We start from the raw sequence: 72089 nt of genomic DNA on the forward strand, positions 1-72089 counted from the left end.
CCCTGTGTGGGGAAACTGGGTTAGAATTATGCCACATCCTGTGATCTATCTTGGTGGCATGGGTGGGGGACAGTTTTTTTTAAAACCCACTGAAGTAGTTGGGAGGGAAATTCCTTCCACCAGATGTGCAGCTGCTGTCGTCATGTTGCACTGTCAGCTGGACATGGCCATGGACTTAAGCTCATCCTGCCCACATCTCTGCCCTGTCTGGGCTACTCTGCTGCTGTGTGTTTATCAGTGGGGTGTTCTGTTGGTTATGGGAGGGTTCCACAGGCATATCTATCCTTCTGACAGCACATCTTAGGAGCCCCTCAGCTGGTGGATCTTGTGTAGGACTGCCTTCTCCCTCCCCTTTTAATTTCTGTGTGAATGTTACTTTAATGGCATAATTCAAAAACCGTAAAAAATACTTGTTAGATTATTTTTTTAAAGGTTTGTGCCTGTATTAATCAAGATTATAATAGACTCCATATCAACGAGCTTCATGCTCTTTAGGGCACAAACCTAACAGGTTATGACATCCAACACAATTCGTAACAGTATAATGGAAATGTAAATAGCACTGGGCTATGCTGCAGGCAGCATAGTTATTGTAACATACTCTGCAGACTTCAGCCTCACCTCTGCCTTGCAAGATCCATTGTATCTGCAGGGCTCTTTCTGGAATCCACACTGAAGTTTACTGTATGTTTGCAGCTGCTTGTATTCCCTAATTTACGTAGTCCATATGACGTGACCCTTAAACAACACCAGTGTTGATATTTTCCCCCTGTAAATTCGGGTTTACGCGTTACGGAGGATAATCCAATAAACTGGAGAAAATCTGGGCTCCAAACCGCTCCACTCGGGGTCGCAGACGATTTGTTTCTGTGTTTTGGGATGGGTGGGCCAATTTCTGCTATTCCCCTTTCCACGCCCTCTACTTCCTCTATGCTTTCATATGACGAAAATAATCTCTGAGTATACTTATAGTTCCATGGTGATTTTTTTATTTATTTATTTAAAGAGCGGATTTGCTTCTAATTTTTGTTTAGGGCTGAGGGTGTGTGTGTGCGACAACATAGAAGCTGCTGGCAAAACACAGGTACACTCACTGAGCCTGCAGTCCAGTATCCACTTACTTGGGAATCAGCCTCAGTGAACTCAAAAAGACTTACAATTGAGTGATGCATAGGATTGAACTGTTGCTAGCCTATGAGACACAGAAGTGGCAAAAGGAACCAGGAAGTTCTTGCTCCACTTCAGATATAATAGCGTAACTCTATACGTCATATTTCTATGGAAGTTCCCACCACACATGTTTTGGCCCAAAGGAGCACCCTTACCGCAGGCTAGCTGCCATAGAGTGCTAAAGGAATTGCACGCCTCTAGCCAAAAAGTACGAATCTCTATGGTCGGAGGACGCATCATGCGATCGGTCAGTTACGTGCAGCGGGTGACACTGGAATTTAGCGGGAGCCTCTTTCCGCACGCCATCTGCTTAGGAGATACGGATAATGACACGGTATGTGGGTAAACAAACGCGTACGAGTGAAAGGAACCGAGGCACACAGAATAATACGTAAGATTCACTTCAAGGTTTCCTCTGACGCCATTTTTGTGGTGAGAGCACCCCATAGAACATATTAGAAAAAAGCGCAATTTCAAACTGCAATCCTGTGCACGTTTACTCATAAGGAAGACCTACTGCGTTTAATGGAACTTCCTCCTAAGTACGTATATTTAGGAATGGAACTTTACAATGCTGGAACTTTACAAAGCAATTATGTGCATGTTTACGCAAAACTGCGTCCAAGAGTAGCTGTGATGGGAAAGCAGCGTGTGTCCACCCGCAACCAAAAGATGACAGCAAAACCAGGAGTTCATGTTATATCTGACCAATGCCTTAGTTTAACAATTCATTTACCCAGTTCAAAGACCAAGGTGTCGGTTTGGAAGTCTAGGGAACGCAACGTTACGTTGTGCAATTGAATACTGGATTTGTGCTGGGCGAGAGTATGAGGAGGCAGAAGTACATTAACCTATACAGTACAGTACTGGATCTTGAGAAGTGTTTTGTATGGTGGAGTTTTGGTTGCAAATCCAAAGCAGCTTCAGTCCCACCTCTGACATGCAATTTTAACAGTGGATTATATTGTAGGATTGTCATAAACCACTCTTTCTTAGACTCAATCTGCAACATGAGAATCTGGGAGTACTGACATTTCGCAGGTATTTTTATAAAAAGTTATATGGATTTTTTTTGCCAAAAAAGACCAGAGTTAGAAAGAGGAGCTCCTTTTTTCTTTTTCTGTTTCTACCTTTTATTTCAAGATAGCTATATATAGAATTTATTACGGTCGAGGACCAGCAATACAAATACAAATAATCCAAATATCAGGATATCAATAAAATACAATGCTAAAAACAAAGTCAATTTAAAAGACTAAAACAAAATCTGTTTAAAGGGCCACTCTCGTATCTACCTGAACTGTTGCATATTAGCATGGATGTTAACTATACTACTATACAGGGGACTATAACGTAGTTAACTACAAAATAATGAGAAAAACAGAAACAAGATAGCTGTGGAATGGCAATGGAGCCCTCCTATTTTTTCTTATGTGGGTGGGCGAGTAGCTGTGGAGATCACCAAACTGACCTACAGATAAAGAGTTCATTATTCTGTATTCCAACACCACTGTTGCAACCAACTCCATCTCTCCCCTAACTGCACTTGTCTAGAAGGAGAAATAAATGTGTAGTCTGGACCACAATGGTTATTAAATAGTGTTAAAATCCTGTAGTTGGATGTATTACACCTCCACCCAAACTCACATACCTTCTGTTCTGCCTGGTTTAAATTTCTAGATCCAAATAACTATGCAAAACACCCTTCAGGTAGCAGCAAAGGTCAGTCTACTTAAATTAGAGCCTCAGACAACTTCTCAACCAAAATCTAATGACTCTGCATGCAGAAGCCTTGTGTTCTTCGCATGTCAACATACTGCTGTTTCCCACCCACCCCTACAAAATATCAAATAAAATTCTACATCAGACTAGAAGCTGGGCACTTCAGCTGTTAAAAGTTTGACATGAATTGTATGAGTAGGAAGTTAATTGAGGGCATAAGCCCTGCCATTCCTTTCTCTCTGATCATGAGGGTGGCTGGGGAAGGGGTCCTATAGGTGGAAGGTCCAGTCATAATCACAAAAACAGCATGCAGGAAAAAAGTAAGGTGGTATCTGCAGGAGGTCCATTCCACACAACGAACAAGGTGGACATTTAGTGTTGTGGCACCTACCCTTTGGCATGCACTCCCCTTGCGTATTAGACAGGCACCGTGTTTTCAGCTGTTCCTGAAGAATGTCCTCTTTCAACAAGCCTTTTAAGTAGGGACCTTATTCCAGTTTGCATCTGTACTGGAATTTATTTTTACAGATGTTTTAAAGTTTTAAAAAAGATGTTTTATTTTTAAGATTTTTTTTAAAAAAGATGTTTTTAGTGTTTATCACTTGTTTTGCTGCACTGGGCTCCTTTGGGAGCAAGGGCAGGATATAAATTTTAAAAATATATAAATTAATCACCCTCTCCCCCAGCACTATAATCAACTCATCACCCTCCATATGCATTTCCCTTTCCATACATAATATATTTTACTTTGGCTGCCATCTTACAACAGCCTTCTAAATGCTGTGGGGTCATGGTGGCACCAGGTGAGGGAGGGGGGCGGTGAGACATGATGGAGGTGGGAAAGGAGGAGGTGGCAGAAGCAGCGGGGGAGCATGAGTGAGCTGATAGTGGCTGTCATGTATGCATCATCACTGGGAGGCACTGGGGGATTAGCGAAGGGGTGGGGGTGCCTGGGATTTCTGGGATTCCTGTTGGTGGGGTTAGGGGGTGGGTTGGTGTGCAAAGCACACAGTGGCAGAAACCCATAGTTTTAAGAAAAGGAAAGAAAAACATACTGGGATCAGGTATCTACAAATCTAGGCTGGCATTGGTGACCAGCCCTTGGTGAACCTGCCTTTCTCATGAGAACGGGGAAACCTTGCTAACCTTGTGCTGCGCCTCCAAACCACCTTGTAGGGTAGGTACAATCTCCCGTTCTTCTACTCACTTTCAACTGCTATCCTATTAGTAGTGCTCCAGAAGTGCAGCACAAAAACAACATCATGCTAAGAACACTGGTGTTGATATTCAGGGTTATGTCTGATATAGTCCAACAGCTAATAGTTCTGAATCCATTGCTGCTGTGCTTTTGAAAAATGTCGGACCTACTGGTGCTGCACATATGGACGTAAGCAAAACACCCATACTTTGCAGAGTTACTTTGCATGTATCTGGCAATTGGATCATCGGGTTAGGCTGGCTGAAAGGACGGTGAAAAAGGTTAATTTTGTGAATGTTTGGCATCTGCTACTTTTCTGTGTTAATAGAGGGGTTAAGAAGGTACATTTGCCAGACTTGCAGAGATAGTCCTGAAGGGTCTTATTGTCACAGTTAGATATTATGTAAACAAAGTAAGGATGAAGAGATCCCTTTGTAGGTGATTCCTAGTGGGAAATTAAGGTGAAGACTGAAAAGATTGTACTAATTGTACTATTTATTGTTCCTGTTGTTATAAAAATGCAATAAAATTATTTTGAAAGAAAAGGGGGGACTCCTCCCTATTAACTTCCATTCCTCTTCTTCTCCAGCTAAATGAGCTAGTGGTGGGAGACACTAGTGGCAAACTATTCATATACAAGAATGATGAAAGCAAGCCTTGGACTGTGCGCTCATGTCAAGGAATGGTAAGAAGAAGCTATAGTCCTCTGGTTTCTCCAGTCTTTGGTGGTTCTTTCACACAGGTTTTAAGCAGAGGCCCTACTGGATTAGATCAAAGGTGAAGTTAGTGCAGCATCCTGTTTCCAAAATTAGCCAACCTGATGTTACTGAGAAGTTCATAGCAGGACTGAAGGAAAAGGCTGTCCTACGTTATTTGCTTTCCATTAATTTGTATTTTTTAGGTAATCTGCCTCTGAAGTGTAAAAGCAAGCTGCCTCTAAATGCCAGTCATGCTGGCCTTGGGGACAGTGGAAGGGGTGCATGATCCCCCATGCCTCCTGAACCACCAACTGAGACACATGCTTTTATGTTTTCCCCCTTTAGCCACACCTTTAATTCTCTTGTCAAAAGGTGCAGCCGTCTCCCTAACCAATTCTCTGCATCGTATGTATTTAAAAAATGTTTGTATTGTTAGTCTTAATGTTTTTAGCAACATGCTCCGTTGTTATTTGCATTCCCTGTTGTCTGCTTGTATTTCTTTTGCTATTGTTTGTGCTCCTTTTCTGTTTTCCTCATTTGGGAAAGGCTTCCATTTTCTGAAAGAAGCCTCCATTTAATACCTTCCTTGACTCTGCTGGCACACTCTTGGACTTGGTACTATCTTTCCTATCTGTGGTATACATTCTAGCTGAGGGTTATCTAGCTGAGGGTCTGTGAGAATTAGGCCATAAAGGAGGAGCTGGATGAAGGGAAAGGAGAACAGAAGGATTTATTTCAAAGTAGGTTAAAGAGGTAAGGACTGAAGGGCTGCTGTAGCTTGCCACCTTCTTTGTCCAGTAACCCTACCCTTCTTAAATTATTCCTTCTGTGGTATCATTAGATGCTGGAACAGGTAATCTGTATTTCTGCTGATGGGTTTCCTTCTCAGTGAGAGGTTACCTCCCCTCACTTTCAAGACGTGCATCATATCTCTTGCTCAGTCCTGCAACTTTTGCTCCTCTCCCAAATGCAGCTTGATTCATTCATGCAGCTGCAGCAGCAGCATAATCGCTACCAAAACCTAAGATGCTTGATAAGCTATTAGCATGAAGGAGGGTCTGTGTGGATTAGATATATTGTCATCATATTGAATTTGAATTTATTCTTGCGGTCATAGACCAGTACACAATATCAAACATCATATAAAACTGGTTAAAAATCATACATTTGCTAACTATAATCATGGCTGTATAGGCAGTTGGGCTAACAATGTTCTGCGATGGATGATTGCCATAGCACAGAATCTTGCAACACTACACATGATTTGAGTATATTGATCCGATAGAAGATAGGTGGTGTAAAAGGAAAGGTCCTGGCCAGGATTTGTCATCATATCCACAAAATCCCAAATTAAGAGTTTTTCTGATATGGTTAAAATTTTGCCAAAGTTTATGGCTACTTCTTCTAAATGGCTTATCACACAGAGTAGCACTTTTATGAGTGGGGTCACTGAATGAAATGTAATTGTGGGAGATTCTGGACAGACGAAAGGAAGTAATTCTTCACACAGTGTGTAATTAAACTATGAGTTTGCTCACACAAGAGGTACCACAAGATGGCCACCAACTTTAATGACTTAAAAGAGAATTAGACAAATTCATGGAGAATAAGGCTATTGATCACTACTAGCCACAAGAGGTATGTTCTACCTCCAGGATCAGAGGCACCATGCAGATTCAATGTCAGCCTCTGCCATAGTCAGTCAAATGCCTCTGTGGGCTCCTGCTGGGAGAAAGGGCAGGATATAAATCAAATAATAAATAGATAAATGCCAGGGACCCATTGGGACAGATTCTGACCTCTTTTTTTATGTTGATGATTTTAAGTGCACTCAGTAACACATCTACAAGGATTGTCACGACTGCTGTCTTCTGTCTAATGGAGAAGAAGGAAGACAGCAGTAATTCCTTGGTAAGCAAGTCAATATGAAACAGGTTCCCAGAAGATAGAAAGGATGAAAACCAATCAGCTACAGCAATCCTGTTGCATAGAGATTTAGTTTAGTCATGGGTTATTGCTTGGGTTGTGAGGATTATGGAGACTGTCTTGATCTGTAATAGTCTTTGGAGCCACGTATTTATTGCAAATTAGAACTTAGTGCTTGTAGTTTTATTTTTATGTGTTAGAATTGATCCTTCCCTTACTTCTTGTTAAAGATTTTTGAAATTATTGAAAAGTGTTATACCTAATTAAATAAATGCTGTCCCTCTCTCCTTCTCTCTCCCAGCTCACCTGTGTTGGTGTTGGGGATGTGTGTAATAAAGGAAAGGTAAATGCTTTTTTTTTAAAAAAAATCTTCCCACCTTGTAATTATGTGCTATGTCTTTGCTGATATATTTAGTACTAAGCTCAAATGCTTCCTCCAGAGAAACAGGATAATGAGTTGCTCAACACTGAAATCAAACATTAAACAAATGGATGTGTCAGCCTCTGCCAAATGTGAAAAAAGTGATATATTTCATAGAGTTGTGGGAATATTGGGGAAAAACCCTGAAATCTTCTGTATACTTCTTAGGAAATAAGTTCCATGGAAATCAATGGGGAATTATTTCCAAGTAACCATGCTTAATCTTAGGATGAGGCTGAAAGAAGTGTTTGTTTATTACATTTATATCCCGACCACATGTGTCGTACATGGATGACACTATATTAATAACATAGCACTTCAGAAGAGGAGTGCTTATCTTGAGGGTCTTACAATCTAGAAAATAAACACAAGGGAGTCCGCACAGGAAGGGAAGACAAATGGGAATAGGGTAGACAGGGGAAGAATTATGTCAGTTACATTAATTGCAGTAGATACTGGAAACTAGTAAGTTATTGCAATGATGGATTTTGAAAAGGAACTAGGAGGATGTAAAAGAAATGATATCACAGAAGCATTCTATGAGGCACTTCCAGGCGTAGGGAAGAAAGGATGGAAGGAGCAGGAGATGTTTGCATGGCTGAAGGTGGTAGAGCTGGATAAGCATGGGGATTTGTCAAGCCCATGGAGGGGTTTCAGGGTAAGGATGAGAGGCTTGTGCAGGATACAGGAGTGATCCGAGATGGGTGTTGCATGGTTTGAGCAACAAGAGGTGGATATTTTTGGGAGCAGAGCACTGGATAGAGCTGAGAGGACCAAAATGAGGCAGCAGAAGATCTGAGAGAAGATGATTGAAACAGTCGAGAGATGACTAGGGCACGGAACAATGTGCTGAGGGAATAGGGCCATAGTACGATTCTGGAGCCAACTGTTCAAATACCCACACAGCCATGAAGCTCACTGGGTGACCTTGGGCCAGTCACTGCCTCTCAGCCTCAGAGGACGGCAATAGTAAATCCCCTCTGAATACCTCTTACCATGAAAACCTTATTCAAAGGGTCACCATAGGAATCATCTTGGAAGGCAGTCCAATTAATTTTCAAGCATGATTGCATGGGAGTAAATCCCATTGAACTCAATAAGTATGCAAATGATCAAACCTTCACTCCCCTCCTCCTTCCCATCACCTCCCATTTGCCTCTTCCCTCCCCCTTCCTTCATCCCGTCCCTTCCAATCCCCTCCTTCCCACTCCTTCTGCTCCCCTCTCCCTTCCCTGTACTCTCCCCTCCCCCTCCTCTTCCCCATGGTCAGTTTTACCTATCTTAGCCATGATTGCACAGGAGTAAATCCGATTGAATTCAATAAGCATGCAAATGATCAGACCTGCCTTTTTCCTCCTTCCTCTCTCCTCTCCCTTCCTCCTCCTTTCTTCCTCTCCTCCCCTGCCCACTCCAGGCTTCCCTCCCCATGGTCAGTTTTACCTATCCTAAGCATGATTGCACAGGAGTAAATCCCAGTGAACTCAATAAACATGCAAATAATCAAATCTGCCCTCCTCCTTCCCCTCCTGCCTGCTCCCCTCCCCCCTCCTTCCCTCCCAATCCCCTGTGCTCAGTTTCACCTATCCTAAGCATGATTGCAGGGGAGTAAATCCCAATGAACTCAATAAGAATGCAAATGATCAATCCATTCTCAGCAAATTTGCATAGGATGCCATTTCTTATCTTCCAGACTAAAAAGCAGGGAAATTCACTAATAGGCAAAAAACCTTGCGGTTTAAGAATGTACAACAGATATTTCTATCAAACTTTAAAAAGCAGGGAAATTGGGCAGCTGTAGTGAATGCACCAGGGGAGCAGGAGACCTGACCTCCCTTTGATATTGTACTGCCCTACAAATTTATCAAAATGCAATCACAATTTGGGTTGGTCTTTCACAGTCCAATCCACTTCCTGTGCAGCTTGGAAGAATTTGGTAACATGTGCCTCTGAGCATATGGTGAGTGGTGGCAACACCTGCCATCTCCAAAGATGGAGAATTATATTTTTGTATGTTTGTTGATGTTCTTCTTTGCTTCTTTTCTGTGTTACTACTCTTTCTACAGAGAATCTAACCTAGAAAGTTATATTTCTCTCATTATTAATCATGGAAATCTGTGTCAATTTTATTTTTATTAATTTCAAAGCCTTTTGAAATATTGAAATATTAATTGAAAAAGGAAAAAAGTAATACCACAGAACAACTGAACCCATAATTGCTGAGGAGTATGAAGTGGTGCAGGTGTGCTGAAAATGTTTTATAAATATTTGAAACAGCTTCTGGGATCAACAGCAACCCCATTAGTACAGGAGGATTAAAATGTATATATCTGTATTCAATACATTTCAAATGTGGTTTACAAAATTATATATTCCAGAACTCAATGGTAGACGTTAAGGCTGAACCTTGAAAATGAATTATGGAATTGTAATTTTATATATGTTGTAAACCACCCTTAGTGGTGTTTTTATAGTAATATATTTATCAGGGAGGATATATATTATTTAGGAAATAGAGACTGCCAACGCCCAGGTTGTACTCTACAGATGCTTTGTCACTGATAAACTTTGAAGAGTCTTGTGTATAATAAATATGGAACAAATAATTTCTGGTTTTTTTTCTTTTTACATGCTTTTGTTTGTTTTTATACTGTTTTATACTGTTTTTATATGTTTTCATGGTTTTAGATTTTGTTTTTGCTTTAATGATATATTGTTTGTTTTTAGATTGTGCCCAACTTAGAGATTTTTAAAATAAGTCATTGTTGTTCATTGCCTCAGTGTTCTTGGTGTCCTCTCTGTCTTACTACCTCCTACTGATCCAGAAACTTCTCTGTCAGAACTTAGTTGTTGCAGTGAGTGCTGAAGGTTGGTTTCATCTCTTTGACCTCAGTCCATCCTCAAAGCACCTGGATGCTTTGGGTCACCACGAGCTCCCAACAGCAGATGACCAAAAGCTGGGATTCAAGCAGCACATTCCTGCCAACACAAAAGTTATGCTGATCAGTGACATTGGTGAGCAACAGCACATATGGAATAGCAGGACTTTGCAGAGCATAGGAAATTCAGTGTGAGTGGTTGGGGAAAGTAACACAAGTCTATGGGAAAGCAGAGGGGAAAAACTCTCCCCAGAGGAACTCTCTTTCTTTCTGAGGCCTTGAGTATTCTTCCATAACTCGAAACAAAGAGAACAAGGAGGAGACCAACTCTCAGCCAGCAGAAATAATTATGCAAATTAAACTTTTATTCCAGGGTTTCTGATTGAGTAAAGATTTTTTAATTAATGAATAATCTGGTTTACTTAAATTTGCATATTACTGAAAGCTTATTATTGTTGTTGTTGTTGTTGATAATAACAAAAACAACAATAATTTCTATCCTGCTCTTCCTCCCATAAGGAGCCCGGGGCAGCAAACAAGGGACAAAACACTAAAAACATCTTAAAAACAAAACATCTAAAATCAGCTTAAAAAAAACTTTTAAAACATCTTAAAAACCAATTCCAGCACAGATATTTATTTAAAAGGCTTGTTAAAAGAGGAAGGTCTTCAGTAGGCACCAAAAAGATAACAGAGGTGGCACCTGTCTAATATTTAAGAGGAGGGAATTCCAAAGGGTAGGTGCCACAATGCTAAAAGTCCACCTCCTGTGTTGTGCAAAATGGCCCTCCTGATAAGGTGGTATCTATAGGAGGCCCTCATCTGCAGAGTGCAGTGATTGATGGGGTATATAAGGAGTAAGACGATCTTTTAGGTATCCTGGTCCCAAGCTGTATAGGGCTTTCTACACCAAAAGCAGCACCTTGAACTTGGCCCGGTAGCTAATGGGCAGCCAGTGCAATTCTTTCAGCAGCGAGGTAACATGTTGGTGATATCCTGCCCCAGTGAGCAGTCTCACCACTGCATTGTGCACGAGCTGCAGCTTTCAGACCAACCTCAAGGGCAGCCCCACATAGTGCACATTACAGTAATCCAGCCTGTTCAGAGGCCTTTTCAGATACTACAGGAAGATAACTCTTAATTTGGTAAACCCATTTAATCAAAAGTATTTTCTAAAAGTATAAAGTTATAACTCATAATTGCATGGTATACTTTTAACTGAGAGAAAAAAGTGCAATAATATTACACAAAAAGTTTGTAACTATATTCTGCTATATAAATAGTGAAACTCACTACCTGAGAGTAAACTTCTGAGTAGACTGCATAGGATTGCACTGTAATTCTTCCCTGTTTACACAAGGGGCAGGTAACATATCTAACTATTCATCTATCAGGAGGTAGATGATTTGACAAATAAAACTATGATATCGCACAAATTCCTGAAGGACCAATTAATTTTTTTTCTTAGATCAACTACTGAGCAAATTATCTTTTCACTCTGAAACTTAACCTGAATCTTAAGACAAAGTTTTTAGTCTTATTTATCTGTTTTTTTAAAGTAATGTAATTGCTTAACATAATTCAAACTATGTGTATTCTTGCTGTATCCATCATTCTTAATTTTTCACCAGCTTATAGCAGATGTTGAAAAACATCCCTACTATAAGTTTTCTTATGCTTGTGTATATCCAAAAATAATTGTAGCATTTTCTCTTGTCTCTTTTTCTTCTGATGAAATACTTTCATCGCCCACTTTATGAGACTCTCATACAGTGAGACTAGAAAGTTCAGAAGCTAGGTTTCTTTCAAGATAAACTTTTAGGTCTCTTGAAGCATTTCTATTACTTCATTATCTTGAAATTATTTAATCTCCAGTTACTTTCCCTGGTCTTACCTATATAACATTCTGGCTCATGATCTACTTATATCTGTTGTGTTATTTGATGTAATAGAACTTGATCCATAAAATAGAAATTTGCAAAAAACCAAGCTGTTCTTGAATAGGGATTTCAGACATTAGAAAAAATGCATTATCCCTGTCCCTGTTTGATACTTAGTTCTCCATACAATATAATTTTTAGCTGTTTTCTAAAATGTGTTTAGAGACTCTTGAATGTAAACTTGCAGTTGTGTTGATAAAAGAGTTCATTATCCCATAAAAATATGTGTATTTTGCTCTTTGCAGATGGAGATGGAAAGAGTGAATTGGTGGTGGGTTATACAGACCGTGTGGTGCGAGCCTTTCGCTGGGAAGACTCATCTGAGAGTTCAGAGTATATCACTGGACAATTGGTGCTACTCAAAAAATGGTTACTGGAGGGACAGGTACGAAAAGCAGTGTGTGGATACCTGTGTAGAAGAATGTACTTCAAAAGCAAGGAGCCAATTTTAAAAAGGAAAACCTTTGTCTAGAGGATTGGACCTAACATTTGCTTGATAGATCCTTGCCTTTTCTATCTAGTAAATTTTGCCAGGGCTAGACTGTCTGTATGGATCTTAGAGGTGATAACTGCTTTACTGAGGACTGGTGGCCCTAGCGTTTGGGGGTCCTGGGCAAGAGAATAATTTGGTGCCCCTTAAAAGTGTGAGAGAGCCAGTGTGGTATAGTGGTTAAGGTGTTGGACTACAACCTGGGAGACCAGGGTTCGAATCGCCACACAGCCATGAAGCTCACTGGGTGACCTTGGGCCAGTCACTGCCTCTCAGCCTCAGAGGGAGGCAATGGTAAACCCCCTCTGAATACCGCTTACCATGAAAACCCTATTTAAAGGGTCTCCTGTAAGTCGGAATTGACTTGAAGGCAGCCCATTTACATTATTTAAAAGTGTGAAAGCAAATCAGGGATAAAATTTCACTTTATTCTTTACATGAAGCTGCACTGAAAGTGTGGATAAACGTATAATAATACATTCATTGTGGTCAATTTTATTACAACTGGGATGGAGAATATTCCTTAATACATTATATCAATGCTACACTGTAAATATATAAATACACGTGATAAACAAAAAGAAACGACATTACCGCCATATGTGATTTTTTACATAAACAGAAATAGAGCTAAAATAAAAAAAAATGCATATTGTATGGTATCATGATAGGAGGGATATTGTGAGGGTAATGTGACGTTGTTCTTGATCTCTCAGCAACTTAGTATACTCAGTCGTGTTGGTGTGATGGAACTTGGGGGCACAGAGTTACAGTAGCTCAACACCTTTCTGGAGGAACTTGTCCAGTAGGTGATGCTGAAGGACTTCTGTTCCACCTCTTGGCCATTGGGCTTTGATGTACCTCAGGGTTCTATAAGATAAACATGAAACCGCTGGGAGAAGTCATCTGGGCTGTTGTGTCATCAGTATGCAAATCACATAGCTCTATGTCTCATTTCCATCATCTCAGGGAGGAACTGTCTGGGGATAGTTTTGAGATGGATGATGGAAAACAATCTGAAGGTAAATCCTGATAAGATAGAGGTCTTAAGGATCTGGAAATTTGCTGATGTGGACGGAGGTGTGCTGCATATCTTAAAACAGATTGCACTTCCCCGGAAGAGTCAGTCACATAGGGATGCTTCTGCACTCTGCACTCCAAATGACATTGCAGATGGCATCAGTGGCCAAGAGTGCTTTTTTCCAGCTTTGTCTGCTCCACCAGCTGTGACTCAATCTGGATAAAGCATACCTTGCCTCAGTGACATATATGCATGCTACATTTTTATTTTATTATTTTATTATTTTATTTATTAAATTTGTTAGTAGCTCTTCTACACAAATACGTGCACTCAACGTGACTTACAGATAATAAAAAATAAAATTAAAAAGCAAAAGATTTAAAAAAATTAGATAGTTAAAAACAAAACAGTACATAAGCAGTGAAGCAATCCTTTGGACAGAAGCTCTCCAAAAGCCTTCCAGAGATAAGAACCAAATGCCTGGGAGAAAAGTTTTTGCCTGGCTCCTAAAGATGGATAATGATGACACCAGGCTTATCTCCCTGGGGAAAGTGTTCCACAAATGGGGGGCCCCCACTGAGAAGGCCTGTTCTCATATTGCCACTCTCCACACCTCCTTCAGAGGAGAAACACAAAGAAGGGCCTCCGATGCCAAGTGTCGGGTCCAGGTTGGTACATTTAGGGAGAGGCGGTCCTGAGCCATATAAAGCTTTATAGGTCAAAACCAGCTCTTTGAATTGAGCCCGAAAACTAATTGGTAGCCAGTGCAGTTGTGCCAGAATTGGTGTTATGTGCTGAAACTGTCTTGTCCTACTGAGTAGTCTGGCTGCTGAATTCTGCACCAGCTGCAGTTTCCTGTCTTCAAAGGCAGCCCCATGTATAACACATTGCAGTAATCTAAGAGGTTACCAGAGCATAGACAAGATAGAGTCACAGCTGGGCCACCAGGCAACGCTGGTAGAAGACACTCCTTGCCACCGAGGCCACTTGAGCTTCAAATAACAAGTGGATCTAGAAGTACTTCCAAGCTACATACCTGCTCCTTCAAAGGGAGTGTAACCCATTCAAGAGCAAACCACAACTTCAGACTAGGAAACCACCCACTAACAGTGCCTCAGTCTTGTCTGGATTCAGCTTCAGTTTATTGGCTCTCATCCAGTCCATTACCGAGGCATCCAGGTTGGGTTCCTGTAATGCAATCTATGTGGGCTGCCTTTGATTCAGAAACTCCAACTGGTATAGAATGCAGCAGCAAGAACATTTTTGGAGGCAAAGTATACAGAACAAGTTGCACCATATCTACCACTGGCTGCCTGTTAGTGGTAGTTTGAGCTCTTAAATCCCTGAATGGTTTGGAGTCAGGCTATCTGAAGGACAGCTTGCACTCATATGACCCTTCTCAAGCTTAATCATAAGTCACTCAGAAACTGTTCTTTAGCCCATCAGTATGATGTTAGGTTGATGGACTCCAACACCTCTGGTGTTCAACCTTATCTCTGAAATTAACTTCCCCCTGAAATTGCATGGGTCTTCTTTGCCAAAAAGTCTTGAAGGGGTGTGGCCAGATGCAGAGACAAATGAAGGCATATGCTGATAGCTCCTTTGACATGCCAGCCTTAATTAACATAGGTGGCAGCTTAAATCGGAATAAAAACAGCACCAGAAGAAGTAATGCATGGAGGCATCTGCTCAAGCCCACAGAAAGTCCCTAAATTTGGCCCAGAGACTGCTGAGACTACAGCTACTTGAGTAACACCTACTTGCCTGAATGGCAGGAGGTGGGGGCCTGAAATTGACTACGATGAGGAAGCTGGCTAGATGGTTTATTCTGGACAGACCTGGCATTTAACATCACCACTAGACTAGGGATTAGCTAATCTGCATCCCCATATTCTGAAATACAGCAGGGAAAGCAAAGGGAGACAAGGCCTTTGATGTACCTAGCCCTCCTTCTCCCCTCTGTACACCTTCACCCACCTCCGTACCTCCCTTTATGGCAGCACAACTCTCCTCCTCCCACTGCTCCCAGCCCCGACACATAATTTCTGTCACCCAGCTCTAATCAAAGTGATAGAATGCAAACAATAAAATGGATAGTTCCAGCTCTCCCTACTGGATCCACCCCACCTCTCACCTGGAGCACTGCAAACACTTCTCTTTTGTCTCTCACCTAGGGAGATTCTCTTCCACCCTTTACTACAGACTTCTTCCCTGAGTGGGACAGTTGGCTTTGTCCTGTCAACCCTCTACACACAACTAGTCTGCCATCCCAGTAGAAACACATTTCTGTAAATAGGACAACTGTTTCCCAGATGGCTCTCCTGCCCCTCCTACTCTTTGGGGTCGTTCCTCTTTCTCCCCAGAAAGATGCTATAATCAACGGTATCAAAATCCATTGAAAGGTCTTGGTGAACCAACAGGGACACACTCTTCCTGTCTTTTTCATAGGTCTTTACACAGGACAGTCAGAGTAATCTCAATGCCAAAACTGGGCCTGAACCCTGACTGAAATGGCTCTTAAAAATCAGTCTCATCCAAGAGTACCTGAAGATTATCAGTGACCACTTGCTTAAGAATCTTGCCCAAGAAGGGGACATTTGCAACAAGCAGTTGTTCAAGTCTTCTGGATCCAAGGAGGGTTTCTTAAAGATGCTTCAGACATCCTGGGACAACTGTTAGAGAGGCATTCATTACCTCCTTGGCCTTACGGAGCAGAAACAAGACTGGAGAGGGCTGAGAAAAGAGCTGGAGGAGAGATAGTAGAGACAGCAGGTGTAAACTGGATGCCCGAGGAGTTTGGAGGCGAAGGATAGAAGGGAGACGGGGTGTCACTTGGAGAGGAAAGATGGGTTAAGGCAAGTGTTGGGAACCTTTGGTCCACCAGATGTTGCTGAACTACAGTTTCCATCATCCCTGGCCATTGCTCATGTTTGCTGGGGCTGATGGGAGTTACAGTTCAGCAACATCTAAAGGGCCAAAGGTTTCCCAAACCTAGGTTATGGGAATTTTTTTTAGAATAGGGGCATGCTTGAATGCAGGAAAGAAGGTACAGAGGGGAGAGATGTTGATTATACAGAGAAGAGAGAACACTGGGGAAGATGGTAGTCAGGAAACAGGAGGGGATGGGATCAAGAGTACACACTGAGGAGTTAGAGAAGGACAACCGGGCAACCAGCTCACAGAGTGAAAGAAATGATGGTTTTAATCAGATGACTGGGTTTCATTCTCTCTTTCTTGGCTAAAATAGGTGGATAGTCTGTCTGTAAATCCAGGCTGTGATGGTGCTCCAGAGATGATGGTGTCCCAGCCTGGGTGTGGTTATGCGATCTTACTCTGTACTTGGAAATCAGAACAGCAGCCTCCGACAGAGAGGATAGACAGTTTGGCAACTAGCAGGTGAGACTACCGGAATTCAGTAAAGATATTATGAAACTGCGGGAATGGCTTCATGATTAAGGTGGCTTGACCTTGCAAATGTGTTCTGGGGTTTCCTCCAACCCTCTGGAGCAGATATAGCGGTTGTGCGGGGAGAATGCGAGGAGTGGGAGGGGAAATTCTGCATACCCCTCTGCACTATTTTGTTGGATACTGTCCTTGGTTTTTCAGTGGTCGAAATCCAAGACTATGTATTCCATCATTTAGTAACTAGGTATAGAATATATTCTTGGTAAGGGGTTTAACCCCAAATTTCAGAAACCCCAATTTCCTGATTTGTTTGTCAGCTTGTGCAAAGGGAGGAGTGAAGGGGCCATATGCATGTCCAGAAAAGGCTAATTTATCTTAGATGATCTACCCTTTTGAAGATGGGCACAACATTTGTCCATCTCCAGTCCTGTGACACCTCACCCATTTTCCTACAGGGAGGAGGGGATCCATGGGCAGGGAGAAATAAATGAGAAGGGGTCATATGAGTGGGGCAGACAGCCTTTCCCCAGTTCACTTCCTGCCCAGCTCCACAACAGTTTTTTTCCATGGCTCCCTATTTTGGGGGGCATGGGGATTTTTTTTCTTCCTTTCTTTTCCTGGCAACCTGGCACTACTCCTTAACGTAACTCTCCCTGTTCTCCATGGAGCACACACACACACACACACACACACACACACACACACACACACACACACACACACACACACACACACACACAGAGAATAGAAGGGATGAGGGGAGGGGCAGCATGAGCTTACCAGTCTCCACCTCTCCACTTCTGTCAGAGGGTGGAGAGAGAGTTGTCTGCAGCTGGGGAAGAGGATGAATCAGGCTCCTCCAGGCTTTCCACCCCCTGTGTCATGAGCCCCATGTAGAGCGGCTCTGATGTCAAGGAGGACTGGGATCCAGGGGAAGGTCCAGTAGTCTGCAGGGGGTGGGGGCTGGAGACTTGTGGGAAGGGTCTAGTGATCTGATCCAGCTGACAACCCCACCCCTGAGCGGTGGGTTGTCTTAGACTCGGTCACTGTTGAGAGTGGCTACTTTCCCTTCCTGCCTCCAGACAGCTTTTCTGGTGGAGATGTGCTGAGTGAGCAGCAGCAGAGATTTATTTATTTTATTTCTTTACATCCCACCCTTCCTCCCAGTAGGAGGTGGAACTGCTAGGTGAGTTGGTTGAGGCGTCCCTGCCTCTGTCACCAAGGATGTGTCGCCAGATGCACGTGTGAGAGCAGGTTGAGCCCATTATGCAACACGCCCACTTGCTTCCCAAGTCCTAATCCAAGAGACAGTTCTCGCATGAGTGCTTGCCCTGACCCAACTTCAGAGAGTTCTGTCTAATTGTTGCAACAACATCTATGCTTGAGTAGCCATGCCTAGAGATGCTTGATTGGGACTTAGATAACTGTGTAACCTGTGCCTGCTTTAAGTTCTTAAGGAAACTAAAAGAAAATGTTGAGTGTTTCTGTGTCTGACACCAGGGGATTAGCCAGGACGCTTTGGACCTCAAGCCCCCAGTCAGGAAAGCCTGTAAGATGGCTAGCCCTCCAGGAAGTAGAGTAGACTAAAACGTTGAGGAGCGCAGCCATAGTCTTCCCTAAGCACAAACCTTGTTAAGAGGGTTTTTTCCCTTCACAGAAGACCAAGTCCATGATTAGGACCCCTGAAGCATGTAGGGTCTCCTGCTCTTTTGTATCCCTTTGAGAAGGGCGATTTAAAGTTTGTGATGTCTCTGTTAGTGGAGGCTCCAGTGGCCTCTCTGGCACATGGGTCAATGGTGGTCTGGGATGGGGAGGATTTCCTAAAAAACCTGAAGGACAGAAAGGTTGAGGCTATGTGGTGCAGGTCCCATGAGGCTTCCACTCTTGCTGTTACAGCATCCTCAGCTTCCTGTATGTCCAGCGCATCTTTTATCTCAGTGCAGGCCCTTATGGAGGAGATCCCACAGAATGCCACCCACCTACTATGGCAAGGCCATAGAAGCTGATAGGGCAAAGCTGTTTGGGGAAGGGCTAGACAATGTATTGGTGGAGACCATGGACAACAAGAAATCCTTGCCACAGGGTCCCAAGAGAGAGGATAGCAGGGGAAGCAAGGTCACTCCTTTTGTCCCTTCAGGGGTTCCTTTAGTCCCAGGGATGGCAGAGACTCCAGACCTTTTTGGGGGCGGGGGTTGGTGTAGACCTTTGGCCTCATTCACCAGAGCCGGCCACTCTGGCAACTCCAAATGAGGAAGACAGCAGCAACAGCAAGCCTGATGAGGCCTCCTTTCCCGATGTGTGTGTGTGGAGGCTCCAACACTTCCTCTCATAGTGGCAGTTTACCACCATGGACCAATGGATTCTGAGCATCATCAGAGAATGATGTCTACTGGAAATCTTCTTCTGGGTTGCTGGTCCCAGCTTTCCTGGCATATCTTATTGCCCATGTTGTTTTTTGTCCTTCTGTCTACCATGCCTTATTTGCTTTGGCACAAGTGAACTGGGGAGAGGTAGTCCGACCCACTCAGATGGCCCCTTTTCATTTACTTTGTCATATCCAGTGGAGTGAGTGGGTGGAGTCAACCCATATATGGATCCCCTCCTCCTTGCATTGAAGGAACTTATCATGGTAAGTCCAACAATGTTCACTTTTCACTCACTTGTCCTTTTCATTTTTTACAGACATCCTTTTTATTTTCAGCTTCTTACTAAGCTTTTTGTGTAGCCAAATTATCTCCCGTTTTTCTTTCTTATTGGAACTATAGTGACTCCTTCACAGATTTCCACCCATCTTAGCTCCTTTGCCTGTAGTTTATCTAGTTATATAATCTTACCTAGCATTTCTCTGAGCTTATTAAAAACTCAACTTTCATGAGATCCAAGGTATGTGCTTGAGTATGCTAACCTATATTGACATAAAATCAAGAATTCCAGCCAAAGCTCCCACTGCTTATTCTCAATGGACAATTATTCCCTCTTGGCTAGGGTAATAGTTGACCTCTGTTTTAACTATACTTCTAAAGGTTTTTACTATATGGATTTTTAAAAACTTGTTGTAAACCGCTTCGATGGTTTTAGATGAAATAGCGATATACAAATATATTTATAAATAAATAAAATAAAATAATACAATACAAAATAATCAATCCCTGTGTTCCTTCCTCCACCTTCTGAAAGAAGAAGTTGTCAGCAATGCATATCAAGAATTTGTTGGAGATTCTATACTTAGTGAAGTTTGTCTCCTAATAGATATCAGGATACCTGCAGTCCATCACCTATTTCATTCTGTATTTATTTTCTGCTATAAACAAACAAATAAATCAACTACAGAGATAATATTATCCTTTTCTCATAGCTAAGCTAAACAAAGTATTTCTTATTGCTACTACCTAAATCGAATAAATCTGGGATCCAGTTTCTTCTGAGTTAAGAAACTGTTAATAACTGTTAATAAACTCTTTTTTCTAAAAGAGAAAAAATATGGCTTATTAAAAAAACCCCACATACTGCTAAACTGGTGAAGATTATTTGCTGAAAATAGTTCACAAAGATATAAGCATCAGAATAGGTGAAATGCTTTTCTAGGGGTTTTCTGCTGATCCAGTAAAGAAGGAGGGGACGACCAGCTTGGAGATGCTTATGATTCCACGATGGTTACTGCTATCACAACCAGATGCCCTACACCTCTTCAGGCTTTGCTTTCTTTTAGGGAAGCCCCAGTCAGGGATGTCATTCTCCGTCAAACATCAGGTAGAATTCACAACAAGAATGTTTCAACTCACCTCATTGGCAGCATCGGCAGAGGTAAGTGACAGAAATTCTGGGCTTGGTAAAAATGAGGAAATAAAATGGATTTGTGTGGAGATGAATTCAAGGCTGCAGTTTCCATCTTTGCACCTGACATTAAAGCTTGAGGACAGTTGAGTAGGTTGCCCACACAGACCTTTATGTGCATATCATGACCCTTGAATCCAGCAGCAATCCAGACACAGAGTCTGAGGCTGCAGAGGCACCAGCTAAGGAGCCAGATCAAGTTCAGGGCTTTGAGTTGGCTGCTTGAGATCAGGGGACCACTGTGACCGAGGCAGGCAGAAAGAAGACCTCAGAGAACCTCCTGGATTACCAGTGCCAGAGCCCAGGCCGTTACAGGTACCTTTGCCTGAGGAACCAATGCCTCCCACCACACTTCACCAGTCCAGCAGCACAGGGAGTGCACCAGGAGGGAGGCTGTGGAAGAGAAGAGGAGTGCCTGTCTTCAAGCCACAGTTGGTCCTTTAGGGCTCTGAAGTTCTCCATTGGGGGAGGGGGGGAAATGGAAGAGGTAGTTTGGTGACAGAGGCTTGAAGGGCCTGAGTCTGCACCCAGCCCTTGTCAGAACAAGTTGCTACTATAAGAGTTATTTGTGATCCTGCAACTTCTGACCAGCCTTGTCCTGCCTTGCCTTACCTCCTGCCTTGCCACCTTCTCCACAGGATCCAGCGTCAGACCAGAACATTACATTACAGTTGCAGTTCCTCTTTCCAAACCTGCTTTCACAGACATACTTTTGTCATGCTTTATTCCCATTTTAGTCCCTGCACAACTGCAGCCCCATTGCTGTTGTGTGCAGCCCTCTAAATTTCGGCCCAGTCAAGAATGTCATATGGCAAAATGCTCCTAGACTGTAGTGATGATAACTTACAATTTACATAATAATAATAATAAACTTTATTTCTACCCCGCCCTTTTTCCAATAGGACTCAGAGCTGCTTACAACTAAAAACAACACACCATTAAAACATACAAAGTATACAATTAAAAACAGAATTAAACTTTGAGAAAAATTAAAACCATAAAACATACGTTAAAAACAGCAGACAATTTAACATAATAAGACCATATAATGTAGTCACCAAACCTAGGACACTTAATCCTGGTCGTTCTCTATCCCAAATGCCCGTTGAAATAAAACAGTCTTTACCTGTCGCCGGAAAGACGGCAAGGAGGGAGCTAATCGCACCTCACTCGGAGGGAGTTCCATAGCCTAGGGGCGGCCACCGAAAAGGCCCTATCTCGTGTCCCCATCATATGTACTTGCGAAGGTGTGGGGAGCACAAGAAGGGCCTCACCTGAAGATCTCAAATCCCGGACAGGTTCATATAGGGAGATAAGATCTGCCAAATAGCCTGGACTTTATAGGGCTTTATAGGTCAAAACCAGCACTTTGAATTGTGACCGGAAACAAATTGGCAGCCAGTGGAGCTGTTGTAACGGGGGTTGTATGATCCCTGTAACCAGCCCCGGTTAGCACTGTGGCTGCAGCTCTTTGTACCAATTTAAGTTTCCGAATAGTCTTCAAAGGCATCCCCACGTAGAACGCGTTACAGTAGTCTAAGCGGGATGTAACCAAGGCATGCATCACCCTAGTCAGATCAGGCAGATCCAGGAATGGGCGCAGCTGGCACACCAATTTTAATTGGGCAAATGCGCTCCTGGACACAGCAGTAATCTGGGCCTCAAAATTCAAGGCTGAGTCCAGTAGTACACCTAAACTGCGAACCTGAGACTTCAGGGGGAGTGCGACCCCATCCAGCACCAGTTGAATCCCTATTCCCTGATCTGCCCTCCAACTGACCAGGAGTACCTCTGTTTTATCAGGATTTAATCTCAACTTGTTTGCCCTCATCCAGTCCATCACTGATGTTAGGCACTGGTTGAGGACCTGTACGGCTTCCTTGGCTTCAGGTGGAAAAGAGAAATAGAGTTGAGTGTCATCAGCATACTGATGGCACCAAACCCCAAAACCCCGGACAACCTCTCCCAGTGGTTTCATGTAAATGTTAAATAACATGGGGGACAAAACTGAACCCTGAGGGAGCCCATAGGTCAATGTCCAAGGGGTCGAGCAGGAGTCCCCCAGTACCACCTTCTGGGTTCAGTCCTCCAGGAAGGACTGGAGCCACTGTAACACAGAGCCCCCAAGTCCCATCCCAGCAAGGCGGCCCAGAAGGATACCATGATCGATGGTATCGAAAGCCGCTGAGAGGTCCAGTAGAACCAACAGGGACACATTCCCCCTGTCCAGTTCTCTGCGTAGGTCATCCACCAAGGCGACCAAAGCCGTCTCTCTCCCATAGCCAGGCCTGAAACCAGATTGAAATGGATCCAGATAATCCGTATCATCCAAGAATCTCTGGAGTTGGGCAACCACCACACGCTCTATTATCTTGCCTAGAAATGGAGTATTGGAGACTGGCCGGTAGTTACCCAGTACAGAGGGATCCAGGGAGGGCTTTTTCAGCAGTGGTCTTATAACTGCCTCCTTTAAGCATGATGGAATTCTGCCTTGTTGTAGAGAGGCATTAACCACTCCCCTGACCCAACTGACCAGTCCCCCTCTGGTACTTTTAATGAGCCAGGAAGGGCAAGGGTCCAGTAAACAAGTGGTGGCACGCGCTGCGCCAAGATCTTGTCCACATCCTCGGGCAAAACAAGTTGAAAAGAATCCATTTTAATTGGACAAATAGGCGCCAAAGTTACATCCTCAGAGACTGTATCAATTTTAGCATCCAAGTCGGAGTGAATCTGAGCGACTTTGTCTGCAAAGTGCCGAGCAAATTCTTGACAGCGGTCTGCTGAGTGGTCAGAATTACCCTCACGGGGGCCAGAACTTAAAAGCCCCCTAACCACTTGAAACAGTTCCGCTGGACGGCTCCCAGCAGACGCAATGGAGGCCAAGAAGAAAGATTTCTTCTCAGCCCGCACTGCCTTGGAGTAGGCCTTCAGATAGGTTCTAGCTCAAGATTGGTCAGATTCGCTCCGAGTCTTCCGCCAACGTCGCTCTGGTCCCCGTCTGACACGTTTCATCACCACCAGCTCCTTGAAAAACCGTGGGGCCGGTTTAGCTCCACTCCGAAAGAGGGGACGCTCGGGAGCGATCGTGTCCACCGCCCTGGCCATTTCCCTATTCCAGAGGTCAATCAGGGCTTCGACAGGATCGTCTGCCAAGGTGACAGGAAAATCTCCAAGAGCCATCAGGAAACCATCTGGATCCATCAGCCTCTTGGGACGGACCATTCTAATCGGTCCCCCACCCCTGCAGAGGTTCTGGGTCCAAGTGAGTCTAAACCCGATCAGGTAATGATCTGTCCATGACAACGGAACCACCGCAAGTTCTTCCACACCAAGATCACCATCATCCCGACCAACACAGAAAACAAGGTCGAGGGTGTGACCAGCAACGTGAGTGGGGCCAGATAATACTTGGGACAGACCCATGGTTGTCATGGAGGCCATGAAGTCCTGAGCCACTCCTGACAGAGCAGTCTCAGCGTGGATGTTGAAGTCACCCAATACCACAAGCCGAGGGGAGTCCAACACCAACCCTGAGACTACCCCGGCTAGCTCAGGTAGGGAGACTGTGGAGCAGCGGGGTGGGCGGTACACCAACAGAATCCCTATTCTGTCCTGGCTACCTAACTTCAAGTACACACACTCGAACCCTGAGAACTGTGGGAGAGCACACTCTGAATGTTCAGAGCACTTTTCAGACAGGATTTTGCTTCCATAGCATCTTTTACCCACCCTAAAAGGCTAATAGAGCACCTTCCCTCCATTAGTTTGTATAAGGGTGGGTAGAAAGTGGCTCCTGACAGGTTAATTTTTCCAAGCTTTTGGATTGGCTCAGAAAAATACCAGAGTTCTATCTTTTTCTTTTCTCCTTTTTCTCAGAAGAATTTGGGTCTAGGGTTGGACTCGATAGCCATATAGGCCTCTTCCAACTCTATGATTCTATTATTCTATTTCCAAAAGAATCTGAGAACTTTGGAAACCTCACTGTGCTCTACTCTACACCAAGCCTTAATCATATTTGATGAGGCTCAAGTAGTTTCTAGAATTATGAATGTTGGCTATGAATGACAGAAAGCTGCAGATGCAGGCCAATAGCTGCGTTGTATCAAAAAGAACATTTCAAGAGAGACTGCAAAATCATTCAGCATTTCTCCAAGGAACAGCTTACCAATGACTTAAGATCATAAAAAGAGCCCTGCTCAGTCAAACCAAAGATCCATCTGGTCTAGCATCTTGCTTCCCACAGTGGCCAACCAGGTGCCACTTCTGGGAAACTCAAAAGCAGGACTTGAAGACAACAGCAGTCCTCTGCCACTATCATTTCCCAGCATCAGTACTATACAGCCTCTGAAGGAGGTCCATGATGAATAACTATTAATAGACCTATCTGCCAAGAATCTGTCTAACCCACTTTTAAAGCCATCTAAACTAGTCATTCTACAAGTTTCCAGTGGCAGAACATCTTAATGGGTCCCCCACAGGGAGTAATTCCTGTTCTGAGACTAAACCTCAGAAGGACCAGGAAATGGTCCTTCTGTGACAATGGGTTCAGTCTCCCTACCTCCAGACCATCCCTCTCACCTGCTGAGGCAAAGACTACATCAAGGATATTCCTTGCTCTATTTGTTGGCTGATGACAAACTGAGACAGCCTCATGGTTGTCATGGAGGCCATGAAGTCTCGAGCTGGCCCATTTAAGGCAGCCTTGATGTGAATGTTGAATTCCCCCAGGATAGCTGTCCTCCTTTGCTGCCCTCACTCTCCTCACAACTGTCCTGAGATTCTCCACCACTATGTGTGAGACTGCACTCTGCCAGTGCAGTCAGGGAGGCTGCTGGGCAGCACAGTGAGCAGTACACCAGCAGCTTCTCCCATATATCTCTTTGAAGCCCATCCCAGAACAAAAAATGTCTCCTGGTGAGGAAGATGGAAATTTTGTGGGCCATGGCAACTCCCCCCTCCCAATCCTCCAGTTTATGTTGGTGCTGACCCAGGTTCCCAGGCGGGCACAGCAGCGTTAGATGTATCTACCCAGCTTCACCATCCAGAGCTCAATAACACATGCCAGGTTGCTTCCTCCTCTTATCGCCTCTATGTCCCATGATCTTACGGTGGTAAATTCCATAAATTCATTATGCATTGTGTGAATAAATACTTCTTTTTATCACCTGCCAATCAGTTTAATCGTGTGAGACTGAGTTCTAGAAATAGGGGGGACAGAGATGTTTCTCTGTCCACAGTCTCCACTGTCAAGCAGCACAGGTCCCAGACCCAGGGCCAATGTCTATGTAGGGGTAGCTGGTGCCAAACAACCAGGGCAAAACCAGCCCTGCAAGGTAATACTGCTACCACCACTCCTTAAGTCCACTCCAGCTTGGGCCAAGAGTCTCCCAGTCTGTACACTGGACATCTTTTGAGATTCTCTGGAAAAAGAACTTAAAACCAGACTCTCTATCCCTTTAGCCTCAAAGCCTCAAAAGTTAACTCAGTAGCAATTAACCAAATAGCCAAGACTGGATTTAGGACCAAACTGTCATCCAATAAACTGCACCAGATTATAAGAAGTAGATTTAAAAATAATAATTGAAAAATATATAGCAGCATAAAATAACCTGTATACCAATCAGAGATTATAAAGATAAAAAGATATTAAGAAACACCACAGTACATTTAGGGGATTACAGAGCAAGAACAATAAAATAAAACTTTCCTGTTTAGGCAAGCTTTCCAGACACATAGATGTTGATCTGTTTTAATCTTTTCAGTTAGTAGCTGTTTTAATTGTTTTAAGTATGTTTTTAATTATTTGTTTTAAACTTTTACTGATAATTTTAAAAGTTTTTTGTAAACCGCTTAGAGGTCTTTACATTCAAGTGCTGTTTTTTAAAATAAATAAAATAAACAACTTTCCTACTGTAATACAAACCACTTTTAGAGCATTTGATCCCACTAAACCAGCAAACAGCAATAGGATCTTCATAGGTGTCAGCGTCCAAGACAGGAATCGGCTTGTGGGGCAGGGAAGAAAGAACCCAAATCACTTTTATAGAAAAGGTCTAGCAATAGCAGGCAAATCTTCACCAATGAGAGGGTGAATTGACTGGAAAGATTCAGAATGTGGGTGTACATGACATCTCACCAAAGAGGCATCTGATTCAATTAGCAGTGCCACCATAATGGCCTTGAAGTGCAGCTTGTATCAGAGGTAACACAGGTGCAAAGGTTGAGCTCAGCCAATTAAAAAAACTTGGGGGAAAACCTTTTCTCACATGCCACTTCCTTACCCGGAACTCTGAGCACAGAGCCATTTTCTAAACCAAGAAATCCTTTCTTAACATCCACACTATATATAGTTTTATTAACTTGTGTCCTTTATAAAGTTTTCCTAAACTTAAAAGCCCCAAACATTTCAGCCTTTCCTTGCTGGGAATGTGTTCAACACTCCCCTCCCTTGCTCTTTTCTTTACATGCGTGAACTTAATTCACTCAACTCAACCCAGCAATAGGTACGAGAGAGAGAGAAACAGCCATACTCATTTATCCTGCGCTGAAAAAGTTGACTTATCAACCCATGCCTTAGAATTTCCCTAAAATATAGCCTCTGTAGGTAATAGGTAAGACGTAGATTTGTAGGTAACAGAGCACAACGGGTCCTCGCTATCACTCAAATGAGATTTCCCAGCTCATTATTAGGCACAGATAAATATTTTTATAGCAGGAATGACTTTCTGAAACCAAGGTTAATTAAAATCCCTCTCCTTACTAGCAAAGCATGAATCCTATTACAGAACAAAAGCTCAATATGTAGTTAGTATAAAGAATACATAAAATCATAGCATTGCAGAGACAATACTTGAACGAGACTCATAATATCAATTGTGGCTTACCAGGACTATTGAACACAAACTACCTTTTATACATTTTTAAGGCATATCTAATAATGCAGGCATGTTCTGTTCATCACATGCCCTTGCTTTATGTCCCAAATTAGTTGCCAATTCATACAATAAAGAAAACTCAGTCAAAACTATTTCAACACAAAGCACAGGAGAGGCTATGAATGCTCTGGATCGGTGTCTGAATGCTGTAGTTGACTGGATGAGGGCCAATAAATTGTCTTTAATCTTGGGAAGATGGAGGCTATTTGGGTAGATGGTTCCCATGTCCAGATATTAGGCAAATTACCCATTCTGGACGGGATCAGGCTTCCTCTGAAGGGCAAGGTCCATAGCATAGGGGTACTCCTGGATTTAGGCGGCTAGACTGCTGATGGGAGCACATGGCTGACAACATGTGACATCACTTTTTAAACATCTGCACTGACTGCCCATCCATTACTGATCCAGATTCAAGTTTCTTGTACCAATTTACAAAGCCCTGAGCAACTTAGGCCTAGGCTATCTTAGGGACCGCTTGAACCCTTATATCCCAGCTCGATCACTGAGATCATCTGCAGGAGTGGCCTTGATCATCCCTCAGGTTGGCAAGGCTCTATTAACACTGACACAAAATCAAGCCTTCAGTGTCATCAGCCAATTCTCTGGAATGCTTTGACAATAGAGATTCAGCAGGTGCCTTCTGTTTTAATTTTTAAACACTTGCTGAAAATCTTTCTATTCTGCTAGGCTTATGCAGGCAATAAAGAAGATGCCTTTTTGCAATAGTTGACCTATGTTTTAATTGTATTTTTAATGTTTTCATTGTATGGTAGTGGTTTTTAACTTGTAAACCTCTTTGATGGTTTTAACAATTAGTTGTATACAAATATATTTATAAATAAATAAATAAATCTTTCCAAATATATTGTGGTACATCAAATACAAGCAGTTAGCATATTGAAATGCAGACTTTAAACAAAATACATACAGCATATTTTTTTTGTAATAATTTTTATTATTCAAATTTTCATAAAACAAACACAACAAAATCAAACAACAAAAACAATACAACAAAAAGAAAAAGAAAAACTTGACTTCCGATTTGTCACAGATCAGCTATAAGTATATAATATATATCAAACCTGTCCCCTAAAACATACGAAATTCACTTTTTTCCATAGTCTATCTTAATCGTCAAATCCCATTATCATCATTTCATTTTTTTCTTTCAACAAAAAGTCCAAAAGAGGCTTCCATTCCTTAAGAAATGTATCTGCCGTTTTTTCTCTGAGAAGGCATGTCAATTTGTCCATCTCTACTAAGTCCATTAATTTCAATAGCCATTCTTCCGTTGTTGGTATTGATTCCATTTTCCACTTTTGTGCATATAATAATCTTGCAGCCGTAATCATATATAATATTATTCTTCCATATTTCTTTTCCTTTTGTTTATCCATAAAACCCAATAAAAAAAATTCTGGCTTTGACTGAATATTTATCTTTAAGATTTTTTGCATCATCCTACCTATCTGTGCCCAAAATAATTTTGCTTGTTTACACGACCACCACATATGATAAAAAGATCCTTCTTCTTGTTTACATTTCCAACATACATTAGAAACATTACTATACCTTTTTGACAACTTTTCTGGAGTCATGTACCAACGATACATCATTTTATAAAAATTTTCTTTAAGATTATAGCATAATGTAAATTTCAAACCTTTTTTCCACATATTTTCCCATTGATCCATTTGTATATTATAACCAAAATTTTTGACCACTTGACCATACACTCTTTTACTTGTTCTTCTTCCATGTCCATTTTCAATAAAAATTTATACTTTTTTGCAATTATACATTCATCATTTGTACACAAACCTATTTCAAAATCAGATTTATTTATTTCAAACCCATACATTTTCTTATCCATTTTGTATCTTTCTAACATTGTAAATAGGCAAACCATTGAGAACTATATCCTTCCTTTATTAGTTGTTCTCTCTCTTTCATTATATATTCTCCATGCACATTTTCTAATAGTTCTTGGTAAGTTAACCATTTCTCTTTTCCAGCCATTTCTCTTCTATAAAATGCTTCTTGACTTGAAACACATAGTGGTATTTTCAAAAAAAACCATATTTTCAACAAAGGACGTCTTATAAAATGATTATTAAAATCCACATTAACTTTTACTTTATCATACCATAGATATCCATGCCATCCCCACTTCAGGTTGTGACCCTCCAGATCCAATAATCTTTTGTTCCTCAATACAATCTATTCCTTTATCCAGACTAAGCAACAAGCAGCAAAATAAAGTCTCAAATTTGGTAATCCCAGTCCTCCTCTTTCTTTGGCGTCTTGTAATAATTTAAATTTAACTCTTGGTTTTTTCCCCTGCCAAACAAATTTAGAAATATCTTTTTGCCATTGTTTAAAAGGTAAATCAGAGGATATGACAGGTATTGTTTGAAATAGAAACATCATTCTCGGCAATACATTCATTTTTATTACAGATATTCTACCCATTAATGACAACTGTAATTTATCCCATTTTAACAAATCTTTCTTAATCTCTATCCATAATTTTTCATAATTATTATGAAACAACTTTGAATTTTTATTTGTCATAATAATACCTAAATATTTCACCGTTTCTTCTATTTTAAAATCTGTCTTCTCCATTAACTCTTTTTGATCCCTTAAAGATAATTTTTTCACCAACATCTTTGTTTTTTGGTTGTTGATCTTAAATCCTGCTAATGGTCCAAATTCTTTTAGTTTATCCATCAATACTTTAATTCCTTCCAAGGGATTTTCTAATACAATTATCAAGTCGTCAGCAAATGCTCTCAGTTTATATTCCTCTTTTTTTATCTTTATTCCCGAAATCCTTTTGTCTTGCCTTATGTCTCTAAGCAGCACTTCTAGAACCAAAATAAATAAAAGAGGGGACAGTGGACATCCCTGTCTTGTACCCTTTTGTATTTCACATGAGTCCGTTAAATCCCCATTGACAATTATCTGTGCCTTCTGTGATGTATAAATCGATCTGATCCATTTTATAAAATTATCTCCAAAATCCATTTGCTCTAGAACCTTAAACATAAATTTCCAATTCAAATTATCAAATGCTTTCTCAGCATCCAAGAAAATCAAAGCAGCTTGTATGTCATTTCGTTGTTCTAGATATTCCAACACATTCAAAACATTCCTGACGTTATCACGTCTTTTAGGTAAAAACCCCGCTTGATCTTCCTGAATAAATTGTTGCAATATTATTTTCATTCTTTCAGCCAAAATCATTGTAAAAATTTTATAGTCATTATTCAATAAAGATATTGGCCGATAATTTTTTGTTTTAGTTAGGTCCTGCTCCTCTTTCGGTATTAATGTTATATTAGCATTTTTCCAACTATCCGGTATCTTCCCCTCTTGCAAAATTAAATTCATTGTACATTGTAAAGGTAACAAGAGTTCCTCCTCCAAACATTTGTAATACGCTGCCGATAATCCATCCGGTCCTGGTGCCTTTCCTAATTTAATTTTACTTATTGCATCAGATATTTCTCTTAAGGTAATAGGACCATTAATAGCTTGTCTCTGAAAATCTGTGATTTTAGGCAAATTCTGTTTAGATATATACTCTTCTATTTTTTCAGAAGGAATTTCCTGACATTTGTACAACATTGAATAATATTGATGAAAAGCTTTTTGGATTTTTACATTGTCTGTCAACATCTCTTCTCCTTCTTGTATCTTTAAAATGAGATTTTTTTGTCATTCTTTTCTTAATTTATATGCTAACCATTTCCCCGGTTTATTTGCAAATTCAAAAGTCCTTTGACATACAGCATATTTTAATGTCATCAATTCTGTGAACCTAGACATGGTATCAAAAACTAATTGATAAAAAATGTATCCTTCCTTTGTGTGTGGAGTGAGCCAGGTAAAGCCTCATCTGCTCTGCACTTGGTTGACCTTGCATATGTGCACGTAGCAGGAACCTGATTATCTTCTCTAGTTCTAGCCTTCCCCACTCCCCACCACCACCTTTATTTTACCAGGGAGCCAAAGCTTTCTTTTTTTAAAAAAGATTTATATCTTAGCACCAAGCATTCATTTTACCTAAAGATGCAGTTGCAAAGGAACAATCAGGAGCTTTTAAGTGTATTCCCAGTAGTTCCTTTGCAGCCCTGGCTATCATTCACCACAGTTCAAGTGTGATGTAGAATGCAAGCCCCACTGCTGCCGAACAGATCCTGATTTGATTTGATCCCTGTTGAAATCAGCTCAGCTTACATTCAGCATCAAATTTAAACTGTGCAGAATGCATGCTAAACACAGTCTAAGCTGTGTGCTCCCGATTGCCCCTTTGCAGCCCCAGTTTGCATTCTGTGCTGTTTAAATTTTACACCAAATGCAAGCCCCACTGCTTTCAGGTGCAATTGGATCCACTTGACATCATATAACATCTGGTGATTGACAGGTGGGCAGGTCTGCCTACTCGTCAAATGTGGCCCACAGAGGGTTGACCGCTATTTGATCTAGCCCTCCAAATGAAAGTGGTTCCCCATCCCTGCTGTAAAAACATACACTTTGTAAAATATACAAAACTAAGCCCAGAGGAGGGACAGTGAAATTGGAAAGATCTCATTAAGACATATAGACTGAATTTTCTGGCTTATCAGCAGACACTGCTCCACCAGCAAATCTGCTTTTCCGGCTGGCATTTTCTGTTCAGTCATTAAAGAGGAAGGCACACTACCAGCTTTGCTGTCCTTCTCAGATCTCTGTTCAATCACTTCTGAACACAGAGTGTCAAAACGGTTCCAGACTGAAAATGCAATTTTTTCAGGGCTAGAGTTGACTTCTTTTAGCAAAAGGTATTGGTCCAATCTGCTTTGTTTGCTACTTGGGAACACCATATTATTATCCTTATCCAAATTCCTGGGTCTTTTAAGTTTCCCCATCTCTGCTGTTATTAAGCACAGTTATAAAATACAGTTGCTCTTTTGAAGTGCTTTATATTACGTTCAGCAGAGGTTGGCAAATGTTACCCAAAAAGGATTAAAATAAAAGGAGAGAGGTTAAAAAATCAGACTCTACTCTCTACACAAGAAAAATCCCCAAGTTATATTGGATTCATAAACATCAAAGACCTAAAGGTATGCCACACAGCTGTGGTCTCCCAGCCCAGTAACCAACTTGTAAAAATTAATGCAAATGATTCCATAGGGAAGGAGATAAGGCAGATACGCGGATGGCTTGTATACAGCAGTTAGTGCTGCCAACCAAGTTGCAGCATTTAAAAACAGAACAATAAAAATAAAGTACAGACAAACCATGGAGGTCAAAACAAAGCAGCCTCCCTCATCGCCATTTTGACTAGAAGTCAACAAAATATTGGGGAAACAGTTGTAAATCGATTTTCTCATTCTAAAGTACAGTTAAAAGAGAAGGTAGTATTGGAACAGCAAGGTCTACAGCTGCAGAGCTGCCTGCAGAAGATGCCCTCTTGTAAGCCCCATAGGAGGAATGTCCCAGACTACTGCTGGGAAAGAGATTAGAGTCCGCTGTGTTAGAAGTAGAATAAATACTAGGACAACATTGTCCAATGAGGAATTGTTGGCTTGTAAATATCTGGAATCCCGTGAATTGGGTAGCTCACCCCTAAAGCCACGACAAACTTCAGATGTTGATGGGTACAGGCATATGGCACCTGCCCATGTAATATATAATGGCAGACAAATCTCCTAGATCAGATAGACTAATAGCAAAGCAGCCTGAGCATTTGTTGCGTATTCTGTCCTGGAATATGGCAGGATGGGCAAACAAGTTTATTGACCCTGAAATCACCTTTTATATGTCACCGTTTGATTTGCTTTGTTTACAAGAAACTTGGCTCATATATGTTAATAGTATCTGATTGCAAGGTTTTAAAATATTAAGACATCAGCTGCAGTCTTTCCCCAAACTAATAAACTGCCCAAGTTTAATGTTCCGACAGATAATCGTTTTCTGCTTTGTAATTCTGAGGATGGAAACACTTGAGAAGCTGTAATCAAATGAAATGCCATACTGAAGCTCTGTGCTGAAGGTTTAGCTCTGCTGCTTTCCCAACTCTGTTCTCTTGGGTTCTGTCTCTGCAGGATGTTCCAAAAAGCACAGTGGCTCAGGGCTGTTTGCACTCTGCACTTTGGATGGTAAGTCCTACCAATTTCCTGGGAACAACACAAGGGAAAGAATTCTCTACAACAGATTTTGAGGCCTGCACTGAAAATAGCTTTCATGATTTAGAAACTACAAATTAGCAATCTTGACCAAAAAAGGAACTTCTTGGAAAACATTTTAATTTTGATGGCCACAACAGTGGTCTGGATTGGTCTTAGAGGCCACTCCAGACTGTCACTATTTTGCAGGAGAGATTCCAGTGCATATTAAAAATTTAGGTTTGCACAATTAAAGAGGATTAAGGGACTCTGTTGCCCTAGTGCAAGAAATTCACTTTTTTTAAAAAAAAAAAACGTTTTGTGTTTAGGATAGTAATGAGAAAATGTATTGAAAAGTGTGGAATGAACGAATGATTAACAGGATGATGTGTAAACACACCACAAGCAAATCTTAGCAAATCTGCTGTAATTGTGGTGTCTAAATAATGGATAAGTAATTTTATCAGAAATATGTACTGCAAGTTGGTCATAATGGTCTACTGAGGGCTCCTTAAAACTGCCCCCTAGACCAAATTATAAACAAGAGATGGACTGATTCCATCAAGGAAGCCACAGACCTGAACTTGCAAGATCTGAACAGGGTGGCTCACAACAGATGCTCTTGGAGGTCGCTGATTCACAGGGTCGCCATAAGTCGCAGTCAACTTGAAGGCGCATAAGAACAAACTGCTTTAAAAAGCTGGCTGACACTGCAGTAGTACACTTTCTTTAGCACTATAGAGTAGGTGTTCTGTCATGAGCTCTACGCTCATAACTTGGTCAAAGTTATAATAAGTCTTCTGTCACTTGTGCATTAGCCATTTACCCAACTATATCCTTGCCTCAGCAAGGAAATGAATGAGTTCTCTGTTTTGGGTGAGGTGCCTAGGTCATCTTCCCATTCCAGACAGAGACAGACAGAGACCACCAGCCATATTGTTGGGAAAATCCACCAGAGACTTAAGTAAATCAAGGATCCCCAAGCCTCCAAAGTAAACCATCTTAATGTACCCCCATCACTGAGGATGCCTGGAGCAGCCCACAGATCAAACCTAACTTAGTAATAAGCTCTCTGTGAAAAGGACGTCAAAACAGGCTTGTCCACCTACAGATCATCTTCTACTACAAAACAGATCAAGTGCATGTCAGGCCAACTATAATGAAAGACATTGGAATGGGAATCTACTGCCTACAATAATAACCTTCCTGATGTAAACCCTATGGCACATCATGGGGATGGGAGAAGATGATTGTCTTGCATGTTGAGTTAGAATTCTGTTTAACTTTCTCTTTTCCCTATAGGGACACTGAAACTGATGGAAGGGGCAGATAAGCTACTGTGGTCAGTGCAGGTTGACCACCAACTTTTTGCTTTAGAAAAACTGGATGTTACTGTGAGTTCTGTCCTAGGCTACAGCAACTGGAATAGGCAGAATACAACCAGATCATTTGCTTTTAGTGGTACCAGTTCGGACAAACTCTCCAGACACATGCTAATGACCAGTGGTGTAGTCATCCTCAGCAGGGTCCCTATGTCTCCAGCATCCCACGAGCCAATTGGCATGAAAGGGGAGTGTGATAGCCACTGAGCAGAGTCCCAATGAATGTCAGTGGCAAACAAGCTACTTCAAAAAGCCAAGACAAATTGTGGAGAGTGCAAATTCTGTAATTGCAGAAGAAGAAACATTGATTCCTGATTTTAGCATCCCATCTTCATCATCAGGCAGTTTGGTAGCAGCAGGAGATAAAGTGTACACAGATACTGAATTCAGTAACTGAAGCAATATCTTAGCCAGTGAGAAAGAACAGTCAAATGGTGACAGCGATAGAGAAGCAGAAAGCAGTATTCCAGCCTGGCCAGATTCTTCTATAATCTTAGAAGGGGGTGTGGCTGCAACTATCAGGAAGGAGCCCTGCACTTCTGAATTTGCCACTGTATTAGATTCAGGGGAGAAGGAAGAGATGCCCCAATAAGGAGACAAAAACAACATTGCTAATAGGATGAAGTGAATGGGCAGCAGAGGCAGTGGCATTCTTGTAAAGAGGATGGGGCAAAGGAAGGTTGAAAGAAGCTGGTTTAGCATCATGTGTCTAGAGCAGCCTTTCCCAACCAGTGTGCCTCCAGATGTTGTTGGACCACAACTCCCATCAGCCTCCCATTGGCAATGCTGGCTGAGGCTGATGGGAGTTGTGGTCCAACAACATCTGGAGGCACACTGGTTGGGAAAGGCTGGTCTAGAGAACTTATCTGAACAAATAACCTCTACAGACAGACACAAACGTCTGTTATTTTGGTGGCTTATTAAAAGGCTAACATCTGACCTGAAATTCTGTATTCATTTGTTTCTTACACTTATATACCACTCTTCCTTCAGAAAGTTCAGAGCATCTTCATGAGGCTCCCAAGAAAACTCCCACCCAGTCACTGACCAAGCTGAGGCTTACTTAGTTTTAACATTAACAGCATAATATGCTCATTTCATTTCATTTATTTCATTTTTAAACCGCCCATAGCGAATAGCTCTCTGGGCGGTGAACAAAACAAGATTAAAATACAATATTACAATAAAATTACAATAAAATCAGCAACAAGTTAAACGAAAAAAAAAATTAAATGAAACACATTGAACATTAAAAAGCCTGGGAGTATAGCCAGGTCTTAACCTGGCGCCTAAAAGAAAGTACCGAAGGCGCCAGGCGTATCTCCACAGGTAGGCTGTTCCACAGTTCGGGGGCCACCACAGAAAAGGCCCTAGATCTAATAGCAATCCTCCGGGCATCCTGATGAGTTGGTACCCGGAGGAGGGCCTTGGATATTGAACGAAGTGAACGGGTAGGTTCATAGCGGGAGAGGCGTTCCACAAGGTATTGTGGTCCCACACCGTGTAAGGCTTTATAGGTCAAAACCACCTTGAATCTGGCTCGGAAACAAATAGGCAGCCAGTGCAGGCGGGCCAGGACAGGTGTTATATGCGCAGACCAGCGGGTCCTCGTTAACAACCTGGCTGCCGCATTTTGCACTAGCTGAAGTTTCCGAACGGTCTTCAAGGGCAGCCCTACGTAGAGCGCATTACAGTAGTCCAGTCTAGAGGTTACCAGAGCGTGAACAACTGAGGCGAGATCGTCACTGTCCAGATAGGGGCGTAGTTGGGCTACTAAGCGAAGATGGTAAAACGCATTCCGCGCCACCGAGGCCACTTGAGCCTCAAGCAACAAGGAAGGGTCAAAAAGGACCCCCAAGCTACGAACCTGTTCCTTCAAGGGGAGTGTAACCCCATCTAGAACAGGATGAACATCCACCATCTGGGCAGGTAAAGAGCTCACCAACAGTGTCTCAGTCTTGTCTGGATTAAGTTTCAGTTTATTAGCTCTCATCCAGTCCATTATCGCGGTCAGGCAACGGTTCAGCACATCAACAGCCTCACCTGAAGAAGGTGAAAAGGAGAAGTAGAGTTGCGTGTCATCAGCGTACTGATGGCAACGCACTCCAAAACTCCTGATGACCGCACCCAGAGGCTGCATGTAGATGTTAAAGAGCATGGGGGACAAGACCGACCCCTGAGGGACTCCACAATGGAGAGTCCAGGGTGTCGAGCAATGTTCCCCAAGCACTACCTTCTGGCGACGATCCGCTAAGTAGGAGCAGAGCCACTGCCAAGCAGTGCCCCCAACTCCCAACTCCGCGAGCCTCCCCAGAAGGATACCATGGTCGATGGTATCAAACGCCACTGAGAGATCAAGGAGAATCAACAGGGTCACACTCCCCCGTCCCTCTTCCGACAAAGGTCATCATACAGGGCGACCAAGGCTGTTTCAGTGCCAAAACCAGGCCTAAAACCGGATTGAAACGGATCCAGATAATCGGTTTCATCCAAGAGCACCTGGAGCTGGCCAGCAACCACCCGCTCCAGGACCTTGCCCAAAAAAGGGACATTTGCCACCGGTCTATAGTTGTTCAAAATATCTGGGTCCAAAGAAGGTTTCTTTAGAAGAGGTCTCACTACTGCCTCCTTGAGACTACCAGGGACTACTCCCTCTCTCAAGGAGGTGTTTATCACCTCTTTGGCCCAGCCGGTGGTTACAGCCCTGCTGGCCTTCACCAGCCAAGATGGGCAAGGATCAAGGGCAGACGTGGTCGCCCGCACCATTCCAAGCACCTTGTCCACTTCCTCGAGCTGCACCAACTGAAACTCATCCAACAATGAAGGACAAGACCACGCTCTGGACACTTCAATGGAGTCATCTGTCATAACATCAGAGTCTAAGTCCCGACGGATGCAAGCAATCTTATCCTGGAAGTGCTCCGCAAATTCGTTGCAGCGAGCTTCCGATGTTTCCTTAGTATCAGGAGGGCCAGAATGTAAAAGCCCTCGTACCACCCTAAAAAGCTCCGCTGGGCAGCAAAGAGATGATCTAATGGTGGCAGCAAAATATGACTTTTTTGCCGCCCTAACCGCTTTTACATACAACTTAGTGGAAGCACTCACCAAAGAATGACTACATCCGTCAGGAGTTTGCCTCCACCTGCACTCTAGCCTCCTTCTCTCTTGCTTCATCACTCTCAGCTCCGGGGTATACCACGGTGCTGTTTGAGTTCTGCACCGAAGGGGGCGCGCGGGTCATGTCAATGGCCCGGGTCATCTCCGCATTCCATAGATTGACCATGGCCTCGACAGGAGTGCCAGTGCTATCAGCCGGAAAAACTCCCAGAGCGCTCTGGAAAACAACAGGATCCATAAGCCTCTGGGAGCGGACCAACTTAATAGGTCCCCAACCTCTGCAGAGGGAAAGGGTTGCCGTGAGTCTAAAGCTCAGCAAGCGGTGATCTGTCCATGACAATGGAGTAGATGAAAAATACCCCACCCTCAGATCACCATCTCCATGACCAGTGGCGAAGATCAAATCAAGAGTATGTCCTGATACATGCGTCGGGCCAGTAGCAACTTGAGACAGCCTCATGGTTGTCATGGAGGCCATGAAGTCCTGAGCTGCCCCGAACAAGACAGCCTCGGCATGAATGTTGACATCCCCCAGTACCACAAGTCTGGGGGATCTCAACAATACCTCCGAGACTATCTCCGTCAGCTCAGCTAGGGAAGCCATTGGGCAGCAAGGTGGGCGGTACACCAATAGTATTCCCAATCTGTCTCCTTGGCCCAGCACAAGATGAAGACACTCCAAACCAGTCGCCGTCTGGACAGGGTGCTTAGTGAGAGAGAAAGAACTCCGATAGACCACAGCAACCCCGCCTCCCCGGCCCTCAGATCTACCACAGTGCTGCACCGAATACCCAGGTGGGCAAAGCTGGGGAAGAACAACTCCTCCCTGCTCACCCACCCAGGTTTTGGTAATACACACAAGGTCGGCACCCTTCTCCACAATCAAATCGTGGATAAGGGGGGGTTTATTAACGACCGACCTAGCATTTAAAAGCAGCACCTGGAGATCCGAGAGCTGGCTGACAGTACAACCAACAGTCCTGTGGATAGGAGGAGAACCGGAACAAGGCACAGACACAACTTGTCTGGGACGAGTTCCCCTTACCTGGCACGTTCTCCTCGCAACGCCATACCTCCCATTACCCGTCACAATGTTAATTGGGGCCCCCGAAAATCTCCCTGCGAGGCCCAAGGCATGTTCTCCCAGGCACATCTTAAAATAAATCTAATACAGCAAAACACTTAAACAACATAAACACAAACACACATTCACTCAATCTCATTCACACAACAACAGACAGACAAACAAACAAACAAATTAAAATACAGCCAAACTTACTGCAAATTATAAAACGGAGGGGAGGCGTTCCTGATCCCAAAAATAACGCTAAAAGGTGATTAAAAGGTTTTAAAAGAACACCTCATGGACCATTCTCTGGGCTCCTGTGAACTTTAGCTAGCAAAAGAGCCATATTGATGGATCCTGTGTTGATACAGGGGGCTATAAAGTTTGACTGCTATCTCCCCCCCCCCAATGCTTTGCTGCTATTGGTTTGTAACGCTAAGGAGAACATTCCATCAGCACCAAAAGTTTTCTCCATGCTCAGTGGAATGTTCTCCCCCACTCTTCTTCTTGCGCACCCCCTAAATTTGTTTTGGAGGTTCCCACAACTCTCCAGAACAGATTTGGGAATGGTGCAGGGTGCATGAGGGGGGAAATCTGTTTGTGTTAGTGCTTTTATTTAGTTGTATACTGTCCATTGTATCCTCTAGGTTGGCTGTATTTGTATTTGTATTTATATTCATTAGGCTAGGTTTTTGTTTTGTCTTCCCTTATTTGACATTAGTGACAAGCTGGCCCAGACGAATTCACATATGGGTATTGCTGTAACTGATTGATGAGATTTCTACAGTACCACAGATACTGTAACTCCTTGTGCTAATCAGAAATGTTTGAACTCTTCTAGGGAAATGGCCATGAAGAGGTGATTGCTTGTGCTTGGGATGGACAGACATATATCATAGACCATGGCCGGACTGTGGCTAGGTTCCAAGTAGATGAAAATGTGAGCGCCTTCTGTGCAGGTGAGCCGCTTTCCTAGCAGCAGATCCATATACTTGGGTAATAACTGGTTATTACATATGTGATAAAATGTTTTTAACTTATTGGTAGAGCACATATTTTTCATTGCCTCTCAGCCTTTTGGCTAAGATCAAGTGTAGTACTGCTATACTATTTTTAGTCATGGGGGCATAGCTCAATAGTACAGCTCCATATCGTTGTTGTTATGTGCCTCCAAGTCGACTACGACTTATAGCGACCCTATGAATCAGTGACCTCCAAGAGCATCTGTCATAAACCACCCTGTTCAGATCTTGTAAGTTCAGGTCTGTGGCTTCCTTTATGGAGTCAATCCATCTCTTGTTTGGCCTTCCTCTTTTTCTACTTCCTTCTGTTTTTCCAAGCATTATTATCTTTTCTAATGAATCATGTCTTCTCATGATGTGTCCAAAGTAGGATAACCTCAGTTTCATCATTTTAGCTTCTAGTGATAGTTCTGGTTTAATTTGTTCTAACACCCATTTTTATCGTCTTTTTTGCAGTCTGTGGTATCCGCAAAGCTCTTCTCCAACACCACAATTCAAATGAGTTGATTTTTCTCTTATCAGCTTTTTTCACTGTCCAACTTTCACATCCATACATAGAGATCGGAAATACCATGGTCTGAATGATCCTGACTTTAGTGTTCAGTGATACATCTTTACATTTGAGGACCTTTTCTAGTTCTCTCACAGCTGTCCTCCCCAGTCCTAGCCTTCTTCCGATTTCTTGACTATTGTCTCCATTTTGGTTAATGACTGTGCCAAGGTATTGATAATCCTTGACAAGTTCAATGACCTTGTCAACTGTAAAGTTACATAAATCTTCTGTTGTCATTACGTTAGTCTTTTTGACGTTCAGCTGTAGTCCTGCTTTTGTGCTTTCCTCTTCAACTTTCATCAGCATTCGTTTTGAATCATTACTGGTTTCTGTATGGTATCATCTGCATATCTTAAATTATTGATCTTTCTCCCTCCAATTTTCACACCTCCTTCATCTTAGTCCAATCCTGCTTTCCGTATGATACCTTCTGCGTACAGATTAAATAAATAGGGTGATAAAATACACCCCTGTCTCACACCCTTTCCGATGGGGAAATTTCTCCATATTCTGTCCTTACAGTAGCCTCTTGTGCAGAGTATAGGTTGCGCATCAGGACAATCAGATGCTGTGGCACCCCCATTTCTTTTAAAGCATTCCATAGTTTTTCATGATCTACACAGTCAAAGGCTTTGCTGTAATCTATAAAGCACAGGGTGATTTTCTTCTGAAATTCCTTGGTCCGTTCCATTAACCAACGTATGTTTGCGATATGATATCTGGTACCTCTTCCCTTTCTAAATCCAGCTTGGACGTCTGGCATTTCTCGCTCCATATATGGTAAGAGCCTTTGTTGTAGAATCTTGAGCATTACTTTACTTGCATGGGATATTAAGGCAATAGTTCGATAATTACTGCATTCCCTGGTATCCCCTTTCTTTGGAATTGGGATGTATATGGAACGCTTCCAGTCTGTGGGCCATTGTTTAGTTTTCCATATTTCTTGATAGATTCTAGTCAAAATTTGGACTGATTCAGTCTCAGTAGCTTGTAGCAACTCTATTGGTATGACATCTATTCCTGGTGATTTGTTTCTTCCAAGTATTTTAAGAGCAGCTTTCACCTCGCATTCCAAAATTTCTGGTTCTTCATCATATGGTTCCTCCATGAATGAATCTATCATTCTGGCATCTCTTTTATAGAGTTCTTCAGTGTATTGCTTCCATCTTCCTTTTATTTCATCTCGGTCAGTCAGTGTGTTCCCCTGTTGATTATTCAACATCCCTACTCTTGGTTTAAATATCCCTTTCATTTCTCTAACCTTTTGGAACAGGGCTCTTGTTCTATCCATATCATTAAACTACAATTTTCATAAGCACATAAAAGAGCCCTGCTGGCTCAGATTAAATGTCTATCTAGTCCAGCATTCTGTTCTCACAGTGGTCACCCAGATGCCTGCAAGAAGTTCAGTCCCTATCATTTCCTGCTAAATCTTCAGTATTAGGACTGGGCAAGACCTCTGCCCAACATCTTGGAGAGCTACTGCCAGGTAAAGGTGACTGCAAAGGAACAATGGAGGCTTAAAGTGTGTTCCTGCTTGTTCCTTGGCAAGCAAATCTTGCTGTCAGCGCTGATTGACACTGACAGCAAGTCACACTGGCTGCACTACAGAGTTCCCAACTGGGAACCAATCCTTGCCCCAAGTGGCGATTGCTGTCAGTGCCAATCAGCTGATTGGTGCTCATAGCAAGCCCCACAGGGAAAAGCTTCGCCTACATGGTTTGATTTCAAATCACATGGACAAAGGAAGCAGGATTTGCAGTACTTGCTGATCAGTTGGTGAGTGGCTACAAAGCCCACTTCCTTTGCCTGTGAGGTTGTATTTCAAACTATGTGGGCAAAGGAAGAAGGGCTTGGAATTAAACCAAAAGAAAATGGTGATAACAGGTGTTTGGCAGATGGGCAGCCCTGCTCACCTGTCACAGAGGCCCAGGGGGTTGCGGGAGGTCAAGATCTGTCTCACTGGCTGGATCCAGCTCCTCACCCTTGGACTAGATCATCTAGAGGTTTGACTCAGTACCAAGGCAGCCTCATAGCTTCTGATTGTGTGCCATCTTTACATGGTGAACTGTGCCTAAATGGTTCACACAAAACATCCTAATAAAGTACCGTATATTCCGGCGTATAAGACGACTGGGCGTATAAGACGACCCCCGACTTTTGAGAAGATTTTCCTGGGTTAAAAAGTCATCTTATACGCCGGAATATACGGTAATAAAAAAAAATCCGGAGGAGGGTTTGTGTTGAGCGCGATGGAGCCGGGCTGCGGGAAGCAGCACAGCTCAGTAGCACCCAGTGCCGCGCGCCAAGTCGGTGGCGATGTACGAGTTGTGCAAAAGTTGCACAGGAGGCGGAAGAATGAGAGACGCACCATCTACCAGCGCATTAGCTCCGCCGGGAGCCGCAGAAGCTGAGGGGGCCACCCAACAGCTGCCTAGCACGTCCGGCTTAAGGCATCCAGCAACACCGCCTTCCCCTAGTGCATGTCTAACACCCAACATTACTCCACCCCCCTGACTCCCAGGGCTATAAAACAAAAATCTTGAATTCTTTTCTCCCCCCCTTCCCCTCCAGTTGCAACTTAGTAGCAGCAGGCAAATCCGCCGGGGAGGTGGGAGGGAGAACAACTAATTCTTACGTTTAATAACTCCCGGCTGCCCCAATATCTTCGAGCCGCCCTCGCCTGCAACTGAAGGAGCTGCTTCTCCACACTCCACCTCATGCCGTCGGCCAAAGCACGGCGGGGCCCGCCCATGGAAGAAACAACTTTCGCGGGACATCAAAGAAAAGAATGGCACGAGACCCCAGCCAGCGTTACTGACAGAAGCAAAACCAGGCCCGACCGAGTCTAAAAAGAGGCAGAGGGCATGGAAACCGGAGAGTTTATCAACAATCGGGGTGTTCCTCTTCCCCCTTGGAAAGGGGACTGCAGAGAGGGTTTGGGGGCCAAGATCCTCCTCCTCCTCCGTCGTCTTCTGAGTGACAAGAGTTTGGAAGGGAGGAGGCACTACTGACGCCCATGCTGAAGTAGTCGTAGTGCCATAACACCGGGAGGGGATACAACCACCAGCACCGCCGCTGCTGCAAAGGAAGAACCCCTCCCGCGGAGGAAGGAAAGTCACTGCCAACCCCATCCCTGCCAGATCTGCTTTTCCCTGGGACAGCGCGGTACTCACGTCCTCGGCTTCTCCACCCTCGCTGCTCTCGGGATCAGGAGACCAGCGAGGCGAGGGCGCCTCTCCCTGACTTCCTCATACCGCAGCTGTTGGGAGGCTAGTTGACTGCCGCTGCTGCTGCACCCGGCGTATAAGACGACCCCCGACTTTTGAGAAGATTTTCCTGGGTTAAAAAGTCGTCTTATACTCCGGAATATACGGTACAATAAGATAATTGTAGAAAATAAAACAGCAACATTCCAATAATGTATATTTAATGAAATGTTTATTTAAAACATTTTTACCCTTCTCTTCCGCCAAAAGAGTACTTTACTTGAGATCAGTAACAAGACTATTCAGAAAACATTGGCAAAATATTTAGAATCAAAATTTCAGTGGGGCCATTAAATCACCTTATATTATAATTTAAGTAGTACACTAAGGCTGGATGATCCACTAACAATTCATACTAACGTCTAGCAAGAACAGTGCTAAAACAGAATCCAGATTAACAGTAAAACACTATCTCACATTAAATAACAGCAAGATAATAGCATGAAGCAAAATACAAGCTCTTATTTCCAGTAATTCATTTCACAACAAATTGGCAACATTTAAATAAGGTTGTACATGTTGGTAAACCATTAAAAAACATACCACTACATTGAAAATTGCAGTAAGATTCAACAGTCCATTAACAATTTACATTAATTGGTCCTAGTGTTTACAATTAAGCAGCAAAAACAATCTATCTAATCTCAGACTAAGAACATGTCTTCAGTAGCCCTCAGAAAAACCAGATTAAACCACAGTAGCTCCTATAGAGCACACCCATTATATCTCCAGGTAAAATACCCCTTTGAGTCAGATTGGTCCCTTCAAATGGATCCCACGCCAGACACTCTAATCAAACCCACTTTCATGCTCCAAGAAGAAATTCTCATCTTACCAGGATCTTCACATATTCTCAACTCTTATAGCAGCCCAAAGAAGCAACCCAAAGTACCACTTTGCCACAAGCCCGAGTTCAAATTAATGCTAAGCCAAAGCATGGCAGCAGCAGGACTGGGAGACAACTGAACTATCTGGAAGTTTTACTCTGAGTACCCACATGCTTGCTTAGTCACACGAAGCCAGAGCTTGGAAAAGTTACTGTTTTGAACTACAACTCCCATCAGCCCCAGCCAGCATGGCCACTGGATTGGGCTGATGGGCGTTCAAAAAAGTAACTTTTCCAACCTCTGCACTAAGCCATACTTCGGTTTAGCTCTGTGTGCAAACCAGGTCAATATTTGAAGACAGGTTCCTTCAACATACATGGAGTGACATTCCTGCTATCCAATAGCTTTCTTTTTACCACATGATTTTAAAGTGGACCCCAATGGTCCCAAACTGCCAGCAGAATGAGTTTGTACGACAACACATTTTAAACTTTTTGAAGAGTTTTATGATAGCTAGTGGATAACTTGGAGGGGAGGGGGCGAGAGAGAATCTAGAACTTATAAACTGCCAGATTTTGGACAAGTTAGGCAAATCCATATGATTGAAACCACAGATTTTACTTCCACCTCCTGAGAGCCTGCTGTAAAAATATTTTTACTCTTGAAGAGAGTAAGAAATTTATTTTTTATTTAGCACTTAAAGCATCTATTCCAGATCGATTATACAGCCACAAGAGTGGCTGTAGCCAGTGTGGATTTTTCACATTCCGCAATGTTAAATTGAAAATTTAATATGCCATTCTGATGCTTACAAAACCTTACAAAACGTATAGTTTTGAACTCAGAAACGCTTGCTTAATTTCATGGCAATACACAAAACAGTGAGAATCTAGAGTTCAAAGTCTAAAAAGAGGGAAAAAACCCTTTTGGACTTTTTTCTTCCAGAGTTCTCATAATCTTAAAAATCAGCCGTGTAATCCTATTACTGACCTTGCCCCATACTCTGGCCTTCATCTTCTGCAGTTTAAAAGTTAAAAAAATGCCTGGCTAATTTTTAATTAATTTAATAATTTTTGCATTGAACTGAATGATAATGTCAGGTATGCTCCGTAAGAACCAACTGTTGCTGTTCTAAAAGCCAGACTCACAGCTGATGGGCTTGCCTAATCGGGGCCACACCCACACCAGACTTTGATTTCACTTTAGACAGTCATGGCTTCTCCCAAAGAATCCTGGGAAGTGTAGTTTGTGAAAGGTGCTGAGAGGAGACTTCTATTCCCCTGAGAACGCTCTGGTGGCCAGACTGGTTTAACAGTCAGCCACTCTGATTGAAGGTCTGTGAGGGCAACAGGGTGTCTCTTGCCAACTCTCAACACCCTTCACTAACTACACTTCCCACTGAACTCCATAAACACGCAAATGATCAAACCTTTCCTTCTCCTCCCCTCCCCCTCTTGCCTGCTCCCATCCCCCTTCTCCCCTCTGCCTTTCCTCCCCTCCCTCCTCCTCCTCCTCCCTTCCCCTCCCCTGTGGTCAGTTTCATTTATCCAAAGCATGATTGCAGCAGAGTAAATCCCACTGAACTCAATAAGCATGCAAATGATGAATCCATTCTCAGCATACTTGCACAGGATCCCATTTCTTACCTCCCAGATTAAAAAGCAGAGAAATTCACTAATAGGCAAAAAACCTTGCGGTTTAAGAAGGTACCTATAGCCCACAGATATTTCTATCAAACTTTAAAAAGCAGGGAAATTGGGCAGCTGTAGTGAATGCACCAGGGGAGCAGGAGACCTGACTTCCTCTCTGAGATATGGTACTGCCCTAGGAATATGATCTGGGGGACCAGGATTCATAGAATCATAGGATAGTAGAGTTGGAAGGGGCCTGTAAGGCCATCAAGTCCAACCCCCTGCTCAATGCAGGAATCCAAATCAAAGCATTCCCAGCAGATTTATTTATTTTATTTATTTAATTTAATTTATATACCGCCCTAAGCCCGAAGGCTCTCTGGGCGGTGTACAAAAAGATAAAAAACAAGCAATGTATAAATACAATAAATACAATAAATCAAGAAAACAAAACAAACAAACAATAAAAGAACCAAACAACATCCAAAATACAAATAATGATGAAAATGCTATTAAAATACACTTTAAAATGCCTGTCCAGCTGCCTCTTGAATGCCTCCAGTGTCAGAGAGCCCACTACCTCCCTAGGTCATTGTTTCAATTGTCGCACTGCTCTAACAGTTAAGAAGTTTTTCCTGATGTTCAGTTGAAATCTGGCCTGTTGCAACTTGAGCCCATTATTCCGTGTCCTGCACTCTGGGATGATCGAGAAGAGATCCCGGCCCTCCTCTGTGTGACAACTTTTCATGTACTTGAAGAGTGCTTTCCTATCTCCCCACAGTCTTCTCTTCTCCAGGCTAAACATGCCCTGTTCTTTCAGTCTCTCCTCATAGGGCTTTGTTTCCTGTCCCCTGATCATCCTTGTTGCCCTCCTCTGAAACAGTTTGTCTGCATCCTTCTTGAAGTGTGGAGACCAGAACTGGACACAGTACTCAAGATGAGGCCTAACCAGTGCTGAATAGAGGGGAACTAATACTTCACGTGATTTGGAAACTATACTTCTGTTAATGCAGCCTAATATAGCATTTGCCTTTTTTGCAGCCACATCACACTGTTGATTCATATTCAGCTTGTGATCAACGACAATTCCAAGATCCTTCTCACATGTCGTACTGCTGAGCCAAGTATCCCCCATCTTATAACTGTGCATTTGGTTTCTTTTTCCTAAGTAACTTTGCATTTATCCCTGCTGAATTTCATTCAGACGTGCCTCCTGCAGGACCAGGTCCCAGGTACCCAGCCAGCTGTGACTAATTTCCATCACCTGTCCCTCTTTGGAGGGATACATAAGCCGGCTGGCTGAGGTGGCCTGGGAGACCCAGTGCCTGCAGGAAGAAGGAGAATATCGCCACCCAGGGAAGGAAAGCCAGCTGTTGCTGCTGCTGTTGGAACACCACCTCCACCACCCTTCCCAGTGGGACTGCTGCCTGGCAGACGTGACTCCTTTTGGGTGGGGGGTTGTTTTACTGTTTTTACTGTACCGAAGGAGAAGGCCTGCCTGTCGGCGTACCGGAGGGAGCTATGTGTAGATCAGAGGGGGTTAGTGTGTGGGGGGGTGGGGGGCCACAATATTGAAACGCTAGGCTGCAGATTCTGTAGGGGCATGGGTAGCAGGCCAAGCCGGCATCAGGGAACTAGGGATAGATGCTTAATATCCATCCCTTGTTCCGGGCCTGTTCACCACCAGAAGATACCTGGGGGAAGCAGAACTCCATCCAATCTTCGGTTGCTGCTGTGTAACGCCAGGTCTGTGGTACAGAAAACATCACTCATCCAGGATATGATCCTGGATGAGGACGCAGACCTGGTATGTATTACGGAGACATGGCTGGATGAGGCCTCAGCTCCTATACTTGAGGCCATGTGTCCAGCCGGTTTCCGATATGCACAGCAGCCGAGGATTGGGAGGCGGGGAGGGGGAGTGGCAGTTATCTGCCGGGAATCTTTGTGTTTTGCCAGACCCCCTCTCCACGAGACCAAGTTTGTTGATTGCATGTACTGGAGGCTGGGCCCAAAGGGCAGTTTAGGGATTCTGCTTGTGTACCGCCCACCCCGCTGCGCAGCAGAATCCCTGACTGAGGTGCTCGAGGTAGTCTCGGCTGTGCGATTGCTCTCCCCCAATCTTGTGGTGATGGGGGATTTCAACGTACATGCCGAGGCTGTCCTCACAGGAGCCCATCGGGATTTCATGGAAGCCATGACTTCCTGGGATCTGCACCTTAGTAATATAGGGCCTACCCATGTAGCCGGTCATGCTCTCGACCTTGTGTTTGTCTCGGGAGGGGAGGATAGTGCTCTGAAAATGGGGGTGAATTCTTCTAACCCCATGTCATGGTCAGATCACTATCTGGTGAATATAGATTTCTCGATGCCGCACGCCCTCCGCAGGGGACAAGGACCTATTAGAATGGTCCGCCCCAGACGCCTGATGGAGCCCAAAGGATTCCTGAATGCGCTGGGGGATATGGAGCTGACTGGAGGTCGCCCAGTCGAATCCCTGGTGATGGAGTGGAATAAGGAGATCGCCAGGGCGGTGGACCGAGTGGCTCCGATACGTCCTCTCCCCCTGAACAGAACTCAGACAGCACCTTGGTACACACCATGGTTGCAGGGTCTGAGACAGGAGGTGAGACGACTTGAGCGCCGGTGGCGGAAATCTTGCACTGAAGACGATCGGACACGGGTTAGAGCAGCAATAGCTGCCTACCAGGTGGCAACAATGGCAGCAAAGAGAAATTTCTTTGCTGCCTCTATTGCGTCGGCAGAGTGCTGTCCCAGGAGATTGTTCCAAGTGGTCCGAAGCCTGGTCGGTCCAGTTGCTCAGGAACCCATGGAACATTCTAAAATCTCCTGTGATACTTTTGCTAAACACTTTGCCGACAAAATCGAGCGTCTGAAGAGCACGCTTCCGCTCGCCGTGGAGACAGGAAGTGGACCAGAGTCGGCCAGTTGCATTCCGGTCTGTTGGGATCGGTTTCAGCCTCTTCTCTCTGAGGAAGTGGACAAGGTGCTCTGTACTGTGAAGCCGACCACCTGTCTGGTTGATCATGGCTCATCATGAGCTGTAAAGAGAGACTGGGCGAAGGGATCAAGGCGGTGGTGAATGCATCCTTGCAAGAGGGTGCAATGCCATCAGCCCTCAAGGAAGCGGTAATAAAGCCCATCTTTAAAAAACTGTCCTTGGATCCCCAAGAGTTAAACAACTTTCGCCCAGTCTCTAATTTACCATTCTTGGGCAAGGTGATTGAGAGGGTGGTGGCTGCGCAATTACAGACACACTTGGAGGAAACGGATTATTTAGATCCATACCAATCGGGTTTTAGGACTGGTCATGGTACGGAAACAGCCTTGGTCGCTCTGGTAGATGATATGCGGAGGGCATTGGATAGGGGTGAATACACCTTCCTTGTCCTCCTGGACCTCTCAGCGGTTTTCGATACCGTTGACCACGGTATCCTTTTAAACCGCCTAGAGGGATTAGGAATAGGAGGCACTGTCTTGCAGTGGTTCCGTTCCTATCTCTCGGATAGGCAGCAACGGGTGGCATTGGGAGATGAGGTTTCAGACCCTTGGCCTCTTCATTGTGGAATGCCACAGGGTTCTATCCTCTCTCCCATGCTATTCAACATCTATGTGAAACCGCTGGGAGCAATCATCAGGAGTTTTGGGTTGCAGTGCCATCAGTACGCAGATGACACTCAGCTCTATCTCTCCTTTAAGTCCTCACCAGAGTTGGCTGTGAATACCATGTCCAAGTGCCTAGAATCCGTAAGTGGGTGGATGGGAGAGAATAGGCTGAAGCTGAACCCCGACAAGACTGAGGTATTACTTGTGGGAGATAAAAGGAAGTTAGGAATTACTGACCTGATGCTTGATGGGGTAAGTTTACCCCTGAAGGACTAGGTCCGCAGTCTTGGGGTCATACTTGACTCCCAGCTGTCCATGGAGGCTCAGATTACAGCAGTGAGCCGGGCAGCTTGGTATCAATTACATCTGATACGGAGACTGCGTCCCTATCTTCCTGTTCACCTGCTCCCTCAGGTGATACATGCCCTGGTCTCCTCTCGCCTAGACTATTGCAATGCGCTCTACGTGGGGTTACCCTTGAAAATGGTCCGGAAATTACTGCTGGTACAGAACGGGGCGGCACGCTTGATTACGCATAGCCGTCGCTGGGATCATATCACCCCAGTGTTATTAGATCTTCACTGGCTACCAGTTGTCTACCGGGCCCAATTCAAGGTGTTGGTGTTGACCTTTAAAACCCTATACGGTTTCGGTCCAGTATATCTGAAGGAACGCCTCCAGAATCACCGATTGTGCCGCCTGACGAGATCAGCCTCGCAAGACCTTCTCTCGGTCCCACCGGTGAGAACAGCTAGGCTGGTGCGGACCAGAGAGAGGGCCTTCTCTGTTGTGGCCCCCACCCTCTGGAACTCTCTCCCTTTCGATCTCAGACATGCTCCCTCCCTGTCCAGCTATTGCCGAGCCTTGAAGACCTGGCTGTTCAGGCTACAAGATTGGGACAGATTAATTTATGTTCTGAATTAATGAATGGTTTTTTAGCTTAAAATTTGATTATGTTGATGTATATGGATTGTTTTTATTCTTGTTGTTTGTCGCCTAGAGTGTCCCTAACCCAGACAGATAGGCGGCTGAAAAATAAAATTTATTATTATTTATTATTCTCTTGTTTTCAGCCCAATGTCCAGTTTATCAAGGTCCCTTTGAATTTTGTTTCTGTCTTCCACGGTATTAGCTATGCCCCCCAATTTTGTATCATCTGCAAATTTGATAAGCATGCTCTGTACCTCCTCATCCAAGTCATTAATAAAAATGTTGAAGAGCACTGGGCCCAGGACCAAGCCCTGTGGTACCACACTCTTTACTTCCGCCCAGTTTGAGAAGGAACCATTGATAAGCACTCTTTGAGTCCAGTTCTGGAGCCAACTGTGGATCCACCTGATAGCTGTTCCATCCAGCTCACATTGAGCTAGTTTGGTAATCAGAATATCATGGGGCACTTTGTTAAACGCTTTGCTGAAGTCGAGGTATATTATGTCCACAGCATTCCCACAGTCTACAAGGGAGGTTACCCAATCAAAAAATGAGTTTGGCAGGATTTGTTTTTCATAAATCCATGTTGGCTCCTAGTAATCACTTCATTGTTTTCAAGGTGCTTACAGATTGACTGCTTTATAATCTCCACCAGAATTTTTCCAGGGATTGATGTTAGACTGACTGGTCTGTAGTTTCCCGCTTCCTCCTTCTTGCCCTTTTTGAAGATAGGGACAACATTAGCTCTCCTCCAGTTATCCAACACTTCACCGGTCCTCCATGATTTCGCAAAGATAATAGACAGTGGTTCTGAGAGTTCTTCAGCCAGTTCCTTCAATACTCTAGGATGCAGTTTATCGGGCCCTGCCAATTTGAACTCAACGTGATTAGGTATTCCTTGACCATTTGTCTATCAATCTCAAGCTCCAATCCTGCCCCTTCCACTTCATGTTTCCCGGGAGTGTCATAAACCCTTTTTGGGGAGGAGACTGAGCCAAAGTAGGAATTGAGCACTTCTGCCTTTTCTTTGTCGTTATCATTTTGCCATTCTCATTGAGTAGCTGTGCCACCATCTCTTTTCTCTGTCTTTTACTATGGACATACCTGAAGAAAGCTTTTTTGTTGCTTTTAGCCTCAGCTCATTCTCAGCTTTAGCCTTCCTGACATCATCCCTGTAATTCCGTGATTCCTGTCTGTACTCTTCCTTTGTGTCCTGGCCTTCTTTCCACTTCCTGTATGTCTCCTTTTTTGTTTTCAGGTCCTCTCTAATCTTTTTGTGAAGCCACATTGGCTTCTTCTGCTGTTTCCCCCCTTTTTTCCTTTCATCATGCATCTCCTCCTCTGGCTTTGTGCATACCAGATATAGCCCCATCTTATCCATCTTTTTTCTGGAGTTCTTTCCCATCTACTTTGATCATTGATCATTGAATAATGGTTGCTTTCATTTCTCTAGGTCTCTATGCCTGCAAAGGAGGCTTCAATAGCCCTTGTTTGGTATACGTCAGTTTCAACCAAAAGATCTACATCTATTGGGATGTGCAGTTGGAGAGGATGGAATCCACCAATTTGCTGAAGATACTAGAGAGCAACTCTGAATACAAAGATCTCTTGCTCCAGCTGGGTGTGGGTATGTCACAAGCCTCATACACTTGGGAGTCAGCGTCCAGGCTGCCTGGGGAAAACTGCTGAGTTAGTTAATGGTCAGAGGGTATTGTGCCTCACCATAGTGTGCTTTGTCATATATCTTGGCAAGCCACAACCTCTTTTCTAAGACAGAAAAAGAGCAGAAAGAGACAAGAACCATAAATATTAAATTTAGAATTGCACCCTGAAATTCACTAAATTCTGTGATTAGAATATATTTATGGAAAACATATTTTAAAAATCTGATTGGTAATTTCCCTCCCTGTCCACGATGTTGACAAATGTTTAAGTATTTTTACAACCAATTTAGTATTTATTATTTATTTATTATTACATTTATACCTTGCCTTTCTTTTCATGATAGAATCCCCAGGTGGTCTCCCATCCTGGCACTGACCAGTCCTGACCCTGCTGGCCTCATGTGCCTTCAGACCATGGCCTGGGAATATGTTGAGGAAGCAGAATGCAGAATATTATGTTGTATTACTTCTCTGGTTGAATAGTGAGCCATCTGCATACAGTTTATGTTTCCCTGTTTGCCCAAGGCAGGGACATGTAACAATTAGAGTTAATAATTAGGCTCCCTCATTTCAGGTTCTCTTTCCGTTTTAGTCCCTGCCTTCACACACTGAAGATAGTCTCTTCCTCTCTCCTCCATTCTGGCATGTGCTCCGGATTCTCTCTTTCTTCTCAGCCCGTTTTTTCTTGTTTGCTCCCTCTCTTTCTTACAAAACAAATGAACAAAATAAAATTATTTTTCCCTTCCATTTTTCTCTGGCCTTCTCTTTACCTCTCTGGCATCTCCCACTCTGCAGTGGCCCCGACAGGCAGGACCAAAATGAAAGAGGCTTAGGAAGTAAAGAAAAACACTTCCAATTTCCAGACAAGGCAAAAATGAAAAGATACTCTGAGCACCATTCCACCAAAATGTTTCTTGCTTGAAGTCTCTTAGTAGTGTGGATCAGCCAGCGCCAATGGAGGCAAGCCAGGCTCTCACTGCAACTCCCAGCCATTGCTGGGAAGGCAAGTTGAAGCACAAGAGTACATTTAGCCCAGATGCAGTCAGTGCATTCAAGGGAAGATGCTGATTGGAGTCCTATTTTCTCCCCTTCCTTTATTCCATGAGTGGCCATTTTCCCTTTCAATGCAGTATCAAAATTTACCATCAAAGGCCCTTGGAGACCACCAGTGGGGAACCTTCACTGTATCCTTTGCTTAATCCAGTACATAATCAGGCTGGTCTTTCCCATTTCCATCCAAATGCCAGGCAACAAAGGAAACAGCCTGCACATCCTGCCCTCGCTCCCATCTTTTCTCTGGAGCTAATTAAAGTCTCAGAGGCATTACTGAGGAATCTGATCAAGAAGCTAAAAAATAATATATTTATATATATATAAAGGAAGTGCTGTAGCCGCTTGTCCTCCTTTTCAGGGTCCCCCCAAAACAGCCTCCAAGCCAAGTGATAAATCACAGCACGAAAAGACTATTCACCTCTGTTTCTTGGAATGATATGATTGTGACATACCAAATCCTCTGGCCACTCCCAAAGGCAAGGATCCACACAGGGCACATACTCCCTCACAGGAGCCTGAAGTAGAAGAGGAACCGCCCTCCCCCCCTGAAAAATCCTTTCTTCTTCCAGATGATTAGAGTCACTGAATCTAGACAATGAATCCAAAGCAAAGTCTGAAAAGAAAGAGGGCCAGTGGAGCTCTATGTTACAGTCAGAGGAAATGCCAAGAGCCACACTGTTAAAAGAACGTGACTGCCCCTTTCTTGTTATTGAAGCCATTTCTGTACTGTGTTTGTGCTCCCTGAACCCCAAACCAGTCCAGCTGTATCTATTTTTCCTCCTACAATGATTCCAAAAAGGTCTATCCCACTGCCCAACTCCTTTATGCAGCTGATGCTGTCTGAATGGGCTGCATCATTGTTAAGTATTTATTTATTATTTATTTATTAAATTTATATCCCACCCTTCCTCCCAGTAGGAGCCCAGGGCAGCAAACAAAAGCACTAAAAACACTTTAAACCATCATAAAAAGACTTTAAAACAAAAACATCCTTAAAAACATATTAAAACAAAACATATTTTAAAACATTTTTAAAAGCTTTAAAAACATCTTTTAAAAAAGGTTTAAAAACATCTTAAAAAGCAAATCCAACAGAGACTGGTATAAGGTCTCTGCTTGTTGAAAGAGGAAGGTCTTCAGTAGGCACTGAAAAGATAACACAAATGGTGCCTGTCTCATATTTAAGGGGATGGAATTCCAAAGGGTAGGTACCACTACACTAAAGGTCCATTTCCTATGTTGTGCAAAACGGACCTCCTGATAAGATGGTATCTGCAGGAGGCCCTCACCTGCAGAGTGTAGTGATCTTCTGGGTATATAAGCGGTAAGATGGTCTTTAAGTTATCCTCGTCCCAAGCTGTATAGGAAATATTAATTTTCCTCTGTCTCTTATCCATAAAGACAGTGTTCCTGGTGGCCATTGCATCAGCCAGGCAAGTATCTCAACTCAGTGTGTTCCCCATTAACAAGGAATGAGGTATTTTTTACAGGGATACAGTGGTCCAGACCCAACCCTCATTCTACTCAACCTTTCACAAGTCACAGAACCTAATTATTCCCTCCTTCTGCCTCCATTGTTCCTCCCCTGTGGAAAGGACCTGACATAAATTGGACGTGAGATCCTTAAGACATATGCTAAAAGAACTGAATCATTGAGATAGACCAGCAGCCTAATTGTCTCATTTTACCCTGCATCGTTATTTATTTATTTAGGGGGGAAAGCACAACCCAAAGCAAGCATTGTGCTGACAAAGAACACTGCCTGCTGTGCTTCACTGCTCATTCCACAAGGGCTGTAGCCATTTAAGCGGCACTCTCCACCAATGCCTTTATTACTGAAATCTGCAGAGAAGCCACTTGGCCCTCTGCCTCTTTTATTAGGCTCTGTGAATTAGATCTACATGCCTCATGTTCAGCCTTATCCTATACCTCCTGGATCCTGTTCTTATCTTTATCTGCTCTTATTTCATCTTTTCTAAGAGTTGTCCGATAGAGCTTAGTCACGGAAGAAAACAGAAAGAAAAACTGGAATGAGGAAGCCTAATTAACTCTACTAGTCGCATGTTCCTATCTTGGGTGAATAGGGAAACATAACCTGCACATGGATGGCTCACTTACTCAACCAAGGAAGCCCATTCATGCTAGTGGCCCAAAGTTCCTATTTATTAATTTATACCACATCATTGATGCATAATTACATCCCTGTTCTAAAGACCTTACAATTAGGGTGCTGTGTTATGTGTAGGGACAGATTCAAAAGTTATGGGGATGGACATGAATTTGGGGAAGTGTTGTAGTTCTGTGATAGAAAATGTTTTGCATGTAGAAGCTCCCTTGTTCAATCCCTGGCAACTCCAGGTAGTGCTGGGAATATCCTCTGTCGAAAAACCCTGGAGAGCTGCTGCCAATCAGTGTAGACAATACTGAGCTAGATGGATCAATGGTCTGACTGTACAAGGCAACTGCCTATGTTCCATCACCTGAGCACAGGAACACCTCTTTATTTTTAGCTGCTGGGAGGTGCTGTCTGTACACTTAAAAGCACTTCTCTGCAACTGAAATTAGTAGAACACACTTGCTTCTTTTTGTGACATCAGTGAGCCAGAGGCCTCTGGGAGCTCATGAAGCAGGGCATGAAGGCAATAGCCTTCCCTGATTTTTGTTTCAGACATCTGGTTACTGCCTTTGTATATAGAGATTTCATTTAAATTGCCTTTGATAGACCAATCCTCAATGAAGCTTCCTGTTTTTGGAAATGGATGCCAAGACTGTATTCATTAACTTGTTGGAGCACATGGTAAATACCTTATGGCTTCATATCATAGAACCCATATTGATTGGCTGTCCAGCAAAGATCAGTGGTTGAATCTGTTCATAAGATGAATTCTCCATTAGTTGGTTGCAAAAAAGTCAACTTTTGTATGCAGGGGGATGATTTTATGAATCCAGCCTGAGATTCCTGCAAACCAGTGCCATCTGCTAAAGGACAGAATATGCATTGCAAGAGGTAATCCCAATAATACTCATTTATGTTCTTAATGTAGATTACGAATACCAGACCTAATAATATACTGCTTCTTAAGTACATTGCTAAGTCTCCAGTACTTCTCTTTAGTGATTATGTATGTTTTTCTCTCTTTTTCATAGCTAGAGGTGATGTTTCTGTTGTCAAAGATCTGATTCACAAGACGCTCTACTTTCCAGAGGAGCATCTAAACAGCACTTCTCAATTCATGCTCCCATCCAGAACATCCTCCTCCAGTGGTCACCCTATTACCCAAGACACCTTATGAGCTGCTAGCACATACTTAAACGGTCAACAAACAGCTCTGCTTCTCATATCCTCTCAGTGCTTGCTATCCTTCTTGCATCAAACTTAGTCTGCTCCTTCCTTTGTGCAAATTAAGCCGTGTTAAGAACCAGGCCTCTAAAGCTTGCAATGAAGGGGTGGAGTAGCAGCACTGATCCTCAAGTGAAGCTACTAGCCAAAGTCAATGTAATGGGAAATGCCTTTTCCAACTTTCTTATTGCTATTGTTACTTTCTCATCAATCACTTTATCTTCTATCCAGAATGCTGTTTTGCCAAAGTACAAGGACGAAAGCAGCAGAATAAATATAGCAAACTCTGCTTCTTTGTACAGCACTGCTAATCCAAAGGCGATAGACCAGCAGATGGTAGTAAAGTGGGGTGTGTGGGAGAAAAATAGTTCCAAACCAGAAGTTATACTCCATTTCATGCCATTAAAGAATTGACAGCCAATTCACAAAATGCTGTTGGGTTTAAGTAGTTTTCTTTCTGCTGAAAACTTCAATAAAGATATCTTTAAAAGATCCAAGGGAAAACAGTTGTGTGTATTAATGGGTCTAAATTGGATCAATATTGTGTTTGTCAACTGAATATTCTGGGTTTTTAAAATTTTATTCAAATCTTTTGCCTTTTCCTAGTTTTTAAAACTTAGGCCACATTCACACCATGCATTTATTCTACTATTTTTCCACTTTAAACAGTATTGGCTTACCCCAAAGAATTCTAGGAAGTGTAGTTTGTGAAGGGTGCTGAAAGTTGTTAGGAGACCCCTATTCCCTCCACAGAACTACAATTCCCAGTGTTCTCTGGGAAGAGGGGCTGACTGTTAAACCACTCTGGCAATTTTAGCTCTGTCTTCCTGTGTTGATAGTGGTGAATTTAGAAGTGCAGGAGTTCATCACAACAGCTTTCATAACCATGCCCCCCCCATGACTATAAAAAAAAGAAGAGGCATTTCTCTGCAACAGAACACCCTCTTTCTGTGTATGGAATTCTATACCTGCTTACCTGGGAGTACACCTCTATTGTACTCAATGGTTGTTACTTCTGAGTATACAATTGTCCTGTAAAATTTGCTTCTTACGAAACATCTGTTCATTAAAAAGCAACATAAATAAATTCAGGAAGGTTGAAACACCATTATAAATCTAACTGCCAAACATGGTCATCAGTTAATTTAAAAATCTCTTAACAAGCATATTTTTAAATGGCATTTCTGTCTTTCATACATGTACACCCAAAGCAGCAGAGAGGCTCACAGCACAATCCTATGCACATTTATTCAGTAGTGTGTCCCATTGTATTTAGTAGGAATTAAAATAGTTTAAGTGACACATATGATATGACAGCACCATGTCCTTCAGTCACAGGGACAGCTTTAACTTCAACACCAAAGAGGGGCGATTGTGCCTTTAACAAATCAACTGCATAATACCAGAGACTTTGTAGAGGTGTGGCTTCATTCTAATGTTGTATTCATTGGAAAACATTCAAAATACTGATTCTCTCACACATGCACACCTCTTTTCTGCCGTGCAGCAGTTAAGGGGAGAACTGCTGGATCCCACAGTCTCTCTTCTTTGGCCATTCCTCCCTACTACCGCACAGTAATTTTGACATTCAACCCCGCATCATTTCTGGGGAAGGGGGGGAGAGAAAGTTAATCCCCAACATGCTGAGATCTCCCCTGAAAATTGCCTGATGTGGTAATTTTTCTTTTAGTGGCCTGGTGAGAAAGTCTGAGTGAAAGAATAGGGGGTGGTGGGGGTGTATGTGTATGAATGCATGTGAATGTTTGTAAGGGAAAGAGTGTGTTGATTTAGACCTGCCCACTGCTGTCATGCGCCCCCTGTTAGTCTCAAGATAATACAGGCACAGGAGCATTAGCAAACACCAAGGCAGACATTTCTGCATATGTTGCTCTGTTCTTTCCCTCCTTAGTTTTGATAAGACACCCCACAAAACAACTCTCTGTTCTGTGGTTAGATGGTGTTTCTCTTGCTCCACCAAGAAAGCAGCTGGCTACCACAAGAAGCTTTTTTCTCTCTTTCTGAAGCAAAGCGAGGCAAACTGACTTTGTAAAACTGCATACTCCCACCCTTTTTTTATTTTGGCTGCAAAGCAAATTGTTGGCAGACCCTGCAAGAGTCTAGTTGGCTCCATCCCAATACTGCTTACAATTGTTCAAAATGGCTTTGGTTTGGTTTCCTGAACAGGAAAAGAACAGGTTAGAAACATTGTGAAAAAGATATCAAAATAGGTAAATGGATTACCTCAATGGAAGTGATATTGTAAGTCATGATCACCTTAGTTCAGTCTTACATGAAGACTTCTATTCTGACAGGCTTTTGGGAACTGGCTGCAAGGGCTATTACTAGGGTGCACTTTTACTCATTCTGTTTTGTCAGTTTTTTATATTATGTTTTAAATGGCTTTCATTCTATAGATAATTTAATCACCATCAAAAAGACTAAAGTAATGACAACAGAAGATTTATGTAACTTCAACGTTGACAATGAGGACATTGAACTTGTCAAGGATTATCAATACCTTGGCACAGTCATTAACCAAAATGGAGACAATAGTCAAGAAATGGGAAGACGGCTAGGACTGGGGAGGGCAGCTGTGAGAGAACTAGAAAAGGTCCTCAAATGCAAAGATGTATCACTGAACACTAAAGTCAGCATCATGCAGACCATGGTATTTCCGATCTCTGTGTATGGATGTGAAAGTTGGACAGTGAAAAAAGCAGATAGGAGAAAAATCATTTGAAATATGATGTTGGAGGAGAGCTATGCGCATACCATGGACTGTGAAAAAGACAAGTAATTGGGTGTTAGAACAAATTAAACCAGAACTGTCACTAGAAGCTAAAATGATGAAACTGAGGTTATCCTACTTTGGACACATCATGAGAAGACATGAGTCATTAGAAAAGATAATAATGCTTGGAAAAACAGAAGGGAGTAGAAAAAGAGGAAGGCCAAACAAGAGATGGATTGATTCCATAAAGGAAGCCACAGACCTGAACTTACAAGATCTGAGCAGGTGGTTCATGACAGACGCTCTTGGAGGTTGCTGATTCATAGGGTCGCCATAAGTCGTAATTGACTTGAAGGCACATAACAAAATTTAATCACATTTTAATTATAACTTTCTGTATGCTTTATGTTTTTAGCTGTATTTGTTTTAATTTTTGTAAGCCGCCTTGAGTCCCAGATACTGCGTCCCAGTATAAATGAATGTTAGCAGCAGCAGCAACCGCAGCAGCAGCAGCTGCTCAGGAAATGTAATCCAATCAAGCCAACATTACAATAAGGTGCCCCGCCTGGAAATGGGTCCATTCATTCACACTGGCTACAGCATTGCCACTGATCTTCCCAAAAACCAAAAGAGTAGCCCAACAAGGGTGGTAGGGTGTCTCATCCTGCCAAGTAGTTTCTTGGCTGTACTAGTCTACAGAAAGTTCATGACTTCCCAGGAAGGTGACTTCCTGCCCCCATTTAGTATTGGAAATTGCTATGAACCTTTTGTTCAGAAAGATGTATAAACACCAGGCTTTGAAGCCCAGGTTGTTATCCTAACTACAATCCCATTTGCTGAGCTGTTTTCACTCTTTGCTGAAAATCATTTTGCTGCCAGCACATCTGAGCTCCAGCATGGCATCAGGGGCCTATTATTTCCACTTTTGGCAGCTTTTGCTTCATTGTCTCCAGCTTACTGCCTCTCTAGAAGCCTGCTTGCTGAAGCGGAGGCTCTTGCTCCAGCTGCTAAAAACTCCTTTTCAGGGCTCTACCTATTGCTGCTTCCTTCACTGCCTCTGGTCTTCTGCTCCGCTTAATTCTTATTTTCTGAACAGGAGATCCTTGCTTCAGTCGCTAAAGTTATTTTCCTTTTTGCCTGCTTTCCTCACTATTCCTGCTTGACCCAGAAGATTCGACGTGCCAAGGGCTGGGAAAGGTATCTTTTGCTTCCTTTCCTATCTTCAACAAATGGTAGACTTTAGCTCTGCTCCTTCCCCCTACCTTTGACTGTGTGTGTGTGGCCAAGTTTACATCTCTTTTTGGCTTCCTATCTTTGAAAGTGTGTGTGATCGTATTTCAGATCTATTATTAGAGAAGCATGTTGGTCTTCCCCAAACCCATCCTTCCACTTTCATGTTTGCTGTGTGTGACTGAGGCCTAGCCCACAATGACAGAAAGAGCAGAAAAGTGTGCTTTCCTTCAGAAGCCCACATTACCTAATAGCCCCAGTTCATTTCCTCTTTCGCTCTCCCATTTTAAAGGATCACTCTCTACCTCCTCTTGTGCCTCGTGTGCTTGCTCCTTCTTGCATGTATGTCATGTGTATGCTGATTTAGCTGTGCTTAGAATTACATACCTGATACTCTCAAACAAACAAAATGTATATATACATATTCACTGCACTATTTCAGATTGCCCGAATAGATGTGCATATTTTTCTGAGCAATTCCCATTGCAGTATTATATGTGTAAATTTTGATTCTCTGTATATTCAATAAACATCTCCATTTTGTGTGAGTGTTAAGTTACTGGATAAGTCTGCCATTGATAAAAAAATGCTAATACACAAGACTCTTAGAACATGTGTAAGTGAAACACGTCTCCCAAGGAGGCTTGTTAAGAGAAAGGGGGTTGCAAAATGTCATTGACTGGTTTTAATGAAGTTACAAGACAGCGTGTACATTGTTTAAATGGGGTAACAGAGGACATATGTCCACTCTATCTCAGAATCACACACCCCAATCAAAGTAAACAGAAAATGGAACACCCCAAACAATCACACTGCTGTGCTGTCTGCCTGCCTTCATTATTGGTGTCATCAATTTAAAGCAAGCAAAGCAAGGGTTGTTACTCTGCCAGAAAAGCTGATCAATTTAGTATCATCTGCAAACTTGGTCATCTCACTGCTCAACCCAGCTCTAGATCATTTATAAAATTTATAAATTTATAAAAGCACAGGCCAGATGCTGATCCTTGAGGGACTCCACTTTTTACATCCCTCCATTGAGATCTGTCCATTTAGTCCTACTCTCTGCTTCTTGTTTCTTAGCTCCTGATCCAGAAGAGGCCCTCTCCTCTTATTCCATGATTGCTAAGCTTGCTCAGGAGGGTTTGATGGGGTACCAAATATATTCATGAGACAGGACTTAACGTTGCAGAAGCTATGTTGGGTCTACTTCACAATGTTTTTCACCAATTTTCCTGGAAGAAATGTTAAGCTAAATGGCCTGTAATTTCCAGGCTTCTTCCCTGGATCCACTTTTAAAAGATTGCTTTTTGGCACTTTCCAGACATCAGTTCGGGAGGCAGATGTGAAGGACAAGTTACATATTTTTGTTCAAGATCAGCAATTTCACATCTGAGTTCTTTGAGAAGGTAGATGCCATCCAGACCCAGCAATTGGTCAGTTTTCATTTTGTCTATTAGGCCTAGAACTTGGGGTCTCATCACCACTATCTGCCTCAGACTTTCTCCTGCAAGCAAGGCATTTTTAAGTAATAGATGTGTGTACAAATGCAGTCCTAGCTTTTGGACACAAATGGACACATAAAATTCATATTCTAAATAGATGTTGGAGGGAAAAGAGAAAACCTTTGCAGAAAGGTGAAGCTTTGCTTTTATACTACAAAATTTTAAAAAATGAAATAAATACATTCTTTTCAGTCCCATCTAATCCCAGAACAATTCTGTGATCTTAAAGTTCCTGCATTAGAGGATTCAGTATTTTCAGTTTTTATTGTGTGCTATGCAGTGTGGCATAGTGGTTAGAGTGTTGGACTACGACCTGGGAGACCAGGGTTCGAATCCCCACACAGCCATGAAGCCCACTGGGTGATTTGGGCCAGTCACTGCCTCTCAGCCTCAGAGGAAGGCAATGGTAAACCACCTCTGAATACGACTTATCATGAAAACCCTATTCATAGGGTCGCCATAAGTCAGAATCGACTTGAAGGCAGTCCATTTCCATTTGAAAATGGAAGTTTTTAAAATACTGTCTTACTGCAAAACAAAAACAAAAAATAATCCCCAAATAATAGTTGTGTTTTTAACCATTTTTCCAAGTTCTGAAATTCAGAGATGATGATTTATTTATTTATTTTATTACACTTTTATTATACTTAGCCAAAGCTCTCTGGGCGGTTTACAGTAACTAAAAACATTAAAACAAATACAATTTAAAACAGATCATATAAAAACAATTTAAAACACAATTTAAAAATTTGAACAGTATAAAACACATGCTAAAATGCCTGAGAGAAGAGGAAAGTCTTGACCTGGCGCCGAAAAGATAACAGTGTTGGCGCCAGGCACACCTCGTCACCAATAAATCATTCCATAATTTGGGGGCCACCACTGAGAAGGCCCTCTCCCTTGTTGCCATTCTCCAAGCTTCCCTTGGAGTAGGCACCCGGAGGAGGGCCTTTGATCTTGAACGTAGTGTACGGGTGGGTTCGTATCAGGAGAGGCGTTCCATCAGGTATTGTGGTCCCAAGCCGTGTAAGGCTTTATAGGTCAAAACCAGCACCTTGAATTGAGCTCGGAAACAAACAGGCAGCCAGTGCAAGCGGGCCAGAATCGGTTTTATATGTTCAGACCGTCTGGTCCCTGTTACCAATCTGGCCGCTGCATTTTGCACAAGCTGCAGTTTCCAAACCGTCTTCAAAGGCAGCCCCACGTAGAGTGCATTGCAGTAATCTAATTGAGAGGTTACCAGAGCATGGACAACTGAAGCCAGGTTATCCCTGTCCAGATAGGGACGTAGTTGGGCCACCAACTGAAGTTGGTAGAAGGCACTCCGTGCCACTGAGGCTACCTGAGCCTCAAGTGACAAAGATGATTCTAGGAGAACCCCCAAGCTACAAACCTGCTCCTTCAGGGGGAGTGCAACCCCATCTAGGACAGGTTGGACATGCACCATCCGGTCAGAAGAACCACCCACTAACAGCATCTTAGTCTTGTCTGGATTGAGCCTCAATTTATTAGCCCTCATCCAGTCCATTGTCGCAGCCAGGCACCAGTTCAGCACATTGACAGTCTCACCTGAAGAGGATGAAAAGGAGAAATACTGATGGCAACGCACTCCAAAGCTCCGGATGACCGCACCCAACGGTTTCATGTAGATGTTGAACAGCATGGGGGACAGAACTGACCCCTGTGGATGATTAACTTCAATGAGTCTTCTTTGAGTAGGGCAAGTGTTGAATACTACCCTCTATTTATTAATAATTTTATTTACTACATTTGTAATCTTGCTTTTCCTCCAATGAGCCCAAGGAACAATGTACGTGATTCTCCCACCAGATTTATCCTCACAATGACCCTGTGAGGTAGGCTGATTTTTGTTGTTTTTATTTGGTTTTAAATTGTATTGCTTGGGAATCCACCTTGGGACCTTCGGGTGGAGGGAATAAATCTAAGTAAGTAAGTAATGGTTATTATTATGTCTTGGATTTCTTATCCACCCTTCACCATAATGCCCTAGGTCAGACTGCAACAATATAAAAATAAAAGACTAAAATCCATTAAAATATCTTACAATCAGAATAATTGATTGTCATCAGAATTGATATGTACCCATCAGTTGCTTCAGATATCTTGCAAAGACTTATGTTTTTACCCAGACTTTCTCTGACCCATAAGAGAAATGTTTGCAGGTGGGCATCCCCCTCAAACAATGAGTTCACCCCCCACCTAGTATTCTTCACTCACCTAGAAATATACTTTGCCCCATCTGTTGCCCCCCCTTTTTTTCTGGTGTTACATGTTTGAATCTTCTGAATTTCTGTTTTATTCATGTTTATGTTTTTATATTGCTGTTTTACTGGTTTAGGTTATGGTCTTTTTTAATGAAATATGCTTTTTTAGACTGTACTCCACTGATTTTTTAAAAACAATTAGTAAGCTGTATATAAATGCTTTTAAATAATAAAAAAGAAAGAATAGGCTGAGAAAGGGTGACTGGCCCAGCACCTTCCAAAAAACTTCACACATACACACATGAATTCTACAGCTGAGTTGCATGGGGTGTCAACGAGAGGCTGCTTATTTTGCTTGCCCTAACTGTAGCCTTCCCTTGCGGGACGCAAGCAGCAGGAGTACCTGCATCCAGTCCCACCTCGTCCTTTTCCTGTTATGCAGTCACGCCTTTGGGAAGAAGACAGCGAGACAAACAAACATGACCCCTTCATAATGAATGGAACAGAAATTCGAGAGGCGCATTCTACAGGCCGTGACCGGACTTAGGGGTCTGAATTATGGAGCCTGAGATATCTCTTTAAAAGGCTACAGTATTTGCTCTTCCCTCTATTCCCCCCCTTCTCTCTGGTTTGTTTTCATGGGGGAGGGCATTTTCTGGGCGTTTAAAATTTAAAATCTGGCGGCCCTCAAGCATTGCGCCCTCCTGCCATGCTTACCTTGCTTACCGTGTTACACCGCCCCTGGTCTCCTTGGCCCAACACCAGATGCAGGCCCTCACAGCCAGCTCCAAGACAGAGTGGCTTCCTGGTGATAGAGATGGAAGTTCTATGGACCACAGCAATTCCTCCCCTTGTCCCTGCAGCCTGTGCTGATGTTGCACCAAGTAGCCAGGTGGGCAAAGCTGGGTCAGATCAACTCCTCCCAGCTCACCTACCCAGGTGTTGGTAATACATGCCAGATCTGCACACTCATCCCTGAACAAATCATGGATGAGTGTGGTCTTATTGTGTATTGATGGGGCATCTGTGGAAGAGTTTGGCCCTTTGGCCAAATAATTACTGCATTCCCTGGGATCCCCTTTCTTTGGAATTGGGATGTATATTGAACACTTCCAGTCTGTGGGCCATTGTTTTCTTTTCCATATTTGTTTACAAATTTTTGTCAAAATTTGGACAGATTCAGTCTCAGTAGCTTGTAGCAACTCTCTTGGTATGCCATCTATTCCTGGTGATTTGTTTCTTCCAAGTATTTTAAGAGCAGCTTCCACCTCACATTCTAAAATTTCTGGTTCATCATAAGGTTCATCCATGAATGAAACTGTAATCTTTGCGTCTGTTTTATAGAGTTCTTCAGTGTATTGCTTCCATCTTCCTTTTATTTCATCTCGGTCAGTCATTGTGCTCCCCTGTTGATTATTCAACATCCTTACTCGTGGTTTAAATTTCCCTTTCTGTGTATGAAAATTTCTGTTTATGAAAAAGTAATATATGAAGTGGTCTCAATGGTGAGAAAAGTAAACAAGTGAATGGTGATCCAAATGTTTTTCATTCTCACAATATGAAGCTAGCTGCCAGATGATGTATCACCTTCCCTACGCATGCAGCGTAGACTGAAAAAACAGCACCCAAGCCACCATTCAATACATGCACGTGTTCTTTCCAACATGAATCTACAGGTCTCAAAAAGTAATGTGTGACGGAAGTCCTCAAACACCTTATAACCTGCCTCAAACATGGTCTCTTGTTCTACCAGCATGCCTTCACACCATTACTTTGCCAAAACATAAGGATAGGTAAATTGCTTTTAGGGAGGTTCACAATTATGATTTCCTATTTATTTAATCTAAAAATATTTAAAATACATAACAACAACCAGGGGAAGATACTGGAGAAATATAAAATAAATACAAATAAAAAAGGGGGGGAGGTGAAGAGTGCTACTCACTTAATGTGCTACTCACCATCTCTCAGCCTATCCTCCCCTCAGGATGAAAACAATGGAGAACCATGACCACCCCCAGGAAGAAGGGCACACTTAAAATGTAGATGAAAAAATAATCTACAACCATAGTGTGAAATCAAATACTTATTGGGACACAGTATGAAGAAATATTTATATAAACATGACTATCAAATATGTTTATGAATTACACAATCTGTAAATATATTTATAGTGCAATCCAATGTTTGTTTACTCATAAGCAAGTCCCAATGTATTCAATAGGGCTTACTCAAACTGGGAAGTGTGCAGAGAACTACAGCCTCAAATGATAAGGAACTTGTTCTTTCAACTTGTTCTTTTAAGTTGAGACCTTATCCCAGTCTGAGTCTGTGTTGGAATTGCTTTTTAATATTTTTAAGCCTTTTCTTTTTTTAAAAAAGATTTTTTTAAAGCTTTTAAAAAATATTTTCTTTTTTTTTTTTCAATAATTTTTATTCAGATTTTCATAAAACATACAAGACAAAATCATAAAACATTCAAAGACAAAAAACAAAATCAAAAATAGTTAAACAAAAAGAAAAAAAGAAAAAAAAAACAAAAATAAAAAATAAAGAGTAAAATATTGACTTCCCATTTGTCAAAGATCAAATCAGTTATAAGTCTATAATATATAACAATCCTGTCTCTTAAGTCATATTATAAAATCACTTTCCTCCAGTAGTTATCTTACTTAATCATCAAATCTCATAAACATTACTTTATTCTTTCCACAAAAAGTCAAAGAGAGGTTTCAATTCTTTAAGAAATATATCTATCAATTTTTTTTTCCAGATAAGCATATCGATTAATCCATCTCATTACTAATTATGATAATCTTATTGTCATAACCATAGTCAAAATAAACATTTCAATTAATCCATCACATCAGAATCTGTTAGGTTCAATAATTTCAGTAGCCATTGTTCTATTATCTCTATTAGTTCCATTTTCCATCTTCCATCTTCAGTAGTCTTGTTAAGTCCAGTAATTTCAATATCCAATCTTCCATTATCAGTATTCCATAATAATCTTGCTGTCAAAGCCATAGTCATATAGTAAGAGTCTGATGGGAATTACCTCTATCCCAAATATTTTCTTGCCATCCATTCTGAATAGGTTGCTGAAATACTGCTGTAAAATCATATCTCTGTTCTTTTTTTCAAAATACACTGGGTCATCTCTTAAAAGTTTTTCCATTGTCACATGGCTGCAGTTAATTCCATAGATTTTCTCTATATTGGGCTCCATCACATCATTCCAGTCCAGAAGACTATCCATGCCATTGACAACTCTATCTCTAGAATCTTCATTCATTTCTTCAGAGATAACATTGAGTTCCAAACAATAGATTTTATTTCTAAAGTCCATAGACTCCAAATCTTGTTCCTGTTCCACGTTGGTTCCAATCTCCGGGATCTCCTCTCTCACAGGGACCCCTATTCCAGTCTCCAGGGTCTCCTCTCTCACAGGGACCCCTGTTCCAATCTCCAGGGTCTCCTCTCTCACAGGGACCCCTTCCAGGGTCACCTCTCTCACAGGGACCCTTATATCTTTAATCTCCTGCTTCATTTTACTCAATTCAATTTTCGTTATCTCAATCTCATCCATTATTTTCTGAAACATAGTTATTTCCAGATTTTCAGCCACTTTCTTAATTGCCATTTTAAAAGAAAAATATAGGAAAACCACTTCTTATTTCAGCAACAATTGGGTTAATACTCCAAACTTGGTGACATCACAGTATAAACAGAGCAGACAGCCTTATCTCTCCAATAGTTAAGTAAACAAAATGCAGTTCCCAGGATCGAAACAATTAATGGCAATCGTCAAGAAACAGATTCGTCAAAATAAAATAGACCAAAAAGAGAGTAGTCTCAAAACAGTATAATATTTTTCAAAATAAAAATCTGGAATAGAAATCCCTCTTCTGTGTATATCTTTAGAATGCAAATCCAGGACAGCTTTTTGCAACAAAAACAGAGATAAGCTATTAATTAGTGCGTAGCAGAGAGAAGTTATGGCTCCCCAGTGAGATGTCAAAAACTGATCAATCTGGCAAATCTCTTTTAAACAGCAACAATTTAAGTCAAGTAAAAGAAAAATATAGAAAGAAGGGTGCTTGCCTGTTAGTGCGTTCTCTCTTAGAAGATAAGATGAACGTTCGCTTTAACAGATAGAGCTTGCTGTTGAAAATCCGTCCCACCTTCGTCGGCTGGACCTCGTCCCATAAATTAATGAGATCTGGTCGTCCCAACAAAAATAGGCTTTGAGGTTAATCTCTTCGTTTCTCCCTACCCGGGAGAAGTTTAATCAGTCAAAAAAAAAAGAAAAAACTGACTGATATATCTGAATAAGCTTCTTTTGAGGCAGGAGCCCGTCTCAAAAGCAGGCACAGGCTAAGTCACCCTTCCCGGAAGTCAGCTTTTAAAAAATATTTTCAAAGATGTTTTAATATATTTAATATATATATATATTTTAAAGTCTATTTTTTATGATGTTTTAAAGTGCTTTTAGTGCTTTTGCTTGCCGTCCTGGGCTCCTACTGGGAGGAAGGGCGGGATATAAATCAAATAATAAATAAATACACTTCATTCACCCAACCCAAAATTCAGAATCATGCCTCTTTAGGCTATTTTCCAACTGTTTATTCTTGTTTTATGGTTATTGGATTTTAAAGGAATTTATTTCTTATTGTGAGTTGCCTTGGTTTCCCAACTCTACCTCATAGGGTTGTTGGAAAGACTCCTCTCTCTCTCTCTCTCTCTCTCTCTCTCTCTCTCTCTCTCTGCAGATGTATAAATACATACAGTCCATATAATAGTTTATTGTCAAACCAGTTGGTCATTGCAGAAAAATCAGTATTAGTTTAAAAAAAATCAGTATTAGTTTCCTACAGAATAAAAACTGTAATACCTGCCTACTTGCTTTAAAATAGGACCGAAGGAGGGCAGAAAGAGACTGGAGGGGGACAGAAAGAGTTAGAACACAAACACAATTCTTTTTTACATTCACTCAAAAGTCCCATTAATTTACAGCACATTCATAACCATGTCTACTCAAAAGTAAGTCCTATTGAATTCAATGGGATTTACTCTGGGCATATGGGATTAGCATGCTTTTACCCCCACAAAAACAAGTATTGGGAAGGTTTTGAAAACACTGCCCAGGATCTGACTCCTGCACACAAGAGGGAAAAAACCTGAAATGTATATACTTACCCAATTTATGCGATTTTCAGATAAATGGGGGGGGAGGGAGGAACCACCATTTTCTGGCATTGCAATGAGGTTTTCTAGACACTGCCCAGGTCAACCAAACTGGCTTCACACTGATTGGCTGCAATCCTGAACAGGCGGGGTTAGACTGAGCTACGAAGTGCTGTAAAGGACAGATATGTTTTAAAAAAAGATTTAACAGTGGGGGTGGCTGACGTTTTTATGTATATCTCGAGAACCGGACCACCTAGAAACTTAATGTTTTTTTAATTAAGCTGAGAATCTGGGCCACCTAAGGGGCTAAACAGGCGCTGGGTGGCATGCAAAGAATCTGGGTAAAACCCGGCTAACCAGGCAATATGGCAACCCTAGGTTAGCCCCACATATCCCTGTTTTGGATTATGATGATCATTCTGCAATTATAGTTTCACCTCCATTTAGATTTTAAAAACATTGCTTTACTGATAGCAGGATTGAACTTCCACCATATTCTCTGTAGGACTATGAATGTCAGGTTTTGCCCCTTCCATTTATTCAGGTGACAGGTGTACATGGTCTTATTTTGCTGCCAGAAAGGGCCAGTTCCTGGTATTTTTCTACCACCTCTGGGCAGATTGGACTGTTGTTCTTCAGGGCAAATTTGACAGCTGCTTCCTGGTAATGGGGTTGGGGGTTTGGACAAGGACGGTTCCAGCAGTCTTTAGAAGGAGGTGTGACAGGCTGCAGTTGGACACAAGGCAATGCTGGACTCTTCCCTGAAAGCAGATGCTTGTATCTGTACAGAATTAAGGAAAAACATAAATAATATTGTTTATGCCTTTCACATTCTCAAAATCTTTATCATAAATTATCTCAGCAATTTTTATATTGGCCCTGTAAGGATGGACACTGAAGCTAAAAGAAAACAATGCTTAAGGCTACCTGGTGTGTTTAAGACTGAGGTGAATCAGGGATTTCCCATTTCTTGGGAATGCATCTGTTATTTTTTCAAGCTGAGGAAATGTACTGCTTAGCTAATTCTTAAATTCTTAAAATTCTTAATTCTTAAAAAAAATCTTAATTCTTTCATTCTTAATAAAAGTGTGGATTTAGTGAGACTATCTAAGGGAAAAGAAGGATGATACAATGTAGGTAAGTTTGGGGAGGGAGTTTACCATACAGGAGTGTCTCGCCTGGTGGGGGCAGCCACAGGAGACACTTGAGAGACTAAGAATAGTAGAGTTGGAGAACCAGAGGTCATATGAGGGCAGAGAGATACAGGGTCTGAGGCCTGGAAAGTTGAAAGATAAGGGCAAGGGGTTAATGGGGGATGTGAAAAGTGGAAAGCCTGTGTAAAGATTTGCATAAGGATATCAGTCACGGAGATGAATGGAAGGAGAGGTGAATGATATTGGAAGCAGAATTCTGAATAGAGGTGAGAGGACTGAGGTGTGAGAAGGGAAAGCAAGGGAGAATGAGGTTGAAGTAGTCAAGGGTGAAGATTATTAGAGCATGAAAGCCAACGAGATAGAAAGTGCCATGTCCCAGGTTCCCAAATCTGGGTAGTCAATTTTGAAAGCCTATCCATTTTGGTTGTGAGGCAGAAATATAATAAACACAATAACAGATGGCATCCTGCCCTTTTAATGGTTCTCCCAAATAGGGATGGGAGACAAATTTGGTTTGGTTCACTTTTTAAGGATGTTGTTATGTGCCTTAAAGTCAATTACGACTTCTGGCAACCCTATCAATCAGCAACCTCCAGTAGCATTTGTTGTAAACCACCCTGTTCAGATCTTGTCAGTTCAGGTCTGTGGTTTCCTTTATGAAATCAATCCATGTCTTGTTTGGCCTTCCTCTTTTTCTACTCCCTTCTGTTCTTCCCAGCATTATTGTCTTTTCTAGTGAATCATGTCTTCTCATGATGTGTCCCATGTATGATAACCTCAGTTTC

At 42.5% G+C, this 72089-nt stretch overlaps 2 protein-coding genes across 4 annotated transcripts in view; one reads left to right on the forward strand and one right to left on the reverse strand.

Moving 5' to 3' along the window:
• The first annotated feature begins 1332 nt into the window (after positions 1–1332).
• Positions 1333–57769, forward strand: ITFG2 (integrin alpha FG-GAP repeat containing 2). Of its 3 annotated transcripts, XR_009757627.1 has the most exons (13): positions 1333–1504; positions 4680–4775; positions 7016–7057; positions 9973–10147; positions 12197–12336; positions 16710–16858; positions 20577–20671; positions 33732–33785; positions 35094–35185; positions 40198–40315; positions 52669–52842; positions 56860–56939; positions 57080–57156. XR_009757627.1 is itself a non-coding variant. In XM_061582559.1 (12 exons), exons 1-12 carry the CDS (start codon positions 1391–1393, stop codon positions 57223–57225), a joined length of 1395 nt encoding a protein of 464 aa, XP_061438543.1. In that variant the 5' UTR covers positions 1334–1390; the 3' UTR covers positions 57226–57769. The 3 variants fall into 3 exon arrangements, 2 of the variants coding, with proteins under 2 accessions (XP_061438543.1, XP_061438544.1); XM_061582559.1 differs by lacking the exon at positions 56860–56939 and having other exon boundaries at positions 1334–1504; positions 57080–57769; XM_061582560.1 differs by lacking the exons at positions 1333–1504; positions 56860–56939 and adding an exon at positions 1521–1712 and having other exon boundaries at positions 57080–57769.
• Positions 57770–70690: 12921 nt separating this feature from the next.
• The window catches only part of TEX52 (testis expressed 52), a 2504-nt gene continuing 1105 nt past the window's right edge, over positions 70691–72089 (reverse strand). The window contains exon 2 of the mRNA XM_061582771.1: positions 70691–70931. Coding sequence (XP_061438755.1) covers positions 70691–70931 — 241 coding nt within the window. The remainder of the gene's footprint in view (positions 70932–72089) is intronic.

Source organism: Rhineura floridana, chromosome 8 (genome assembly GCF_030035675.1).
Source record: "Rhineura floridana isolate rRhiFlo1 chromosome 8, rRhiFlo1.hap2, whole genome shotgun sequence".
Classification (NCBI taxonomy): Eukaryota; Metazoa; Chordata; class Lepidosauria; order Squamata; family Rhineuridae; genus Rhineura; species Rhineura floridana.

Excerpts from the sequence above, each read along its gene's own strand:
- ITFG2 (XM_061582559.1), top strand. The coding sequence starts at position 1,391 with ATGGTCGGAGGACGCATCATGCGATCGGTCAGTTACGTGCAGCGGGTG. Across the intron at positions 10,148-12,196 it reads TATGCTGATCAGTGACATTG|ATGGAGATGGAAAGAGTGAA; the intron begins GTGAGCAACAGC and ends TGCTCTTTGCAG. Across the intron at positions 40,316-52,668 it reads TGTGAGCGCCTTCTGTGCAG|GTCTCTATGCCTGCAAAGGA; the intron begins GTGAGCCGCTTT and ends TCATTTCTCTAG.